General features: G+C 38.6%; 6 protein-coding genes across 6 annotated transcripts in view; all 6 read right to left on the bottom strand.

The window, feature by feature from the left end:
* The window catches only part of LOC125224921 (mucin-5AC-like), a 7,872-nt gene extending 7,458 nt beyond the window's left edge, over positions 1-414 (bottom strand). The window contains exon 1 of the mRNA XM_048128441.1: positions 288-414. Within this exon, the coding sequence (XP_047984398.1) occupies positions 288-338 (51 nt within the window). The 5' untranslated portion in view covers positions 339-414. The remainder of the gene's footprint in view (positions 1-287) is intronic.
* A 7,928-nt stretch (positions 415-8,342) lies between these two features.
* LOC125224922 lies at positions 8,343-10,867 on the bottom strand. Its single transcript, XM_048128442.1, has 5 exons — positions 10,768-10,867; positions 10,278-10,330; positions 9,994-10,032; positions 9,476-9,574; positions 8,343-8,595 (listed from the first exon to the last, which is right to left on the bottom strand). The coding sequence occupies exons 1-5, from the start codon at positions 10,807-10,809 to the stop codon at positions 8,481-8,483; spliced, it is 348 nt and encodes a 115-aa protein (XP_047984399.1). The 5' UTR covers positions 10,810-10,867; the 3' UTR covers positions 8,343-8,480.
* A 1,297-nt stretch (positions 10,868-12,164) lies between these two features.
* On the bottom strand, positions 12,165-16,454 carry LOC125224923. The gene is made up of 5 exons (XM_048128443.1): positions 16,303-16,454; positions 15,444-15,496; positions 14,641-14,679; positions 14,468-14,533; positions 12,165-12,450 (listed from the first exon to the last, which is right to left on the bottom strand). Exons 1-5 carry the CDS (start codon positions 16,342-16,344, stop codon positions 12,324-12,326), a joined length of 327 nt encoding a protein of 108 aa, XP_047984400.1. The 5' UTR covers positions 16,345-16,454; the 3' UTR covers positions 12,165-12,323.
* Positions 16,455-20,536: 4,082 nt separating this feature from the next.
* Positions 20,537-21,715, bottom strand: LOC125242779. Its single transcript, XM_048151718.1, has one exon. It carries the CDS (start codon positions 21,713-21,715, stop codon positions 20,537-20,539), a length of 1,179 nt encoding a protein of 392 aa, XP_048007675.1.
* Positions 21,716-22,178: 463 nt separating this feature from the next.
* Positions 22,179-26,333, bottom strand: LOC125242778. The gene is made up of 2 exons (XM_048151717.1): positions 24,327-26,333; positions 22,179-22,233 (listed from the first exon to the last, which is right to left on the bottom strand). Exons 1-2 carry the CDS (start codon positions 26,279-26,281, stop codon positions 22,179-22,181), a joined length of 2,010 nt encoding a protein of 669 aa, XP_048007674.1. The 5' UTR covers positions 26,282-26,333.
* A 1,320-nt stretch (positions 26,334-27,653) lies between these two features.
* Positions 27,654-41,651, bottom strand: LOC125224920 (tenascin-like). The gene is made up of 4 exons (XM_048128440.1): positions 41,366-41,651; positions 35,657-35,681; positions 32,090-33,603; positions 27,654-27,716 (listed from the first exon to the last, which is right to left on the bottom strand). Exons 1-4 carry the CDS (start codon positions 41,446-41,448, stop codon positions 27,671-27,673), a joined length of 1,668 nt encoding a protein of 555 aa, XP_047984397.1. The 5' UTR covers positions 41,449-41,651; the 3' UTR covers positions 27,654-27,670.
* Between the last annotated feature and the right edge of the window lie 30,438 nt (positions 41,652-72,089).

Genomic DNA, 72,089 nt, shown 5'->3' with positions numbered 1-72,089 from the left:
TGGCCTAGGATTCATATTGGTTGACCCTTATCAATTATTAAAAGATAGGTACCTACCACTACCTACGTCCAGGATATTAAAAGCGCAGTTCAAAAATGCCAGCAAAAATATGTCTCTCAAAAGCATTTCCTCGTTAAATAAAAAAATAAAAAAATGTGTGTATCAACTATGCTCTACTAAACATAACTTATATAAGATTGTGCATAAATATTGCAAAATGTTGTCCAAAACTTTGTTCACAAATGTTATCATGCACCGACAGATAATAATTTAAAAAAAAAACTTACATAAACCGCTCCAAAATAAAACACTGTAGACACAACCGCCCACGTCTTCATTTTTACTATAATTAAAAACCTAATTGTATAATTAAACTTATTATTCGCCCGTGAACTTGAAACTAAACCAATGCCAGGAACGGCTGAAATTCAAATGGTCAATTGACTGAAACTGAAAACATGCTCTGTGACCTACCGTGTAAAACGGTCAATTTGAACTTACATCTAACGTCGATATTGTACCATTTTGTTATCCCGCTCCTCCCGTCCCGCTTAGGCACTGGTCCCAGCGCAAACTAGTGAGCTATGAGCTGTCGTACTTATTTGAAGATCAAGTAAAGTACCTGTCTCCTTCAGTATTAAGGCATGCTTCATGAGAGTGTACAGGATGGTGGAAGACTGTTGCCACGTGTCTGGGGGTCGAGGGTCTTGGGCAGGTATCGGAGAGAAAACGATGCTGCTTGGTTCAGGTCTATATTAAAAGTGAATGTACTTATTCTAGTTATACAGTTTTAAGGGATTAGCATGACGTTATTACTATTGATAATACCGCCATCTATCGGCGGTATTGGGAACTTACATAACTCTTTAATGACCTATATCGACTGGGAACATGCGATCCTTGAGGTAAGCCATCTAGGATTCGGACTAGTATGTAAAAGTAATCATAGATGGCGCTGTCAACAGATGACAAGTTGACAAAGACGTTAGGTTCTTTAGATCCTGCTTAATACCCTCTTCGTATATTTTTCAATAATAACCAAATGATATCGTTTCGATATTTTATAATGTATGTTCGAATTGACACCGCGGCCACAGCACCAAAGGGAAAACCTACGCGGTTTCCGCTAAATTAGATAAAATTCGGTTTAAAATTAAATGTTACTGCTTTTATTACTCATACTTCATAAATGCGTGTTAGCACATTGTAAATATATTTACATATACATACATACATACATACATACATTAATGCATGTGTTCTCAAACGGGGTAACAGGGCACATGAAACTGCTGAAGCTTCAGTGCCACCCTTAACAAACTAAGGGGTTGAAAGAAAACAACGTTTTCTATTATAGCCCTCAACGCGTGACTTTGCCGACTTGATTAGCAAATATCGTCATATTTCAAACAAAATCTACATACTTACGTACGTAGGTCACACCTCGGGCACTGGCGATCAAATATATGAAAGAGGCGCGTTCCTAGCACACATTCTAAGCTCGTGTAGGTGAACGTGTACTATGCTTGTATGAGTGAGATATGACAGGTCGATTGTTCGCGTTTTTGACAGGCGGTAACTGCTCTCAGTTACCTGACAGTTACCAAAAAAGGCGGCAGGGGTTGGGCGGCACTTTCAGCGGGGAGCGGGAGTGGCCATACTGTACGATAGTACTCTTTATTATACTGTGCTTAGGTAATCAAATTTTAACAAATCATTTTCCTTAACCTTCCTCAAGGACCAGACCTTGTTTTTTTGTTAACTAGCATTGTGCTTAGTAATCATACTTTAATATTTTTCACCACACCCGCAAACTAATTGCACGCAGGTGGAGCGTGAGTTATAGAAAAATCGTTCTCCCAAGGGAATAATGAAATTTCTAGTACCTTAATAATTTTTTTTACATCTATTTACATATTTTTTATATTGCGAGTGTGATGAAAAACATTGTGCGTAACTCGGGGAGTATGAATATTACAAACTAGAGTCTTTAAATCGCTCCGGCAAGTCGTCGCGATTTAACTAACTCTCGTTAGTAATATTCAACTTCGTCCCCTTGTTGCACAATGTACTACCTTAGAGCGTGCGCAGACAGAGAGCGGTCTGGAGTTCTGCGTTCCGCGTTCAGAGTTCTGCGTTCTTTAGAATGTACCGAATCTGTAGCAACAACACACACATCGGGCAGTCTGCCCGCGGCGGTCAAAGTGGAACGCCGCGTTCTAGCGTTCTTTTCCCGCGGAGACAGAGAACGCCGGAACGCGGGGATGTCTGAGGTTGCAAACACAGAAAAAAAATGAATTGGTTAGGAAAAGGAAGGATTTCTGAGGTCGAATCTACGGATAGTACACGACGAAATGCTGTTATGTTTATTTTATCCTTAATAAATAATTACAATGCCCTAAAATTACAGCCAGCCTTTATTTTTTCTCAATTAATGAAACTATTCATCGACATGCGAATAGAAATATCGAATCGCTGTTCATCTGTAAGGAGAATTTAACAGGTGGAATTTTTGAGCAATAATTTTTCATAGGAAAACGAACTATTCAGTGACATGTTGCATGTACAAAGACACAAACGAAACTAGAACGCGAGAATTTGAACGCCGCCTGTGTGCGTTGGAACTCTTGAGCGGTCAACGGTCACCAGAACGCGGAACTCTGACAGAACGCAGACCGCTCTCTGTCTGCGCACGCTCTTATTATTGACCGCAGCGAAGCAAGGGCTACGTTTTAGCTCAAGCAATTTGCTTTAGTATGTCCAGATGTCTCACTCTACCAGGGGGGTTACCATGACGTGCTAAAGCCGTTTAGTTTAGGTTGAGAGAAAGGGACACAGCTATAGCAGTTACATAGCTCCGTCCCTCTCTCTCAACCTAAACTGAACGGCTTTAGCACGTCATGGTAACCCCCCAGGTCGCATTTCTCAACCGATTCGCGAGAAATTATGTGACCAGATTCTATGACTCAATTTTTTTTTGTAGTCCCAGATTTTGTAAATTGTCAAAAATGACAAAGTCTCGCGCCTTTACTTTAGCCGTATTGATATCTTAAAAGTCTTGTCTATTAGATACATGTATAATATAGAGTGCTCGGCAAAAAAAAATCGGACGTTTTAGAGCCATTCTCTACCAGTCAACCTTTGGGCAAAGCAGCGATGATTGTAGGCGGTGAATTAAATTTTGTTTTATAAGATGTAGTATAGTAATATACAAAATCTTTATACACATTATAATTATGCATGCATTTAATGCAATTGTAGCAGGAAATTAAATAAGCAACAAATAAGACATATATTATTGCATCTTGGAAAACCATCACGGAAAACATTTTGAATATTCTTTTATAATTAATGCAAATGATGTACTTTTAATATGAGAAAGGTGTCTCTAAAGAAAGTTAAGACTGTCATAAATGTCAATATTATAAATGGGAAAGTGTGTGTGGCTGTTTGTTTGTCCGTCTTTCAGGGCAAAACGGAGCGACAAATTGACGTGATTTTTTTAAGTGGAGATAGTTGAAGGGATGGAGAGTGGCATAGGCTAATTTCTGACTCTTTCTAACGCGAGCGAAGTCGCGGGCAAAAGCTAGTATTTTATATCGTAAACGAGACTGCGTGCGTGCGTGTCTTCAATACTAACGAGTGATTTTTGATCGGCTAGAGCCAATTCCGTGTCGATAAGTTTGGGGAAACCCTTAAAACGATACAGGAGGAGTCAATTCTCCATACAAACGCTCTCGACTATTTCCTCCCTGGTTTTTGAAGATAGAGCAATGATTTTTTCAACACAGATTATTTTTATCTGTGTCGGACCGTTTTGATTTTTTTGATATTTTTATTTTTAAAGACGCTAGAAGCCCATCAAAATTTTCCAAAACGGCCTTATTGATAATAGCGCAAAAAAGGTGTAGTATTCAAAATTGGTAACAATTAGCCAAAAAAACTAAACTGTCCGACACAAATTATTTCATTGTTATTCAGATTCTCAAATTTATTTACTATTGATTAAGTTTTAAAGGAGGAAACAATCGAGAGCGGAACCTAGATTTTAAAGATTTTTTCGCAATATCTTTTAATTGAGTTGTTCTGAACGGACAATTTTTTTCGATAAATCTATTTAATAACACTAATATATTTAACTAAACTTCCCAAATTGAAAATCTTTCCATTTTAGCATTGTCAATCCTGTAGCGTCTTAATCTTAGTTCGGTAGGGGCCGCAAGCAAGTAAAATAAAACGTCGAGCGAATCTGGTCCGAGACCACGGGGACAACGCCGTCCTTGAAATGTCGGAGGTTTGTTAAAAACTAACTTATACGCGATTATGTCCCGTTTACAATATGAATTTTCCTGTAACTCGTTTTAATTATTGCAGTATTTTAATTAGGTATTGGGTTTTTGGATAATATGACGGTTTTAATGGTTTCATTTTCCTTGTATAGATATGCTAGTCACTTAAATGTTATAAATATAACAGTTACCTATATCTCACTTAGTTACTACTTATAATATATAACTATTGTGAGACCTATATACCTAAAACTATTGTGAGGCTGCCTCGAGCAGATGGCTAGTGCTCGAGTAGCCCGACTGGCAGGGTCGCCATGAAGTGTACAGCGTTGGAGGCGTTACGGGAGAGTAGTGAAAGACGTGACTGTCCAGTGTAGAATCCTTTATTGAAGAACAACGGTTTCCCTTATATACTATGTAAGTTCTTTCTTCATGTGTAGTCATGTGTAAGATTGACCTTGACATAGAAAATGGAAAATAGAATTTTAATTAAATGAATATAATATCAAGTTACAGGTATAACGGATTACATATGCTTTTGTATTACAAGTTTATTGGAAATGCACAATTAATTATTATATTTTATTGTAGGCCAAGGTTAGCTGATGCAACCTACATACCTGTTCTTCGTAGGTGGTCCGTATGTGTGTGTGTACCTACACCTCATACCTACTTAATCTAAGTTGGTCAGTTAAAATATAATAACTATAATTACATAGGTACCTATGCAGGAAAATTTTTCGGTTATTTTTTATCAGTGACTAACGTCGTATATATTTTAATTTGCAAGATATTTAAACACTTTAAACAGCTCTTAATTAATGATAATACAAATAATTGGCGTAGGGATGTGACGACCCCATCGCTCATTGGTTTTACCAGTGCAATCAGTCAACGCAGGGCAGCTTGTGGCGAGCTGTTGGGGAACAGCGACCCCACGTACCCGAGTGCTCCTGGGGAGTTCTGTTACCCGTAAGGCCGTTTTCACATTATCCGATCCGATATCGGATGTCGGAAGGATTTCAATAGAAAAAATCCAAGATGGCGCCTGTAATGTATGGGATATCGGTCCGACATCCGATATCGGATCGGATAATGTGAAAACGCACTAAGGCGGGTGAGTGGGACAGTACTCTCTACCTTTGGCTTGCCTTGGCTGGCCGTCCAGAGTGGAGTCGTTAGGGCTACATGCCCCAAGGGTGGAAGTGAAAATTTGCATAAGACGCGAGTTGGTACAGTGGCTTAACAGCCACTGGGCAGAAAGCGGTGTACACCTCTCGACACCCTTGAGTTCTCACACCGGGTGTTGCCCTTGAGCCATCTTGGATGTCGCTTTTTGTGGGGGCCCATCTTGTGGGGACGAGTCACCGTCTGCCGGAAATAAAATTGGATACCGTTTTATTAGGCAGGCGTCCGGTTTTTTATCCATAGCCCAGTATTTAGTCCATCACTTTCATCAAAATAGACCAGTTCATTTTAGATTTCATTAACTCTCAAATAGTCCTTACACCCTGGCGGGTGGGTGTTGCTTCTGCGTGTGTCCCATGATACGGGCAAGGGCAACATCCGATCGGTGTACCCCTTACATTTCATTAAAGTGTCGAAAGGGCCTCTACGCGTTGGCTTCGGCCCCGCGCACGCCTCCCAAAGGTCCGGAATACCATTTGATTGTTCCGTGATGGGAAAGACATACAAATAAATTCTAGGCCTGGTTAATTTATCGCCCGTATTAGTTTTACAGACTGTATTGTACCAACCTAGCAACTCACTGCAATAGTTATATAATTTCGTTTTCGTTCAACCTCTAGTTGCCAAGAGTGACGTTGAATCATGGGCAGTTTTGTGTGCCCTGCCTACCTCTTTGGTCATACAGATGTGAGTTCGTGTATGTATGAAGGCTAATACAGTCCTGAGCGTAGATATACTTAGTAATAACACAGAATGTATAAAAGTACAAGTATAGAAGGCTCACTCTCAACAATCTGTCAACGGACTGCGTGCGACATTATGTTCTATTGCGCAGCGTGAAGGTTGTCAAACTTTATGGGCCGCGAACTCGCGACCGTTGAAATGTACGGAAGAAACGCGGAGTGAGCCGCCCCTGGTAATAATATAAGGCGTCGGCAAAAGACCGCGTAGTAAGAGTGTGGAACAGTTTGCCCGAAACGTAATAGGAGCACCAACAGTGAACATTTAAAAACAGATTTGAACAACACAGATTCTTAAGTGGACAAAACACAAGTGCAGGACATTGATGTGCAGATATCAGCTATAAGCTGCCTGTGCATTACTAAATAATAATAATAAATAAGCGCCTGGTTTGCCGCTCTAAATTTGGATAAAGTTAGTACCTAGCAAATATCGTCATATACTTTTGTTACAGGGCCTATACTTATTTAACTTCAGGTTCTAAAATAATCGTAAGTTGTTTATGATGACCAGCAACGCCATCTATCGAGAGGTTGGCATTACTATAGTTGGTATCATTAGAATGGTATTTTAACGGACTTGTGCTACGATTTTGCAATTTATGTAGTTTGGCAGAGCATAGAGTATGTCATAATATATGTCTGACGAAACTAGGTCAGATATTCCCAAAAAGTTTGGATCACGTCTTCGATTTTAATAAAAATTGGTAGGCTGACAGAGTCCATGATGCTGAGTAACATCCTTTTTTGTTACCAGAGTTCTATACATTTTCGGTAACAAAAAAGGAAAGTTTCATACTTAACTTCATGGGACATTTTGGGGAACCTGGTGGATCTTGTTCAGCATCATGGACTTTATCAGCCTACCAATTTTTACCAAAATCGAAGACGTGATCCAAATGTAGGTACAAACTTTTTGGGAATTACTCAGGTGGACTCTGTAATATCATAATAATATTATGAGTGAGTGTGCATTTGAAAACGTCCCACTTCGTCGATTGCTATAAAGCCGCTTTGTCAGTTTATTCATATAAAGATACAAGTAATTCTCGCCTTTATAATGGTAACCGACAAAGTGGGACGTTTTACTAAACACATTCACTTAGGTATGACGAATCCTGTGCTGTGGAAATGCGTTCAGGAGGGCAATTTTTGAATCTCGCATACGAGGTTTTGTCACTAAAATACCGGTTGAAAACGGTGACTTGCTTATTATTTTCAGTGACAATTTTCTGAATTCGAACGCGTGAGACTCAAAAATCGGCCCGCAGTACGCATGTTTTTTTTTTCAATTCATTCCTAAAATATATAAATATGTTTCGCTTTAGATTATATTTCCGAACTTAGTACTAGCAGTCAAATGCCACTTCAAATCGTTACTGTTTAGCACTGTTTAGTCTCAACTTTTGATCATTGACAGTTCTTCTTTGACATCCTATTTCTATGGAGAAGCCCGTAAAGTGGATTTAGATGACGGTTTATATTTATTGAATAAGAATAAATGACATTTATTGAAGAGAAAGCTTTTTATTAAATACATTTAATCGTTAAAATAAGCCTAAGTTCCACATAAAAAATAATAAGCCATTTAAAAATTATAAAATACAAAATAATTGTTTATAACGGGACAAAGTTGTTGTTTAACCGCACGTGCCAATATTGATACCCTAGTGAAAGATTCCAATATTGAATCGCGAACGTAGTAAGTGTTTCAAAAACTGGAATCTTGAGCGTTGCGAGGGTTTCAAGGCACAAAAGTTAAACAAACTTTGCCACTGAGTGAAACATACATTTTTTCATCACACCAACACGAACAAAATACTGACTATAAAACATCAAACTAAATCAAGTCCATCGATTTATTCAATATTTATTATTCAAAATCATCATTTATAGGTAAATTCTACCAGCCAGCATAAGACATGAAGTTAAAATTTGTATGAAATTACTTTGCACTCTTATGGATAAAATGAAATTTTGCTATCTGTTTTCGAATACCAGTTGGTGTGGTGAGAAATTTATACCTCCCGGGTGCAAAGGTGCCCATCACGGCCCAGCCACGACATTGGTCTAAGCGCGACAGCGGTGAGCGGCAGCCATACATTGGAGCGAGACACAACGATGGGACTTTTCATTCGCACGTATGGCTGCCGCTCACCGCTGTCGCGTTTAGACCAATGTCGTGGCTGGGCCGTCAGAATTGCCGCATTACCACGTTGTATAGCGATGGTCAACCTTTGCACCAGGTAGAATATTTACAATATTATTGAGTTTTCTGTTTCTTATAGAAGTATTGTCCTAAGAAGCCCAAAAGGATCACGCCAGCGATAACCCCGATTACTGTCAACACGATGTCAGCTGTGGACATCTTTTTGCCTCTGAAACACAGATATTAATTGACTTTTAAGAGGATACTAATAAATAAATGAATATTGGGGGACACCTTGTACACAGATCAACCTAGCCGCAAACTAAGCAAAGCTTGTACTATTAGCTGCAAAAGTGCATGGAGAAATGAAATGATGAATGAATTCATTTATAAATTTCTTTCTTTCTTTCTTAGGAAACATCCATGATTCGGGAACAAATATCTATGTTCACAGTTTCGTTTTCTTTCAACCCCTTATTTGCCAAGAGTGGCACTGAAGCTTTAGTAGTTTCATGTGTTCTGCCTACCCCTTTATGGGATACAGGCGTGATTGTATGTATGTATGTATGTATATCTATGTTCATCATACAAATAAGTGCCCTAACCGGGATTCGAACCCAGGACCATCGGCAGGACCAAACCGGGTCACTATCGACTAGGCCAGAGCGGTCGTATGATTGATAATTATGAAACAAGATTTTATGCTGCGGAATACAGTATCGAGACAAACCTCGATGGTTTAGCGATGCTTTTTAAAATATTATATGTAATTTGTGGTGTTTAAATAAATAAATAAAATAAAAAAGATGCCATATTATATTAGAAGAAAAATAGCCGGAAGGAATCCGTACTGTCTATCAGTGGCGGCTGGTGAAAATTTCTGCTAGATAACACTGAGCAAAAAGAAACCTACCTTAACATTAAGGTACTTTATAAACTGAAGTAGATACCATACACTAAAGAAAAAGTGATTAAGCCCACTGGTGGCGAAGCCGGGAATCGAACCCGGGTCTCCAGCTAAAGCGGCTGACGTCGTGAATAGGTAGACGTTTGACGGTTGGTGCAACTAGCCCTAAGCCCCATTTGTATGTGTAAAATGTTTAACTTACGTGGATGGTCCTGATATGGGAGCGACGGTAGGTTCAGTTGTCGGTTCGAGTTTGGAGTCATTGGCTGTAGTGGGTATAGGGGTCGGTACCTTAACAAACCTGCAAGAAAATATAAGATACTAAGCTTTTTTCCGCGACTTCGCTTCGCGTTATAGGCTACTTTTTGTCTCTTTCTAACGCGAGCGAATCCGCGGCCAAAAGCTATTTAATAATATATTTTGGTTCTAGTAAGTAACCGTTTGGATGCGTGGTTCACTTTCTCCATACAATGAATATAATTTTATTCTCCGTGGCGTTTTCTAGTTACGCGTCACCTTTCTGTGCTGAGCAGGTGACTGGCCTAATTGAGCGTTTCTTTTCTTTTATCCACTTTTTTTAAATGTGATAATTTTAATGTAAATTATCACATTCGTGATTCTGAGTAGAACTGACCTAAAATTCACTAAACTTAAAAGAAAGAAACGCTCACTTATCATTTTTTGTACTTTTACAAAATAAAAACATAATTTTATACATACCCGGCTTTTGTGCATAAATCATCAGTCGGCATTGACAATCTGGAAACAAATTCCTTTTTAATATCACAATTTTTTTATTGTCATGTTTCATTGCTGGGAAAAAGGTTTTCTGTTTTAAATGATTTTTTTTTGACACAAAAATTCATATTTTTCGATATGACCTGACTATATCAAAAGCTGACACATTCAAGTTATAATCAGGTTGCTTTTATATCATATACCCTTTCTTCGATGTGTAAGCGAGACAGTACTATACCTATACTAAATTATACTTAGTTACTTACGATTGTCCATTGATTTTGGTTGGAATGACATCTTCGGAGACAACTCTAGAGATCTGTGAGACAAATTTAAATTTTAAAACAGCGTCTTAAACGGCAAAACACAGCGTCTTGTAACCCAGCCTTTTTTTAAATATATGCATACATACATACAATCACGCCTGTATCCCATAAAGGGGTAGGCAGAGCACATGAAACTGCTCAAGTTTTAGTGCCACTTTTGGCAATTAAGGGGTTGAAAGAAATCGAAATTGTGACATTGCAGTGACAGGTGGCCAGCCTCTACGCCACAATTTAACCCATATCCTATAGTCAATACATATATAAACTCACGCCTGTATTGCCAAAAGGGATAAGCAGAAGACGTGAAACTGCTAGTCTCAACTATCAGTATCACTCTTATCAATTAAGGAGTTGAAAGGAACACAAAATTGTGACTAATGATGTGACTATAGTAAACAAATATTGTAGTATAAAATAAATAAAAACTTACCAAAACAGCTAAAGCAATGACGAAAATGTGCGCAGTGTACATTTTTATTAATTAAAACTAATTATTTTATGATAAGCAATACGTACTGAGCTCGCGATTGTTGAAATGGAAATAATTCGTTTTCCTGTAACGTTATGATAACGCCGACTAATGGCTATACACTGTGTAACATAAGGAAACCGAATAATTGTAACAGCGTATTCCTGATCAACTTTGCCCCCATGTGCGGTTAAACAAATTTGCCCCCTTGTAAAACAAATGATTACTCCATCATCATTGGCCACAGCATCTTTCTCGCACATAAGTTCCGAAAAACTCATTGGTACGAGCCAGGGTTCGAACCCGCGACCTGATTGAAAGTCGCACGCTCTTACCGCTAGGCCACCAGCGCTTCCTATAGGTTGCTATAGGTTATTTGTATAAACAATTTATAATGATGTAATGAGCCTAGGACAGGGATAATTAAGTGGCTTACACGAAAGGAGGCTTATGCCACAGTATAATAAAGTGTATTTATTTATTTATTTAAACTTTATTGCACAATTGAAAAAAAAAGTACATATGGCGGACTTAATGCCTTAAGGCATTCTCTACCAGTCAACCATAGGGCCAAACAGAAATTCGCGAATGTGGGTGCAGTGAGAAAAATAAATTTAGAAAGCATGACAAATATAGCAATATTATTTACAAGAGTACTGTTTAAGCAACAGATCATATCGTATAGTATGGCCACTCCCGCTCCCCGTTGAAAGTCCCGCCCACCCCCTCTCGGTTACCTCACAGTTACCGCCTTTAAAAAACGCGAACAGTCGACCTGTCATATCTCACTCATACAAGCATTGTACGCGTTCGCCTACACGGTGTGATAGGAACACGCCTCTTTGATATATTTGATCACCAGTGTCCTAGATGTGCCTATGCTCAGCAGTAGGTGATTAACGGCCAGAATCATGATGATGGTAAAAAAATTCTGAATACATATCGGTGCTATTCTGAATACATACGAAAAAGAACTGCCTCCCTGATGCGTCGCGTGCGAGACTGTTCCAATAGTTCGCGCCTAAATAGTGTTGGAATCTCCTGCCTGTGCTTTCTGGAGGCACTGGGATAGTGTCAATATGACATCCAGAGGCCAAATTTATAATTTATTATAGTTTAACCTATATGTGCCCAACACATATATTTTTTCCCCTATTTTTTGAGGTGACAACCTTATTCTTTTACTTATTTTAATGAGTAGTAGCGTGTTTTCAGCAGTGGGTCGTAATTGTCGTAAACGACCCTATGAACATATATGGGTTAAGTAGTTTAGATGTAACTAACAAACCTGTGTTAGTTTAGTTTGTCAGTTGTAACAAACCTTTGTTGGAATTTTCAGAAATAAATGATTGTTTTATTGATAGTTTTCAATTTCAATTTCATTTTTATTTCACAAGTAACAAGACTCATACAATTTGTTAGTATACAATAATTAATCTTATCTCTAGATGTGTTAGTAAATACAAGAAAAAACTAAACTAAACATGGTATATGCTGCATGGTATATGTTTTATCATTTAATTCACTTTCTGTTTATTGTGCAAATAAAGGGCGAATAAACCCGCGCCAAGTATGAAAACCATAACGCCGAGAACTGTCAGGATGATGGCTGTGATGGACATCGCAGGCGCATCTTTGTCGCCGCTGAAAAAAAGATTTAAAAATTATACAATAAGTCCCCTCTACAACAGGGCTGTCACGTTCAAATTATTAGTGTAAGCCCTGAGTGCATGCTCATATAGGCTACTAGACCCTAATCGAATTCGGCACAAGAAATGATTGTTTCCTGTAGTATTTGACATAAGAAACCAATTTTTATAGATTTTTTGTATTAAAATTGTATGGTGGCTACGTATTTTCGATTAAAAATGTGTGTAATATTCTTTTTAACTTTGTCCAGCGAAAACGCTGTCAGATTTGCAGTGACGTCATAGAACCTAACTTAACCCTTAAATGCATGAATTATTCTTTTAACGAGATATTAATATATGTGATAGACAATGGTTTTCTGACTCTGGGAAAAATAATAAAAAAATATTTAAGATCGATTAAAAAGGTACACTATTTGTGGAACTAAAATAATTACTAACTCTGAAAAAATCAGCCCAAATAATTTACTAAAAATCGCCATCATCCAGTTTTTTCACACTTTTCCGCCATTTTATCTTAATCCTTAATTAAATGCATGATTTTTTTTTATTTTTGGTTGGAAATAATGTTTTTATTTAGTTATTTAGATGCAGGATCTAGGAAAAATATATATAAACGTCCAGCTTATATTTTGGCTACTTTATTTAAAAATATATGCGTTGTAGCCAAATGGCAACAATATGCATTAAAGGGTTAACTTCATGTCGAGTCAATCACTGACATGATGAACTTTATGCCTCATAACTTAAATGTCAGAAAATTTTGTGTTCAATTCGATTTACGTCATGAGCTGACAATCCATAGATTAACATGGCTAATGATGTTTTTGCCTAATTAAGTAGTAGTAGTAGTAGTAGTAAAATACTTTATTGTACAGTTAAAGTAAACTTTATAAATGTTTTTTTTTTGTGGTTTTCAAGTCGTGATAAAATATGGTAGTATTTTTTTCGGTTAATTGGACAGTAATCCATACTAATATTATAAATGGGAAAGTGTGTGTGTCTGTTTGTTTGTCCGTCTTTCACGGCAAAACGGAGCGACGGATTGACGTGATTTTTTAGATAAGATAGTTGAAGGGATGGAGAGTGACATAGGCTACTTTTTGTCTCTTTCTAACGCGAGCGAAGCTGCGGGCAAAAGCTAGTAAATAATATAAAAAAGACTTTAGAAAAGGGTCAAGTAGCCTATTGCCCAATAGCGGGGCGGGGCGTGCGGCGTGCATGCCATTCTATTGAATCTCATACAAGTGTCCTGAGTCGACGATGAATAGCGTGCACGCGGGCGAGCCCGCCCCGCTGTTCGCCCCATCGAGCGTCCACTTAGGACTTACGGCTCAGCCACGACATTGGTCTAAGCGCGACAGCGGTGAGCAATGTCGTGGCTGGGCCGTAAGCGCGACAGCGGTGAGCGGCGGCCATACATTGGAGCGAGACACAGCGATGGGACTTTTCATTCGCACGTATGGCTGCCGCTCACCGCTATCCCGCTTAGACCAATGTCGTGGCTGGGCTGTTACGCCGTGGCTTGCGTGGGCGACGGTCGCGCGATGATCGCGCGACGGCGATGCGACGCATACGAAATCAAACCTTATCGATATGGAAGTAGACGATGCGATGAGACGCGACGGCGACGGTCGCGCGACCGTCGCCCACGCAAGACACGTCATTACACAGTGTGTTTTCACATTATCCGATCCGATATCGGATGTAGGACCAATATCCCTATACATTTAAGCCGCCATCTTTGATTTTTACTATTGAAATCCTTCCGACACCCGATATCGGATCGGATAATGTGAAAACGCACTTATTGTGTGTGATGTTTGGTAACCCATAGGATGTTAGAGTTCATAGAATAAAATACATAACTGTTTTACTATAATTTCGTCTCGTGTTAAGCTTCGAATTTGTTCGTCCATAGTTGCTTAGATTATAGATAAATACTGGTTAATCTAGGCAAGTTTTTAGTGCTAGCCCTGCTGATATAGGGAGAGGTATATTATTTTACTTACGTTGAGGCCTGCTTTGTGCCTCCTGTAGCGGTTTGCTTTGTCGGCACATTAGGGTTTTTGACAAATCTGTAAAAATAGTTAATATTAGCTACTTCATCGACATATTTAGAGCGTTCGGATAATATATTAGTTACTTTAGAATTTATATTAGTTGCTATATACAATATACATACCCCGCCGTTGTACATAAATCATCCACTGGCATGCTCATTCTGAAATACGAATGTTTTTTTTAATGTAAAACAGGAAGTAAGTAGTTATTTTCTTTCCAGTACAAATGCACATTACCTACGTAATCATTAGAGAAGAAAAAAACTTCATTGTCCATTTTTAGGGTTCCGTAGTCAACTAGAAACTCTTATAGTTTCGCCATGTCTGTCTGTCCGTCCGTCCGCGGATAATCTCAGTAACCGTTAGCACTAGAAAGCTTAAATTTGGTACCAATATGTATATCAATCACGCCGACAAAGTGGTAAAATAAAAAGTGAAAAAAAATATTTTGTTAGGGTACCCCCCCTACATGTAAAGTAGGGACTGATTTTTTTTTCATTCCAACCCCAACATGTGATATATTGTTGGATAGGTATTTAAAAATGAATTAAGGGTTTACTAAAACCGTTTTTTGATAATATTAATATTTTCGGAAATAATCGCTCCTCAAGGAAAAAAAAGTGTCCCCCCCCATCTAACTTTTGAACCATATGTTTAAAAAATATGAAAAAAATCACATAAGTAGAACTTTATAAAGACTTTCTAGGAAAATTATTTTGAACTTGTTAGGTTCAGTAGTTTTTGAGAAAAATACGGAAAACTACGGAACCATACACTGAGCGTGGCCCGACACGCTCTTGGCCGGTTTTTTAAATTTTAGATTTGAATTCACGAAAATGTTGCTACGTTTTAATCTTTTCTTTTGGCAGTTTGTATGTTAAATTGCACACAAAAAACTAGTCCTAAGAATTTGTGATCAACATACTTATTTCCTTCCAAACTTGTAGAAATAGAATCATCGCAGACTGCCGTCATTGCCTGAAATAAAAAAATAAAACATTTCCTATGGATACCGAGTTTAATATGATATCATACTGTTTTCATAGTGTTTTCGCCCCTAGGGGCGCAAGTGTAGCGCAAGGTCTTTCAAAATTGCAAAAATCTAGCGCGAAAACGTTTTCCTTCGTATTGTTCCGGAAACGTTCGTATTTATCATGCTAGTTCTGTCAATGTCAGTACATCTCGTACTGAGACTGACTGAAATGGCATGACACGTTCGTATGTTTCCGGAACAATACGAAGGCAAATCTTTACGCACTACATCTGGGTGGCTAGCCGAATGGCACAATCGCTCACGAAACGCTCACGAAACGAAGCGCTAGTAGATATCTATCTCTATCGCGCTTGCGTATTGGCGCGACAGAGCCAGCGGCGTATCGCTTTCGTTTGGCGTCGGAGAAATGCCATTCGGCTACGGGGCCTGTACCTATCCTTATCTATTACAGTTGCTGACGGATTCCGAAAAAGTTTGTACATTTGGTTTAAGCAAAAGTACTCTTTATTGTATTGTAGGATAGTACTCTTTATTATACTGTGGTTTAAGTCTTCGAAAAAAATTAAAGGCTTGTAGGGCAATGATGGTGATCAATTATAAAAGAATACAGATAAATTAATAACCTCCTGCGTTGAGATTTGGAAGGCGGTTAAAAAGTAAATAGGAAAGTACCTACATTTCAATAGCGAAAAAATGTGAAGTCAAGTTTGTAGTATGTATTGTTACACGGAAAATAAGGTCGTAATAAGCGAACTTTACTATGTATTATTATGAAACACAAAAAACTTACCAAGATAGAAAAAGCCGTGATGAAAAGATACCCCGTATACATTTTAAATAATAATTTATAAATGAATCCGAAAGAGAACTGCAATTAACACGATGAACACAACCACCAGTATTTCATATAAGGGATAAATAACTTGTTTTCCTGTATGATGATGTCATTTAGAATATAAATATGCTGGTATTCATTATACGGGATGTGCTTTTTATGAAATGAAATGAAATGAAAATGAAATGAAAATCATTTATTGAGGCAAAAGCATTACAACAAGGGTTAAGACAGTGGTTCCTAAACTAGGCCGAGCCTGTATCTTAGGAGCCATAGAGAGGTCAGGAGTAGCTATTTCAATTTTAAGTTACACTGTAGTTTCTCCAAAGAAGTAATAGAGATAGGTAAAACTAAGAACGAACATAATTTTTGGTCTTTTAAAAGGCATGCAATAATTAGAAATACTAGTAACTACAAACTATATTTACAAGTCTGTTTCTGAAAAGTGTATGTGTTTATGTGTGTATGTATGTATGTATGTATGTATGTATGATCCTACTTACTCGTGGTGAAAAGGGACTCTGTTTTGCAGTAAGACAATGTCAACAACCATTTCCCCAGGACCTGTTTCAGCTTAGGAGACACGCATTCTTGTATAGTTATGTGCTTGCATATGACATTGTAGATAAAAAGGTGCATGTGGTAAGGAGCGCGCTTAGCAACAGTTGAGCTGGTCTTATAACACATGACAAAGAGGACCGAGTATATAAAAATGAAAATGAAATGAAAAACGCCGTGGCTTGCGTGGGCGACGGTCGCGCGATGGTCGCGCGACGGCGATGCGACGCATACGAAATCAAACCTTATCGATATGGAAGTATGAGACGCGACGGCGACGGTCGCGGGACGGTCGCGCGACCGTCGCCCACGCAAGACACGGCGTTAAAGACAATTATTGTCAAAGTAAAATGTGTAATCACAGTGCATAGACTGCCATCTCTCGACATAGGCTAAACTTTTGAACCTCAGTTTTGACAATTTGGACCATATTCTTAGCTTGATATTAAATTGAAGCTTGATGTTAAAATGTCAAATATTAATATTAGCGCCATCTAGCCGAGAGTCCCCCAAAGGCGTAACGCCATCTTGGTCACCGTACCTTTTTCTTTATAGTTCCAAGGTACGTGTTTTTAGACTATCTTTCTATATATTTTATGTCTTTGCATAATTATGAGAATACTCAACTTTTAGTGGCTAAACGTATTGTTAGTGTCGAAACTCTGACAGAGATGGCGTTAAACCGGTAAATAATTATTACTATGTGAGCTAAATCTGGCAAGAGGCATGATATGGCAGCAATTTGAAAAATGTGGGGTTCAGCGGCCATTGTCTTCATAAAACGTGTGCGCTTATAAACCTTGACGTTGGTGGAATCAATGTGTCATGTCACAACCTCAGAACACATAAAAATGTAGGGGCGAAGGTTTAATTCCCATAGAAAACTTCAATTTCTTGCCTTTTTTTAGTGCCAAGATTTGGTTGACCGTCAGATCGAATATTAACCGTATATCAAAAATCGCATTGGACTATATGACAGTAAACGAAGTAGGTAGTAAAATATAGGTGTGGTCAAATTCGACTTACTTTTCAAGGGGGGGGGGAGTGGTATGGATCTAGCCGGCCTAGGGCGTCTTCAAAATGGATATTTTTAATTCACACACAATGGAAAATACTATGAGAATCATAGAGGAACAAGTAAGGGAAGAGTTGTAACTCCATACATCAGTTAATGCAAGTTATTTGTAGTGACATCTAGCGTCACCACGCGTCAATCACGCGTCAAATAGCGTAAATTATCAGCATCAGTACTCGAAATTAGGTGCCAAGCGTGCTGCGTCTACCAAAAATGTAATATTAAAACAGTTTACATCTTATATTACAAGCAGAAGGAATTGAAAGCAGAGTACGGGGGCCGATTTTTGAGTCTCACTGTCACTAAAATACCGGTTGAAAACGGTGAATTGCCTATTATTTTCAGTGACAATTTTCTGAATTCGAACGCCGTGAGACTCAAAAATCGGCCCCCTGATATTGTAATATTAGCTAAAAATTGTTGAGCAATTAGACTATGTTTGTCGCGACATCTATTGACAAGTAGCAGTACTGATAGTTACAACTCTTCCCTTACTATGATGAAAATAATGTTTTATATTTATGGATAAGTAAAAAAATTTAAAGTCTTTATTAAATTTAAATTATACTTTTTAATGTTTTCTTAATTAAAATACATAATATCTAGGTATACTTATATTTAAGTAACAATACGATAAACTACTATCAACAACATTTGTTTCACATATAGTACCATGCTTTACCGATTTAGAAATAAATATTTGTACGATATACTCGTAATACTAAATATAATAATGAATATGGAAACAGACTTGGATGACCCATTTTTGCCTAGACCAAATAAAACCTGACCAGGGGGCCGATTTTTGAGTCTCGCGCGTTCGAATTCAGAATGTCACTGAAAATAATAGGTAAGCAACTCACCGTTTTAACCGGTATTTTAGTGACAAAATCCCGTATGCGAGATTCAAAAATCGCCCCCCAGAAATATATGATTATTGTCAGGAGGGCGCTGATATTCTGATGTTCAGTATAGTATGAAGAAAATAGTTGTAATGAAACTCCTCAACTTGGCGCGTAGTCATTTATTTCTGATCAGACTTTACATACCTTATAAATAGGCCAATCGAGTATAGTATGAATTTTCTGAGATGAACTTTTCGCTTTTGCCCTAATCTGTTAAACAAAGGCCTTTGTTTCTATTATCCACGGCGGCTAGCTCCCGTTTAAACGGCATGTGCTATAGTCTCAGTGTAGTTAAAAAGCAACTATCATGATAGTAATAAGGTTCAAATCCATAAAAAGCCCTTTCGGAGATAACACGTTTTGTCATCTTCAAAAAAGTTACCTGCATACTGCAAACTGTTTAATAAATTTGAACCTTATTGCTATCATGATAGTTGCTTTTTAACTACACTGAGACTTTAGCACGTGCTGCGGAAGCGGGAGCTAACCGCCGCGAATAATAGAAACAAAGGCCTTTGTTTAACAGATTAGGGCAAAAGCGAAAAGTTCATCTCAGAAAATTCATACTATAGTAACGTCGATATTCAATACTGTTTTTTTATTGATATTCTTTGGCTTGCTTTATAATTGATTACAATATGGAACTAATGATACGTTAGCGAAAAATCTCTATGAGTTCGAGTTGAATTCCACGGATACCAAAATCATAATGAATTTTCCGATTACCTATCTCACTTTTTTACATTGAACTACATAAACATCTATGTGCATCTTAAATTAAAAACTATCCCTTCTCGCTCCGGGTTGAGGCACCTGGTGCCGTAGCTGAATGGCATTTCTGAAAACGAAGCGCTGCGAAAGGTAGTCTGGCTCTGTCACGCCAATATGCAAGAGCGATAGAGATAGATATCTACGAGCGTTTCGTTTCGTGAGCGTTTGTGCCATTCGGCTACATACCCTGGCAAAAGAGGTTGTCGCGATTCAGCGTGATAATGCGGCGTGCTTGTTGGACACCTTAGCTCTTGGAATGACGCGGTGTGAGATTTTTCTTGTTTGTTCTCAATCTATGATTGTTTTATTGTTTTCATTGATAATATTGACGACGAATATTGACGGTTGACCGTCTTTAACTATGTGATTTCACAACTATTGCACATCTAAACAGCACTGGTCCCTTCTAACAAAGTTTCGTTCGTTTCTTCTTCTTCTTCGACGATGTCTTTTCGGAATAAAGTGTTTGGGACGGTGTACGCTACGCTGCCGTAGGGACCTGCAAATTAAAAAAAAACAATCTTTAAGAGTTCTGGATGATTCATGGTTATTTTCATTAGACTTATATTGACCGGGATATAAACCGTGATTACCTTTTTGATATTTCGACACAGTTGCATGCATCACGATCACGGAAAACTGACGAAGGCGGGTGGATGTCAAAGTTGCGTAGACAGCGCGCGATCTTTACACTCGATGGTTGATTAAAGGAAATTAAATAAATAGGCACTGGTATCGTTGAGAAAACAAAATGTAATGAAGTCAATCACTAAAAATAGATCTAAAAGGAATATGGAAAAAAATCATAGACAATAAACTATAAAAAGGTAAAATAATATAAAAAGTTTGTGCAGTCTTGCACATTGCACATTCCCCTTTTTTAAAGAGCGACGTGTATTTTCGCGAGCTTCTTGAGGGGTCTGCGAAACACCCCAGCAGCAGTGGCGACATCTGCTACTCTGATTATCCCGTCTCTGCCGGGGTATACGGCGGTGACACGACCCTTAGGCCAAGAGCCTCGAGGCAGGTTTGAATCACAAATTATTACGATGTCCCCAATCGCGATATTAGGCGGAGATCCTCCTCCTGTCCGTGGTGATAAGGAGGGGAGGTATTCCCTGACCCAGCGCTGCCAGAAGTGGTCGGCTAGCCTTACCGCCCTGCGCCACTTATTTCTGCTCAAGAGGTCGGCTTCGGTCAAAGTAGCGGGAATAGGGGGCCCAGACGGAGATGTGAGTAAAAAATGCGACGGGGTCAACGCTTCGTCAGCATCAGAATCAAGTGAAACGTGCGTGAGTGGTCGTGTATTAATAATGGCTTCAGCCTCCGCCAATAGTGTGCTCAGAACTTCATCTGAGGGAGCCTGTTCTCTTAGGGTTGTCTTCAGGGCTTCTTTAACGCTGCGAATTAAACGCTCCCATGCTCCGCCCATAAAAGGTGCTGCCGGAGGAATGAAACGCCAATTGATTGATTCATTAGCTGCATAAATTTCAACTGAGTTGCCGTAAAGAGCTTGTAACTCCCTGCTTGCCCCAACAAAGGCTGTTCCGTGGTCTGACCAGATCTCTTGCGGTGTGCCTCGACGAGCAATAAAACGGCGTAGACACATTATGGCCGCGTCTGTCGATAAACTATGTACCACTTCAAGATGTACGGCGCGGATAACGAGGCACGTAAATAGAGCAACGTAGCGTTTCTCTCTTCTTCGACCAACTGAAACGAGCACAGGCCCAAAGTAGTCAAGACCGACGAAGGAAAATGGTCTTTGATGATGAGCCAATCGGGACTCCGGTAGATCTCCCATTGGTGGCGTGAATGCTCTGGCGCGGTGAAGTTTGCAAAACTGACATGCGTGGGTTACTGATCGGACAGCATTTCTGAGGCCCAATATCCAAAATCTTTGGTGGAGTTCGTTCAGGACCTTTTCTTTGTTTGCGTGGCCAGCCTTTTGGTGGTATCTTGCTATAAGGAGGCGTACTGCTGGGTGCTTTCCGTCCAAGATCAGGGGTCGTTTAACTTCATCAGTGACGCCTGTTGCAGCTGCTATACGACTGAACATTCTGAGTTGGTCATTGTTATCTATGAATGGGGATAGTTTAAAAAGGCGGCTGCTTCGAGGCAACGGGTCTCCGTTCTTTACTCTCAAAATGTCCTCTTTGAAGGAATCAAGTTGACTCTGACGTAAAATATGGGTTTCAGCTAGACGGATATCGTTCGCAGTTATTCTTGGTTGGTTATTAGGGGGGTTCGCGGTACCAGGAGAGGATGTGCAAGGTGGATGGAAGGTACATAAGTGTCCTTCAAGACGAGGGAGGTTGAAGTTAGCGTCTCGTCTTCTCATACTACGCAATCGCAATAATGATATAAATTGATGCGCCTTTGCCGTTGCTCGCACCATTCTCAGCCATGAGCTGAAACGATACGGATCTGCAGATATTGGTGCGGGCAGCTCAATCTCGGTGATCAGATGAATGATATTTTTAAACTCTTCACGTCCTAATCCGCTAACATCAATTTGAGGTTCAGCGGGCCAGGACGAGGACAGGAGAAAGGTAGGCCCTGAGATCCAGCGAGATTCTGGAGAGAACACAAAACGTTTGACGCGTGTAGCGTCATCGGCTACGTTTAGGTCACTCGGTACCCAACGCCACTCACTGATATTTGTAAGCTCCAGTATCTCACCAACTCTGTGGGACACAAAGGGTTTAAGGGTACGCGCATCACTACGAAGCCAACCTAGCGCAGTCATTGAGTCGCACCAGAAAACACGTCTCATTGGCTTCAACCGATGGGCTTCGCATATTGTCGTAGCAAGGCGCGCAGCTATTAGAGCGCCTTGAAGTTCTAAACGAGGAATGGAGACAGGTTTAATTGGGGACACGCGCATTTTACTACAGATGAGGGAGAGTCTCACGTCACCATTTACATATAGAAAGCGCCAATAGGCCACAGCAGCATAGGCAGACTCACTCGCATCCGAAAACACATGTAACTCGCATCCCTCTACCTCGAGCTCGCTCAAGTTGTAGCGGCGTGGTATTCGCAAACTGGAAGTGGAGATCAGGTCTTGAAACCATAACTTCCACGCGGCGCTGTCACATTGAGAGAGCTCTTGATCCCAGTCTAAGCCCTTGCGCCAAGCGTCTTGAAACATAATACGGCCACGAACGACGATTGGAGCAAGGATCCCAAGCGGATCGTAAATTTTCATCACGTGTACTAGAACCTCTCGTTTCGTTAACTTTTCAGGTAACACCGTATCTTTTTTTACACCTGTATTAAAACCAATCAGGTCATTGAAGGGCTGCCATATAAGGCCCAGCGTGCGAACGGGCGTAGACAGGCGGCCCAATTCAACGTCTCCATTATTGGCGCGAGGTAATACCTCTAGCAAAGACTCTTTAGGCAACAACGAAAGCGCACTAGGATTATTCGACGTCCAGCCGCGCATCTCGAAGCCGGCATGCGCATGTACGGAGTAAATATCAGCTGCCAGCCTAGCAGCTTTGTTGACGTCGTCTAAGCTAGTAATGCAATCGTCCATATAATGGTCGTCGATGATTACTCGAGCCGCGTCGGGGTAAGTTTCCTGCCATTCTAAAGCGTTTTTATTTTTTATGTGTATGGCAGTGAATGGGCTCGACGCGGCGCCAAAAATCATGGATGACATGCGGTATGTTCTAATCGGTTCACCGGGGGTATCTCGCCACAAAAATCTTTGCGCGTCTCTATCAGTTTCAATAATTTTGACTTGCGGAAACATTTCACGGATATCAGCGTTTAAAGCGACGGCGCCCTCACGAAAACGCATTAGAATGCCTAGCAAAGGTTGCAAAAGATCAGGGCCAGTCAATAACAAAGAGTTTAATGACACGCCGTGAGATATTGCAGCTGCATCGTGCACCGTTCGCAACTTATTAGGTTTATTGGGATTAATCACACCAAAATGAGGTAGATACCAAAGAGGACGTCCAGGGCCAGCACGTGATGAACATGGTTCAGCGTATTCTTTAGATAACATGTCATGAATATTGCGACGATAACGTTCCGCGTAGCAGGGGTCTTTAATCATTTTCTTTTCTAAGCTTACGAATCTGGACATTGCTAACTTATAGCTATCGGGAATATCCAGATTATCAGCCTTCCACAACAAGCCAACCTCATACCGGCCGCTCGGCAGACGGTGAGCAGTGTTCTCTAAAACTTGTATGGCACGCTCATCGTCAGCATTGCGGGCCTCCTTTTTAGATATACCGATTGCGTCGATCTTAAATTGTTCCCTGATAAGTTGTTCTAACATAAAACGATCACTTTCGACGTCAGGTTCACTTAATGAGATATGGTTGACAACGTCAACCCGCTTAGTCTTACTGCAACCGAAACCAAACAAAACCCAGCCAAGGGCAGTCAAAATAGCTGCAGGTTGTGTTTTGGTTCCTTTGCGCACGTCTGTGGGAATAGAGAGATGCCAATTGTCAAGACCTATTATCAGCATTGGTTTTACGTCTCCGTAGCAAAACTCGTCGGCTATATCTACTAGATGAGGGTATTTGCGTACACTATCTTGATACGCAAACTCACGCGCGGCGCCTAAACCATTAACTGACCTAGCCTTCTTAATGGAGTGAACTTCAGTTGAATGACGACCCTGTATATTAAAATTGACATACTGCACTTTAACGTCCTTGCCTAAACCGAGTACGCAATCTACGTGGATAAGCCTTTCAGACGTTTTGGCTCCAATTTGAGAAGATATTTCTGAGTCTATGTATGTTCCTGACGATCCGTCGTCTAATAAAGCAAATGTGTCAACGCTACCGGACGGTCCGGACACGGTGACAGAGACAATTTTCAACAACGGCCGCGCGGAAGGCTTCTTGGGCGATGAAGAGGTGGCATGCGTTAGAATGTCATGTTCCGAGTCGTCAGGCAGCGGAGTAGTCGCGGCTGCTCCGGTAGCGGCGCAGGCGGCGGGCGCGCTCACGCCGGACGTCGATGGCACTTGCTCGTCGTCGTCGTCCTCGGAGTCGTCGTCGGTGGCGTCGTCGTTGTCCTCGGCGTCGACGTGCGTGGTGACGACACGTTCAAATTTAGACCCGTGTAACAAATTATGATGACGCATTTCACAACCTACTACGCTACATACTTTTTTCATACATGAAGTTTTATTCTTATGGAAACCTTTTTTCAAACACCTATGGCATATTTTATTTTTCTTAATGAATTGCCACCTATCATTTATTGACATTTTGACAAACTTGTCACAATCCGATAAATCATGTTTTTGTTGACATAATGAACAATTATTATCAGAAATATTATTCGAGTTTATAGAAGTTTCAATGCTATTAGAGGAATGATTATTTTCAGCAATATTGTTGACTTTATCCCTATTGCCTATCGGCCGGGGGATTAAGGCAGAGGCCTGGTCAATATTGCCTCCAAATCTGCACTGCAAGTCAACCTCGCGCGAGAGGAAATCCGCAAACATTTCTATTTTAGAAGCGCTGCCATTGCACGAATGAGCATAATCCAACCACCGTGGACGCAGCAGCACTGGCAGTTTGCTCCATAGTGCTTGAAACAGCTCAGGCGAGCGTAAATGGTCGGGCTTATTTAACATGCGGATAACTTCTACGCAATTACGCACACGGCTTGCAAAAATCACTAAATCCTTACCGTCGTAGCTTACCTTAGGCAGGTTACGCACCGCTGCCACTTCATGCATGACGACGAGCTCGGGGCGGCCGAAGCGCGCGTCGAGCGCGGCCACCACGGCGCCGGGGTCGCGCGCCGCCGCCAGCAGGCCCGCCACGGCCTCGCGCGCCGTCCCTTTCAGGGCGCGAGACAATCGAGCTAAATTTTCACTAGGAGAAAAACTATCGGCTTTATTTTCGTAGATACGTTTTAAAGCTAACCAATCCAGGTACGACTTGCCGTCAAAGTTAGGTAAATCCGTCTTCGTTTGGTTTACTTTATTTATTAGCTTATCGAGCGAATTTACTAAGCGAGTCACTCCTCCGTCTTCAGGGCAATATTGCTCGTGAGAGTTTTTATTTGCCGCGGCACTCATGCCGTGCGGCTCTCTCGGTCCCAGTGGCTGGCGCTGGGCCGCAACATCGACAGACCTGAAAGGTGGGTTGGCACTTAATAAATGTTGTTCAAAGGTATTAGGCATCGTATTATTTACCCATTCCTGTACACTTGCACGACTACGCGTGCCATGACTTCCACGTCGGCTAGCGCCCGCCTCTATGGCGGCGAGACTGGCTTTCAGCTCGAGCTCGGCAACCTGGCGCTCGCGCTCCGCGGCACGCTCTGCACGTTCGGCCGCTTGGCGCTCGCGCTCCGCGGCACGTTCGGCCGCTTGGCGCTCGCGCTCCTTTTCCATCTCAGCCAGACGGCGCGCATGTTGCGCCCTCGCCTCCAGCTGGCGCGCCACGATTGTAGAAGAGGAGCGTGACGAGACGGCGCTCGCCACGCGGGAAGGTGTCGGCGTCGCTCCGGGAGGGGCAGCGGCGGCGCCCTCGCCTCCTTGCAAGGGCGGAGCAGTATCCCTCAAGGCGGCCTCACCGTCTCCCTTATGAGTTACACTCATTTTCGCACTTTTAGAGCGTGTTATCATTTACTTAACTTGTTTTGTCTTAACTTGCTTCACTTTACGGTAGAAAGACCAAATTTTAAGGAAATTAAATAAATAGGCACTGGTATCGTTGAGAAAACAAAATGTAATGAAGTCAATCACTAAAAATAGACAAAAGGAATATAAAAAAATCATAGACAATAAACTATAAAAAGGTAAAATAATATAAAAAGTTTGTGCAGTCTTGCACACCACCCCAGCTGAATACTCGCTATCCTAGAAAACACAATAGTACCATTAAATTAACTAATAATTAATTATTTCGGGGAGGTGGGAAGACACTTGAGGGGGAGGGGTCTGGATCCTCGCTCTGGGACCCTCCTGATGCAAAAGTTATCCATCGCGGTTCAACGCGGTAATGCGGCAAGCGTTATGGGTACTTTAGCATCGGGAGGCTCACGGGGGGGCTTGGTAGGTTAGGTTTATGTATCTGTGCATGTTTATGTGTGTGTTAGGTTAGATCTAGTTTTTAGGTTTATGCATGTTAATGTAAGATTTATTGTTATTAAATAAATTAGAACTAAGTCATCTAGTAAGTAAATAAAGATAGGGTTAAAATAAATACACTCCAATACTCCAATTTATGATTGAAATCTAAGTTACGTATCGTGCAGAGACATTTACGTCCAGTATTTTGCACATGTTTTCTAAGAAAAGAAAAAAACCTCGTCTAGTAATAAACAGGAGTAAGACGGAATGATCGAATCCGCAACTCCACGCTGCCCTCAAAAACAGGCATAATTGTTGGTTTTTTTTTTGTAATTAACTGTCGTGTTAAAGATGAAAGGCCCTCGCTAGGAATACGGGCGACCATTCACCTTGATGCTGTGGTACATTACTCTTTAGGTGTTATTGAACTTTTTTAGACTATTGATAATTTTGCTGACATGTTTTGTGAGCGATTCTGTTGATGATTCTTTTGTAATGACGCTTGATATTTCATATGGGTTGACTTTCAAAAAAATCACAGGTGCTTTCATGGTGGATACGACTATTGGTGAATTTTGGGCATTCTTTTAAGGTGGTCAATAGTCTGACAACTAACGTTGTTACATGAGCATTAATTGTCGTCTGTTATTTTAAATCTGTTGTATTGTTGGGGTTAATACCGCCAAGCTGAAATATGACTGGGCAGGCCATGTCTGCCGTAGGTATGCACCCAGAGAACCACAGTATGGGTACCGCAAGACGGGCGGGGATCTGGCAGGTCCAGGCGGAGATTGCGGGTACCCTGGACGTGTATTTCAGCGACTGGCCGGAGATCGCTCATAACAGGGACGAGTGCAAATTGAAGGGGAAAGCCTTCGCCCAGCAATGGTACACAGTATAGACTTGTAATAACTAAGAAACATAGAAATAAAGCAAGGAGTTTTACCCCGTAGTAGTCGTATTTCTAGATGACATTTCCGGGCTTGATCTGAAAAAGATAAACATATTAAATGAGTATTTATACAGATAAAATACCAAGGCCAAATATATATTTATATTTTGAGCGCTCTAACTCCTTGGGTTTCCGGTTCCGGTTGTCAAACGATTAGTACGCGGTTGTAACGGCTCTGACCAAATAAACGATTTTAAAGTGTTTTAACGCGAGTTCAAGTGTGAAATAGCATTAATTCGATAAACAACACCGTGAATCACATATACGCTAAATAGTTTAGTGGAAATAGTGGATAAAAAAGTGAAATCAACTCTTAAAATACAAAGCGGAGAGGTTATCTTGCACAATTATAACCCTGCCAAATTACGAAGTCCGTGTTCAGTGTTGCTAGCGAAACAAAACGTTCCATTCTACGATTAAATATGAATCCCTCCTTACAAGTACTGTTTGACAGTTTGAAAGTGGAGATGCAGAAACAAACTAACGTAATACACGACTCTGTAACTAAAACACTGAGCGACCGCATCGAGGAAAAGTTAGCGGTGATTACCGACGAGAATAAAGTTCTGAAATCGAAAATTGAGTCATTAGAAGGAAAAATCGTAGTATTAGAGAAAGAGAAAAAGAAAAATAATTTATTGTTATTTGGCTTAGAGGAAAAAGAAAGGGACCAAAGCGAACTAGTCGACATCGTCAAAGAAAAGATCAGAAACGATCTGAAAATTTCCCTGGAAAAATCCGAAATAAACAAATTATATCGCATCGGCAGAAAAGACGCAACTGACACAAAAGTTAGACCAGTGATAATATCATTTGTCAACGAATGGAAAAAGATAGAAATTTTAAGAAATAAAAAACGATTCCAAGACGTATATGTTACTGAGGACTACCCCAAGGCAATATTAGAAAAGCGGAAGGCACTCCAAGGGCAGTTAGATGAGGAAAGAAAGAAAGGAAACCTTGCATACATCAAATATGACCAGCTAATAATAAAGGAAGATAGAAACTCAAGGGAGAGCAGGAAGAGAGAACTCTCTTTCTCCCCATCCAATAATAACTCCCAGCCTAAGAAGCTACAAACCAATGCTACCGTATCTAACCAACCAAGTGATAGCCAAAGCTCAGCCTCCCCAGGGTGCAGTGGCAACCAACTGGACCGGAACAACAAACAATAGCAATTAAAAATAGTAACAAACACTTCAGGTCCCAATCCGGCTGGTCCCCGTGGGACGACAGACTACCTCCCTCCAGCAAAGATCAAAACAGTTACCCCACACATAATATCAATCCCAACAACCCGGGAACCCAACCACCACCAATCTCCAGTAGCGACTCGTAGACAAAAACAAACATTACACATCTGCACTCTAAACACCCGAACCTTAAGAACTGAAGAAAGCTTGCAAGAACTTGAATATGCCCTTTCCGACCTAAGATGGGACATACTAGGTATTAGCGAGATGAGAAGAGATGGTGAAGGCATCGAAGAACGCTGCAACTACATAATGTACCATAAAGGCACTGTTGGCTACCATGGTGTCGGATTTCTAGTTAAAACAGAACATAAACACAAGATCCTCGACTTCGTAGGAATATCAAACCGCCTAGCCATACTATGCATGGAAATACCTGGCAACAAAAAAGTGCTGACCATAATTCAGGTGTACGCACCCACTCAGCAAGCAAAGGAGGATGTAATCGATGAATTCTACAATACCCTATCTGATGAAGTAAAAAAATATTCACATAACAATCTAATCGAACTCTTCACTCTTCTTCTCTTCGGGAGACTTCAATGCCCAGGTTGGCTGCAGGCAAGTCGGCGAAGAAAGAATTATGGGAAACTTTGGACATGGCAAGAGAAGTATCAATGGCCACAAATTAATAAACTTTATGCAGGCAAACAATTTAACATTAATGAATTCAATGTTTAAGAAAAAACCTAAAAATAAGTGGACTTGGATCTCTCCAGACGGCAACACTAAAAATGAAATAGATTTTATCTTGTCAAACAATCCTAAACAGTTCAGTGACACGGAAATAATCCAAAACCTAAATTTCAATACTAACCATCGTATGGTGCGAAGCTGTATGAACCAAAGATCATTGAAAAACTCAAGATCACACTATGGCAACCAATTAACATGCTCCAACAATAATGCACAAGAAATCAAGCCAATTAACCTCATACCTCTAATCAAAATTGCCCAATCGAATGTAACACTAACTGAGAAATACAAGGAATTGGAAAAGAACCTAACACAACCAACAAGAACGGACGGCAATAGGTCAAAAATACCCAAGCTAAGCGAAACAACACTTCAACTCATAGAAGAAAGAAAAACTCTCATCTCTGAGAGGAAGACTGAAAACAGAAAGAACATAGCAAACCTCAGCAAAAGGATAAGAGAAAACATGAGAAAAGACAGAAAAGCAAAAAGACTAAAAACACTAGAAGAGCATATAATTAGAACAGGAGGTTCAAAGAAAGCCTTAAAAGAATTAAAGGAAAAAGGAAAAGAATGGATCCCCAACTTAAAGCGAGCCCAATCAAACTTCACCAATCGCACACAAATTATGAAACTAGCAACTGAGTACTACCAAACCTTATACTCAAACGAAAGCCCACCAACAGATATTCAACCATTGCCCTCGATATCACACGAAAAGGATACGCCTCCACCCATACTCCCTGAAGAGGTCAGGAAGGCAATAAATTCCCAAAAGCTGGACAAATCACCAGGTCCAGACAAAATACCCAACACAATAATTAGAGGAACAGCCGAGGAACTTAGCCAAATCCTAGCTGCGATATTTAACGAGATTTTAAGTACAGGGATGATTCCAGAGCAATGGGGAGAGTCTGACATTATCTTACTACATAAAAAGGGGGCCAAGGACGATATCAATAACTACCGGCCAATAAGCCTTATGTCCAACATCTACAAAGTGTTTGCCAAGGTGCTTTTAGAACGAATAGCAGGTACATTAGATCAATGCCAACCAGTGGAGCAGGCGGGATTCAGAAAAGACTTTAGCACAATCGACCATATCCACACAGTAAAACAGGTTATCCAAAAGTACAAAGAGTTCCGGAAACCTCTGTTTCTGGCGTTCATCGATTACTCCAAAGCATTTGACAGCTTAAGCCACACTTGCATATGGGAAAGTTTGAAGCAACAGGGAGTTCACGACACATACATAGACATTATCAAGAAAATATATGCTATTAGTAAAAGTAAAATCAGACTGGAATCAACCGGCGAAAAATTCCCGATCCAACGAGGCGTCAGGCAAGGCGATCCACTATCTCCGAAGCTTTTCTCCGCAGTCCTAGAACGTCTATTCTCCAAACTTGACTGGGATCTCCGAGGTCTGAACATAAATGGCACACTCCTGAACCACCTAAGGTTCGCCGACGACATAGTTCTGTTCGAAGAAGATCCAACAAAACTTGAATGCATGCTTAGAGACCTAGCAAATAGGAGTAAGGAAGTGGGCTTAGAACTCAACTCTGCCAAGACCAAGTTAATGACTAACTCGAACAAAACTGAAATTTCAGTCAATGGGCGCTTACTGGACTTTGTCGAAAACTATGTGTATCTAGGCCAAATAATTTCCTTCAATGACCAAATGGATAAAGAAATCGACAAAAGAATATCATCAGGATGGAACAAATACTGGTCTCTCAAAGAGATCATGAAGAGCAACCTGGGAATACGGATAAAAAGTAAAACCTTCAACACATGTGTCCTGCCATATCTAACCTACGGCTGCGAAACCTGGTCCCTCACTGTAAAACAAAGAGACAAACTTGCGAAGTGCCAGAGAGCTATGGAGAGGAGTATGTTGGGTGTAAAACTGAAGGACAAATGCCGTAACATCGACATAAGGGAAAGAACCAAAGTTAGAGACATCCTCACACACATAGACATGCAAAAATGGAGGTGGGCCGGCCACACTGTAAGATGTAAGACCGAAAAATGGAGTCAAAAAGTCCTCATGTGGCACCCCAGAGATGGTTCAAGAGCTCAACGCCCACCACTCAAACGATGGGAGGACGAAATTATAACCACTGTAGGGCCTTTCTGGACTAGACTGGCCAGGCAGAGGAAATACTGGAAAGAGCTGGAGGAGGTCTATGCCAACAGGCACACTGAACTACGCGACTTCATCTAAACAAACAATCACAAACACCACGTTCAGAAGAAAAGGCTAAATAGATAGATAGAACTCCTTGAAGCAAATCCTTTAATTAATAATGAGCTGCTCCGCTACGTTTTCGGAATCGATTTCGAATTTATTTGATTATTATTTCGTCTAAGTATAATATTTTGGAATATAACTTATACGACTAGTAGACATGCAATGATATCCAGCATACAAAATGAGCGTTGATCAATACTTACGGAAGAGACGAAACACAGGTTCCGTTGATTAAATCCATGTCAGGACCGCAATTATTGTTACAGACGAAAGAATCTAATGCATCTTGAGTGAATCCTGAATTGCAGCGGCATTCATTCGGACCGGAGCAATACCCGTTAACGCAAGATTTCTCGCATGTCGGGACGCAACCTTTATCTGTGTGCGTGTAACCTTTGCTGCATTCACATTTGTTTGGAGCTATGCAGACTCCGTTGGCACACAAATCGCATTTAGGCAAGCATGTATCTTTGGATTTCTCAAAGCCTTTCAAACATTTGCATGTATTTGGTGCTACACAATTACCATTATGACACGGTTCTTTACAAACTGGCTCACATTTGTTGCCATTCAATTTGTATCCTTCCTTACAAGTGCATTTATTAGGTTCTGAGCAATACCCGTTTGTACAGTCGTTACTGCATTTGGGTATGCAAGTTTCTTTATGTCCATTTTTAGGTTCATATCCCTTATTACATTCACAGGTGTTTGGTCCGACACAGAAGCCATTTTTACAAGGTTTTTTACAAACAGGCTGACAGTTACCATCTTTTAATGCATATCCATCATTACAACTGCATTTACCAGGTTCAGAACAATATCCATGTTTACAATCGCTACTGCATTTAGGTATGCATGTTTCTGTATTCCCATTTTTAGGTTCATATCCTTCTTTACATGTACACTTGTTAGGTTCTGTGCAGTATCCATTACTGCAACCACTGTTACATTTAGGTATACATATTTCATTATGTCCATTCTTAGGTTCAAATCCTTCTTTACATTCACATTTATTCGGTGCTATGCAGTTGCCATTTTGGCAAGATTTCTTACATACAGGCTGACATACATTATCTTTTAATTCATATCCATGATTACAGGCGCATTTTTCGGGTTCTAAGCAGTATCCATTGGAACAACCACTACTGCATTTAGGTATGCATATTTCTTTATGCCCATTATTTGATTCGTATCCAAGTTTACATTCACAAGTGTTCGGTGCTATACATTCGCCATTTTGGCAAGATTTTTCACAGACAGGCTCGCATTTATCACCTTTTGGTTCATATCCATGATAACAAGTGCATTTATCAGGTTCTGAGCAATAACCATTTCGGCAATCACTTTTGCACTGAGGCTTACATTGACCATCAATTTTAGTGTACCCTTTATGACATTTGCAGACATTTGGACTGACGCAATCACCGTTGGAGCAGTTGGTACAGTGAGGGACACAGGTATGTAAATCTATTGGTTTGTGTCCTTTATAACAGGTACATTGGTTGTCGGCTGTGCAGTTTCCGTTGGTACAAGACTGGTCACAGACGGGGAGTTTGCAAGTGTTGGGGGTGGAGCTGTTGTGGAGGATCATAGGCGGTGCGCACACACATTGGTTTGGTTTTATACATATCCCGTTTACGCATCCGTGTTCGCAGTCTGGTACGCATACGTCTGCCTCATCGTCCCAAATGTACTGAGGGCAGCACATTAGATGGTCCTGTAATGAAATAAATAATAATATTAGTAGCTTAGTAGCTACACTTTCTTTTTAAGCGGCCTAAAGGCCCCCATGAGCCGTGGCAATGCCGTTGTTAACACAAGAAGGATGATGAGTAGCTTTATTTTCTTATTGATTTGGGACATCTCCATCTACGATTTATTTTTTTGGAAATTGTCATTTTATTTTCAACTAGTTACTTGTTTCAAAAGTAGAACTCTTATTCGCCGAAAACTACCGCTACTTGGCTTTTAATTAATTTTGACCGAACATTTTGTTAACATTTTTTTTCATAATCAATATATTTATTCGTAATAAACTTAAAAACTACACATTATGCATAAAGTATGACTAAAAACTACAAATGTACAAGGGATGCGTAAGTTTATCACGAAATGGTCCCGTCTCAGCATAATGCTGACCCGGAGGTCAGCGCTGATCTTCCGACGAGACCATTTGCGAGACACGAACGCAGCCGCGCAGTACGGTTTTTGGTTTTTAATAGCGGTTTCTAGTATAGCTTCTAGTATAGCACAATGACCCTATGTAAACAATATATTTTAAAAGTAACTGTTTACAGCTATTTTTAATTAAATGAACAGTGATACGATATCAATGCAGTGATTATGGCTAATTAACTAACTGACTCATTATTTGCTAGTAGCACCGCCAAAGCTTTGCCGCTAGTGTTGTTTTGATAAGTCAATAATAATGATACACTATGTTGCCTAAACTAGGGCTTTCTGTTGTTATCATGAGTTATATAATAGTAGGTACATTGTGTATTATGGGCGGAAAGTGAAGGATTACGAACGAGAGGCTGTTCGAAGCCCGACGCCAAAGGCGCAGCCGCTCGTGATATATACAACGTGTTTCCGGTATCACTCAAAACCTCAGACACCCCAACTGACTTTTATTTTTTTAAACTCATCTAGAGTATTCATCTTTTAATCTGATGGTTACTTTTTTTTTAATTTAATTTTTAATTTTCTGTACAGCTCTAGTTGACTTTTAAGCTCTACACTTAATAAAATAATTCCTAACTACCGTCATAAACCATTAACCAGCCAGTATTAATACCCCCAAATACTGAAAAAGGTAAACAACCTCTAGCAATGCGATATACACAATGTTGTATTACGAATACAAAAGAATAGGCACATAAAAAATAACTAATAATACTAACTAATAATAATACTAATTTAAATGAAAATATTACCCCCATCAAGATATAGCTCAATCGATTCTACTCTCGATTCTGAACAAACGGTTTTCAGGTTTTTAGTGTTAAGTGAAACACGGTGTATACAATGTTTTTCATCGCACTCGCGAAGTAATAACCAAACTTTAAACTAAATGTAAGGTACAGCGGGGCAAATCTCGACTGGGGGGCAAATGTAACCGGTCCATTTTTTTCATGTTTTACACTGTTTGCATTATTAAACAGAGTGTCTACCGGTTGTATATGGTAGGCGTGTTCAGTGGATATATGTAGAACTCAACATCATAGTGTAATAATCGAAAAAATGGATTAGTTACAATTGACCCCCAGTCGAGATTTGCCCCTATGTACCTTATTGAAATACCTACGCTGACATTTCGAACATTCGTCCGCCACCATCTTAATTTTTGACAGATCCTGGAAGGCCCCATCCAGGTATTCACTTTACCGCCCGAGGGCGGCAAAATAGTTCATTACTTGTCAGTATGTAGGCATGTAATAACACCGTTTACGAGGGAGTGAGATGAAAAATATTATGAATGATATTTTTAGTCTACCCCTTTTATGATCACAAGCGTGATTTTATTTATGTCATTTTATTATAACATAACATAAAGTGACGACTTAGGGAGTATTTTTTATTTATAAGTTAATTTTAAGTTAGTACATAGTTTAGTTTAGTTAATGTATTTTCTTTATTGTATATATTTCTATTACTTATCTTATAGTATTTTATAATTTTATGTTATTATGTAAACATATTCATGTAAATAAAGGTGTTTTTTATTATTTACTAGTAAATAATATTAAATAACTGAAGAATTTTCTCACCTCATCTCCTGGCCTCGTCCCCGGACTGAAATAAAAAAAAAAAAACATTTTAGAACTTGGGCTTACATTTAACTGACTAGCTTTTTTCCGCGGCTTCGCTCGCGTTAGAAAGAGACAAAAAGTAGCCTATATCAATTTCCACCCCTTCAACTGTCTCCACCTTCAAAATCACGTCAATTCGTCGCTCTGTTTTGCCGTGACGGACAAAGGACAAACGGACAAAGAAACAGACACACACACTTTCCCATTTATAATATTAGTACGATTACATTAGTATGGATGAAGAATTCTAACCTGATTTCTTCTAATCTTAAACAAGAGAAACATTTTTGGACAGAGCTTTGTTTCTTGCTTAAATATCAAACAAACGCCGTCGAATGCCGCGTGGTTTAGTGGTAAGGACTTTTGCTAAAGGTCTGGGGTAGATTACCGTCTCGGCCACCAGACTTGGTTACTTTTTTCTTGGTGTATGATATCTATTTCAGTTTGTATATGTCACCGTAAAATTGTAAAAACCGTTAGTTTATAATTTCACTAGCGAGATTATGAACCAACGAAATATTATGAACCGTAACGTACAGTTCACAATTTGACGGATTATTTTTACGTTAGATTATAATATAACGAAGCGAAACCGTCATATTGTAAACTGTCATGGCGTCGGAACGAAGCTAGCGCTCTGATTGGTCGGTTTTATATTAGATCGTTCTGTGGCCATAGAGTGACTGACACAAATAGACATTGCAATCACATATGTCATCCAAAAACCTCGTTAAACTTTTATCATCAAAATTCAATATATGGTCGAACTCGCCAAATAAACAAAATTGTCAGTTACTTTGCTTGTTATGTGGCGGCTTAATTGGTATATTTCTTGTGATTTAATATTTAGTTTTCGAAATAAAAACCCGTTAGTTTATAATCTTACTAGTGAGATTAGAAACTGACGAGTTATGGTGAACAGTAACGTTCACAATTTAACGGATTATTTTTCGTTAGATTATAATCTAACGCAGAGAAACCGTCAAATTGTAAACTGTCATAATATGCGTCAGGAGCTAGTGCCCTGAATGGTCTGTTTTTTGTTAGATCGTTCTGGGCCCATAGAGTACCTAACATTCAGGATTAATGGGCATTTTCAGAACTTGGGACCCCCTCCCCCCCAAATTAGTGAAAGCTGATAACAAAAAATAACTCACTGTCAGTTTTGTGACGATAATTAAGCATGAAAATCCAATAAAAATATTGCTTTTTTGTTAATTAGGTACATAAACTTTAAGCGATAATCTACATTCAGAATGTAAAAACAGTAAATTTTTAGCCAGAATTTAGCGTAGAAGGCGACTATGGGATATGGGTAAAATTGTGGCGTAGGCGAGAGGCTGGCAACCTGTCACTGCAATGTCACAGTTTCGTTTTCTTTCAACCCCTTATTTGCAAAAAGTGGCACTGAAGCTTTAGTAGTTTCATGTGATCTGCCTACCCCTTTATGGGATAAAGGCGTGACTGTATGTATGTATGTAATTGACATCTGTGATTGTAGTGTCTATTTATGTTAGGTACTCTATGGGCACAGAACGATCTAACAAAAAACTGAGCATTCAGAGCGCTAGCTCCTGACGCATATGACAGTTTACAATTTGACGGTTTCTCTCCGTTAGATTATAATCTAACGAAAAATAATCCGTTAAATTGTGAACTTTACGTTTCACCATAACTCGTCAGTTTATAATCTCACTAGTAAGATTATAAAATAACGGTTTTATTTTTTCGAAAATTGAATATTAAATCACAAGAAATACACCAATAAAGCCGCCACATAACAAGCAAAGTAACTGACAATTTTGTTTATTTGGCGAGTTCGACCATTTCCTTAAACAATATATTGAATTTTGATGATAAAAGTTTAACGAGGTTTTTGATTGACATATGTGATTGCAGTGTCTATTTGTGTCAGTCACTCTATGGCCACAGAATGATCTACTATAAAACCGACCAATCAGAGCGCTAGCTTCGTTCCGACGCCATGACAGTTTACAATATGACGGTTTCGCTTCGTTAGATTATAATCTAACGTAAAAATAATCCGTCAAATTGTGAACTGTACGTTACGGTTCACAATATTTCGTTAGTTCATAATCTCGCTAGTAAAATTATAAACTAACGGTTTTTACAATTTTACGGTGACATATACAAGGCAATCATCAAGGTCGTGTCAAAACCAGTTCAAAACAACAGATTGTAAATGGTATTGACCTGTTTTTGTTCTACATCTTATGTAGCTTACTGTTTTTTGCAATGATCGTATCAAGAGGTCAATGTACTGTCCGAATAAGAAACCTTTTGGCACGCCGCACAATAATAACCGAGTAGAAATATAATTCTACATCTTATGTCTAGTAAACATACATTTATAGACTACTATATAGCTTTAGAAAGAGACAGAAAGTAGCCTATGTCACTCTTCACCCCTTCAACTATGTATCTCAACCTAAAAAAATCACGTCGATTTGTCGTTCCGTTTTGCCGTGAAAGACGGACAAACAAACAGACACACACACTTTCCCATTTATAATATTAGTATGGACTAGCTTTTGCCAGCGGCTTCGCTCGCGTTAGAAAGAGACAGAAAGTAGCCTATATCACTCTCCACCCCTTCAACTATCTCAACTATATCATCTTGATTCGTCGCTCCGTTTTTCCGTGAAAGACGGACAAACAAACAGACACACACTTTCCCATTTATAATATTAGTATGGATATTAGTATGGATTTAATCGCCTTATTTATAAACGTACTCTAAAGTTATCAAGCCGATAAAGTTCGTTTGTCCTTTTCTATCACACCAATTCGTCGGAAAGGGACAAACGAACTTTATCGGCTTGGTAACTTTATAGTACGTTTATGAACTTGCACCAACCACTTAATTCAGGGTTAGTGGGCTGTCATCTGTCAAATTCCATATAAAATGGTTGGTTATACCTCGGGTTAACCCTCCATTTTCATTGATGCAAGTGGCCCTAAGGGGGTTAGAGTGCTCTAAATGTAAGAAAACTTTAGGTTAATTTTGTATAGAACTATAAGTAACTATAATAAAACTGATATCAATGACCTTCATAAGATAAAAACTTATTTTATTACTAAAATATGTCTTCCAGATAACCTCAAGTTATTTAATTAACCGATATAGGTCGCTAAAAGAATAAAACTCGGTTATGATTTTGATACCGATGAGAACAGGCTAAAAATAAATAAATATGTAGGTATCTAAAGCTGCTATAATGATATTCGAGGTATTTAACTCAAAGTTTTATTATAAACTGAAATAGATACCATACACTAAAGAAAAGCGATCAAGCCCACTCAAAGTTTTATTAAATATCAGTGAATATATTCATGTATCAATGAGGCATGCAGACTTACGCCGTGGCTTGCGTGGGCGACGGTCGCGCGATGGTCGCGCGACGGCGATGCGACGCATACGAAATCAAACCTTATCGATATGGAAGTATGAGACGCGACGGCGACGGTCGCGCGACCGTCGCCCACGCAAGACACGGCGTTAGCTTGGTTCGACACTCGAAACAAAGTTAGAAATTTCCACACCGATACGACTGATCTAATCTATCTGTCACTTTTGGTTGAAGAAATGACAGCACCATCAAACACCGACAGATATACAAGGTGAAGGACCGTTCAAACTTTTCAAGAAATGCATGGAGCTTGGAGCAGCCAATTTTTTGCGATTTCAGCATTAGTCCTAATAAAAGTTGTTCATTATGACCTCAAAAGTCCCTATATGCAAAGTTTGAACTGTTTTTTATTTCACCGTGTAGTATCTCTGTGAAATCTTATAAGCAAGGTTCAAATACGGCCGCTTGTTGGATAATATTTGTTTTCAGTATTATTATATTAATTTCGGGTTAACGCGAACACAGGAAGGTTTGTCTGTAACTGAAATACTCAATTATCCGAAACCAGAACAAGTAAAAAACAACTTTGTAAGCTTCCGGCAGAATTCAGAGTTGAATGGAAGCATTCATGAAACATATACCTATATCCTTTGTGGTGGTAGATAATTAACAATAATATGCGACATTCCACTGGCAAAGGTACCTTGTGTTCATTGGCGCTTAAGCTATTATTAATGACTATCCAATACTAATGCGGTGATATGTGAAGTAAGCGACGACCACAGTAAGGGAGCTTTTACTGTAGAACGACACATATGTGTTTGTGTAACGGTTTGTCGTATACGGAAATGGGACAATTTGTACCTAAGTCTATAGGAAAATATGTAAAACCACAGTTTGAAATTTCGGCAATTTCATAATTTGTGGTCAAGTTAAAAGATAGCAGCGATTTTGACAGGCTCGCAAGCAGGAGCAAAATGTTAGATTAGGTATTATTATGTTATAATGAAGTTCTTATTAAGTAGGTAGGTAGGTACTTTAATGTAGTGACTAATTAACAAATTCGGCAAACTTATAAAGTAACGATTTTGTATGCACACTAGTTTGGATCTAAGTGTTATGTCATTAAGGGTTAGTTTAGATAATCCTACAAGTGATTGGTATATGGTTTATAATTATATAAATACATACGTAAGGACGGTGAATCCTGACCCACCGTAATACAGTTCACACTAGTACGGGGATCAGATGACATTTATCTTTTGGTTTTGTACCATGATAGTAAAATGTTAAAATTGTAAGTAGAATTAAGCACCTCTATTGACTCAATAAAATATCTTTTATCTTTTTTTTTTATTATTAAACATGTAAAATCGGGTAACTCACGTAAAATTGTCGAATTTCGCTCGACATGTTTCGCTCCAGTCTAGTCTGCGTCGGGATACCATCGGCATCGTGCGTGCTCAATGAAAATGCTCCTCGTTACGGAGCGAAACATGTCGAGCGACCTTCGAAGTTTTGTTAGGTATTTTAAATGTCAATCTTCGATGAAATCATGACGTTGGCTTCACCTTTGCACAAACGCAGTTATCAAAATCGTTCGTCACATGAATCAGGCAGGCAAGCACGGTAGTGTGATAAAGCCTATCACGTCAGTCCATCCTTTTCGCACTTTTCGGGACTCACCGACGCAATAAGGTTTATCACACTAGTATGTTTTGTATATGCCATTGTGTACCTATTTGACCTTCTGTCTTTTGTGATAACCGCCTACAATTTATCTGTTTTGCCCGAAGGTTGACTGGTAGAGAATGCCTTATAGCATTAAGTCCGCCTTGTGTACAATTGTATTTTCTTTGTGCAATAAAGATTAAATAAATAAATAAAATAACTTAATGAAAAGCTTACATTACATAAAAGCTAACACATTAGTAACCTAAATATATTTTTTTGGAGTCCATGAGCTATTTACTTTCAACTATGGCAGCTACGAGTAAGTATACCTATTTGTGGTTAATATCTATTATTTTTATCTACCTATGATAAAGTTACCACAGAAGGTATAGTTACTAATATTGGACAGGACCTATTTATATATTTATAATTTTAATTATTTATGCTCCAAATTCGATAAAAACATTTTCGTCCTGCTATATTGATTGCCTTTAAGCACACTTAACTTATGTATAACTTCATATTTTTATTTTTTTATTAAGCAAGTTTTTAGAATCCTTCTTCGTATATTTTTTTAAATCATACATTAACTGTTAAAAAAATAATATAAAATAATAATTACTTCACACAAACTCCATCTCCATCAATTTCCAACGCATCAGTACACACCACAAACACCAGAATCCAGAAAATCCGAGAATACATCACGAAACATTCAACCGAACACAAAAACAACACACTTAATTGACTATTTTGAATTAAGAAAAATACTGGCTACTAAGAATTTAAAAAAAATAAGTAAGTCACTGGCCGTTTAAAATAAAATAAAAACGCGTAAGTTACTGGCCGGTAAAAATTAAAAAGTTATAAACCACTGCACTGCTCACTGGCCGGTCATAAAATGTGGCCTCTGGGTGACGATAAGTTGGTATCACTTCCTCTGCCCACAGATCCACCTAGGTTTTCCAATATTCCCACAGTTCCATTCGTTTTAGGGTAGCTATTAATAATTTATGGTAATTTAAGTTTTAGAAGTAATGGCGAGAAATTTCAAAGTAGGTTACTTGAACGCAGAATTTTAGATCACGCGCCTTTTTCTAAAGCTTGAAAGCTACATTTGCATAATATTTGCAATCATAGAGTGAAAATTTCATCATGTGTGTTTTTTTTGAAGTATTGTAATGAAATTCTCACTCTTGCTATTAATTGTGCTGAGGTGCCCAATTCGAAAAAAATACTTTTAACCCTTAAATGCATGATTTTTTCTTTTAACGCGATATGAATATATGTGATAGACAATGGATTTCTCACTCTGGGAAAGATAATAAAAAAAAAATAACATCGATTTTTATACTAAATCAGTGTTAGAAGTTAAATAGGCCAAATCTTATTTAAAATATAAATATATCGTAATTGGTAAGTTTTATTTAAAAAAAATACTACTATTAAAAAGGTACACTATTTGTGAAACCTTTATGATAAAATGTTTAAACATAAACTAATTACTAACTCCGAAAAAATCAGCCTAAATCACATACTAAAAATCGCCATCGTCCTGTTTTTTCACACTTTTCCGCCATTTCATCTTAATCCTTAAATAATAAATAGTAAATCATTATATTATTTAATTTATTTAATTGTATATTAAATATTAATAAATAATGAATAATAATTAAGCAATAAATGTGATTTAGGATAGCTACATATCGAGCCACGGGCCATCAAATATATGATGCATATACAAGGTGCTCGCGAGGAACCCGTATAACTTGAACCACGCGTTTCTGAGGCCAAAAGAAAGAAAAAATGTTATATAAATTTGAAAATTTTTCGCGAAAAATAATTTTTTTTGTGTCTTTTTTTTTAACTTTTTTAGACGTATTTTCACATAAAAAGTCATTTTTATCCATAAAGTTGGCAATTAAAATGAGTTTCTTAATTTATTTTTCTAAAAACCAAATTTTTTGGAAGTTTTTCTTGTCACATTTTGACATCTATCAATGACGACTGTGAGACTATGCTCCACAATTGCGCATCAGCGCCGTTAAGAGGACCTTTTCTACTGAGTAACAATACGGAAATGTTTTATTTTAATTGGCAATAACTCTGAAACTAGACGAAATCTAGAAAAGTTTATATGACATTTTCGTCTTAAAATGTGACCAAGAATATGCCGTTAAAGATAAATGGGTTCCTCGCGAGCACCTTGTATACATCAACATGCATTTAAGGGTTAAGAGATTACTGCGGTGCGGTATTTTTGATTGGCCTTTGGCTCACACAATTTTTTATCGTACCCCAGTTTTCTCAATTGTTCGAATCGGGCTCACACGAACTTTATTTAATAAACTTTATATGTATTATTATAATAAATAAGTATAATGTTTTTACGATCCGTGCGTCCGCGCACAGTTAGTACAATAACGAGCGTGTGGCGCGGGAGCATTAATAGGACGACTTGAGCTACAGGATGTTTGCATATATTCATTGAACAATAGTGCCGATTTCGATCTGTTTGGCTTGGGTTTACAGGATGTTCCCAAGTCTACTTTATATTCTTGTAACATTCTTTTAATATTGTTAACCTGTCACTGCAATGTCACAGTTTGCCTTAAACACCGCGTATACGTTTTACATAGATATTTTTACTGTGTTATTGTAGAAACAAGCCAAACTCTGACTGAGGTGATATGAACCTTTTAAAAAACAAAAATACTTGATTACTTTTCAGTAGCGCCTTGTCGTTCAAATACTGATAATGATTCAACGCAATTTAAGTGTGAACTAATTGATACATTTACTGATTGGGACAGTTGCATCAACTACAGTCATAACCTAACCACAAAATTAAAATTTTGAAAAAACCCCCGACCGCGACATAGTGGACCGATTTTCATAAAACATGGCTAAGAACACCGGGAGTGTTCTACTACTAACTCAGCTTTCAAACAAAAAAAAACTAAATCGAAATCGGTTCATCCGTTCGGGAGCTACGAAGCCGCAGACAGACACACACACAGACAGACAGACAAACAGACAGACAGACACACACATAGACAGACACGTCAAACTTATAACATCCCCGTCGTTTTTGCGTCGGGGGTTAAAAAGACACGTCAACGTCACTCAGCCAAGGACTTCGAAGGAAATTCCCATACAATTTTTTTTGCAAACAGATAAATTCGGTAACAGACGGTTTGGTGCGACCGACCGTTACTTTATGACTTGTAATATAACTTGAAATATACGGTCCTATACGGAATGACCCTGTCAACCTAATCTGCATTCAGAAGCTCGCAGTAGCAGTAAAATCGAAGTCAACTGCAGTTATGGGTTAAAATAGAGTTTATATTTATGTAGATGCGTCAACGTATGTTTCTAACGGACATTCGGCTTGTAATGTACGTCAATTGGATTCAGACGAAAGAATTTGGATATTATTTGTGTAGCCTGATAAATATATGAATACGCAACATGTTGACATATTTTCGTCATACTAAACTGAACTGTCTCCGCGTTCATCAGAATAACAGCGCCCTCTTGACAATGGTCATGTCATATATATCTGTTCAGTAAATAGGTAAATAGGTAAATCATCAGTGTCCAACTGTCAATGACCTTGCTGGGCTTACTCTGGGACTTATTTGGACAATGTCGTATCATGACTGTATGATAAACCAATTTTTAAACGTGGGTGGTGACGGGTTAGGAATTTTACCACCCCCTTTCTTCCCGTGGGTGTCTTAGAAGTCGACTGTGTGATATGGGTTAAATTGTCCTGTAACCTGTCACTGCAATGTCACAATTTCGATTTCTTTCAACCCCTTTTAGCCAAGAGTGGCACTTAAACTTGGTAGTTCTTGTGCTCTGCCTACCCTTTATGGGATACAGGCGTGATTATATGTATGTATCTATGTAAACATTTTAAGACTATGTCAACCGTCCAATGACACCCAAGCTTGCTGGAAAAACCTAAAGATTCAAAGATTGATTTGTTCAACAGTTACAAGATAGTTGTTTTACTATCACTATTTCGTGCCTATTGGCATGCTATATTAAAATATACACTAATTAAAATATCACAGTCAAATATTAAAACAATAACAGTCAAAAAGGGTTATTTCATGCAATCAAATGTAATATAAAACCTAAATAATGAGTCAGTCGGCAAGTAGCTTATCTACCATTTATTGTATATTCGCAATATGTACCGTCGCGCGTTTTATGATATCCGCTGAACTTATTCATAGACCGTGCAAACGATATTTTCTTTTAAAAATATTATTTTGCACCAAAAATAATCCTTTTGGTGCAAACTAATATTTTTAAAAGAGTTTTCCAGGTACTGCTGAACAATTGCATAATATGTTGAAGGTAAAAATTAAATGCGTACACGAACGTTACAGTAGTATCAAACAGATTCTCCAAAAAGGTGTGGGGTCTATATCACTTTCCATCCCAACAACTATATTATAATTTTGTTAGAAATTACTAATTCTAGACTTTTCTCCACATTTTCAAAGCTGTAGGTTATAAAACGTTAAAATAGGTATTTTGGACAGACGTGATAATCAGGCAGGCAAACATAATCATGGTCGCGCCATAAATGATAAAATATCACGCCGTCCCTATCGCACTATTTGTAAGTGCAATAGGGACGGCCCGATGTTTTATCGTTTATCGCGCTACCATGCTATCGGTGCAAGATGACTATTTTTCTATCACACGGGTCTTTATTTTTTTTTTTTTTTTTTAATATTTTTTATTGACATGAACATAAGATTTTAGGTTTACACGTATAATACTTAACTATTTAATACTAGTTTTAAAACATAATACTAATAAAAAAAACCTTAACAATAAAAAACCTTAACAAACTACCTAAATTAGTCAAACAACCCACCCCGCATCGTTCCCGACGCAAAAGTGCCCATCACACTTGCCGCGTTTCCACGCTGAACCGCGATGGACAACCTCTGCGCCAAGAACGACCCGGAGCGGGGGTTGAGACCCCTCTCCTGCAGACGACGCCCCAGCTCCCAGAGGAAGGTTTTGCCTCCGCACACCAGCACCCACTAGTCTCCACGGCCACCGGAACAAATAAATAATTTGATAAGGCCGAGTACTTGTCCCTTTTTAGGTCCGCCGCCTGCTCAGCAGCTCCTCCTGCCGTCCGCACGGTGCGAGCGAGGTGCGAGGCGGCAAACGTGCTAACGCAGGTGGCGTCCCATAAAAGGCACTTACCCCTCTCCCATGGCACCAGAGTCAACCCATCCGGCCTCTTACCGTCCGACCGGCTAAGTCCAGGTGGCTCCAGCACACACGGAACGTTGGCCGACACCAGTGCTCTACGAATGATATCGTTCAAGGCGTGGTGCCGTGGGAACCTCCCTGCGCACCTGCGACAACTTAAAGCATGGTGCCCGTTGCTCTCCACCATCGAGCCGCAAATGCATTGATGTGGTTGACAAACATCGCAGCCGAGACGAAGAGCAACGGCCACCCGCAACGAGTCATTATCGAGGAGGGTGCCAAAGTTCGGGGAGGGAAGGGCGTGTAACCAGGCCCCAGATTCCGGTGCCGAAGCCGCCACCAGTCTAGCCCTATCCGCACCAGAAGCGTTGTTCAAGAGACTGGCAAAAAGACGCTTAATGCCTACCTCGTCCCACAAACGCTGCAGAAACGGCTTTTCAGGCACCTGCGCACCCGGGTTGAGAGCCTCCCAGACCGACAAGGCATTGGAAGCGAAAGGTATTATGACCTGGTCACGATTCAAAGATAAAATCCTAGTGACAAGGTCCACCACTCCCGCCGCCGACGCCAGGAAGGCCGGAAGACACACATCACGTACGCGCCGTATTCCAATTCCACCGCTACGTACTGGTAACGAAGCCAAATCCCACTGTTCTGGACCAAAACACACATTCAAAATACCTTCCGTTAACTCTTTCACCACAAAGTCAAAAGAATCCATGTGGCCGGGGTGCATCCAGACTGGGGAAGTGCGCAAAAAGTACGTCACCTTCGGCACGGCGAAACAGGATCTCAGCAAAGTAAGTGCGACGTGACCCGAGAGCTTTTTTAACTTCTCACCAGCAGACCTCAGAAGCTGCTCTCTTACTTCGAAGGCTTCAGGTATGGCTGCGGGAAAAATCGGAGAGCCCAAAAGATAAAAATTCCCTGAAGTTAACTCTGTGAGACCAGGGAGCAAGGTTTCAAACTTGGCGAAGGAAAGCTGTGAGTTAGCGCCACACGGAAAAAACTCACATTTATTCGAGTTAACCTCCAGCCCTAACTCCCGAAAAAGTGGAAGGAGCACAAGCAGATCCCTCTCAACCTCCTCTGGGCTACCTCCCAGTGTGCCGTCGTCGAGGTACCAGACATTCAAAGGAGATCGAGAACCAGAGACTGCCTTTTGAATAGCCAGACTAAAGATCAGGGGACCAAGCGGGTCACCCTGTTGAGCCCCTACCTGGGAAGGAATGGGCGAACCGTTATAAAAAAGCTTGGAAGGGGACGAATAAACCTGATGCAAGAAGGGGTAGAGAGTTGGAACCTTCTCGCGAACTTCAGTTAAAAGGGTGTCGCGTTCTAAAGAATTGAAAGCGTTTTTAATGTCCAACTTAATTATGATGGAGTCCGCGTTATTTGGATCGAGAGCGAAGGCTCGAACGGCGTGGATGGCAGCCTCGCAACCGAGCCTGGTGCCAAAACCCAGCTGATATGGTTGCAAATATGTAGCCATCTCGTCTCGCACGGCATAGCAACCCAACTTGGCAGTCAACCGACGGAACACACTACCGACGGCGATAGGCCTTAAGCCGCCATCTTTTTTCGACAGTGCACACAAGGACGCACCGTATATATACGGACATACCAAAGGATTCAACTGACCACTAAGGAGGAAGTTACACAGTCTGGTCAAGCACTCCAGTAAGCGACGGCCGTTTTCACCAGAAGAACTTGAAATAAGTTCTTTCAGGTGTGATGGACGAATGCCATCCAAGCCTGCCGCCGATACACTATTAAAGGAGCTCAGAGCTTGCGCAACTTCCTCTGGCGTGGCAGTAAGCGCCGAGCATGATCTATCTGGTTCAGGTGGAAACAACAAAGGCCGGGATGGAGCAGGGTGCTTCGACAGCAAGTTATCCAAAGTTTCGGGGCCCGACGGCTCTTTATTAGTAAAAAGCGGGTCTTTATTAGTAAAAAGGTTTGCTCTGCCTACTCTTTTTGGAAATACAATGTGAGTTTATGCATTTCGATGTAGGAATATGTTCTTTCGAATTCCGATTGGGCTTCAAATCATGGTTTTCTGAACAATTTCATTGCGTGCAAAAACTTGATAGCGAATTTTTAGCACGTATTTCACTACTATAAGAGGAGCCACATAAATAAGCTAGTGTTTTATGGGTCTGCAATTAGTGCGTGGCATGCGAACTTAAAGTAATAAAATATCATACGCGAATAAAATATATTTTGGGATAAAATACCATTGCAACATGAGCTTTGAAGTTTATATCATACGGACTGTTTTGTAAAAATATACGACACTTCATTTGACACACAACATTATTTCTTTGTACGTAGGTACAAAATGTTATTTTTTAAAATATTGTAACTGAATGGGTTAAATTGTGGCGTAGGCGAGAGGCTGGCAACCTGTCACTGCAATGTCACAGTTTCGTTTTCTTTCAACCCCTTATTTGCCAAGAGAGGCACTGAAGTTTAGCAGTTTCATGTGTTCTGCCTACCCCTTTATGTGATACAGGCGTGATTGTATGTATGTATGTATGTATGTATGTATGTAACTGAATTTATTTATTTCCTAACACTGCATTGTATTAAATATTAAAAAAATCTAATTGCGGAGCAGATTTTGACTGATGGTCATGTTATGTTTTTTTTTTTTATTATAGTAAACTTCGTAATATAAAACTATTACCAATAATCACGTTTTCAATGCAAGACTGAAAGAGTTTCTTATAAAAAAGTGTTACTATTCTGTGATAGACTTCATTAACGATAAAGATGAGCAACTATATTTCCTAATATTCAATAAATCATTGTTTGTTATTTGTTTAAATGATCTCAATAATTGTATAAATATAATAATGTTATGACATAGTTAAAACCAAATATTGATGAATAGTAGCTTGTTTAATGTAATTTAGTAGTAGTTTCGTTTTCTTTCAACCCCTTATTTGCCAAGAGTGGCACTGAAGCTTTAGTAGTTTCATGTGTTCTGCCTACCCCTTTATGGGATACAGGCGTGATTGTATGTATGTATGTATGTATGTAAGTAATATAGTTATATTTATTGTAATATAGTGTATTGTTAATTAAGGATTATATTATAGACATTCGAATACAATGTAAGTCTTTCGTACTTTAATTCGAAATACAATCATATTATAAGTGTACTTATAACTTTATTTTTTTCTGACTTCCCAATGGAAGATTGAATATGCAGTTAAAATTTATTTTTAATTATGTATATGGCAATAATAAAAACACACACGTAATAAATTATTGCTTTTGGGACAGCCTGTATTAAATATACAATACGCAATATCGTTATTAATTACAATTAAACCATATAGAACTTATCCCAACGTTTCATACCTATTTATCACAATATTACATACCTACATCCATAGTTATTGAATATGTTTCAACCGTATTCCTTTACCATAAGAAACAACTATGATCAGTTGTAAATTACTGTTGTATGTACTGAGAAATGAACTTATGATGCCATCTATTTCGCTCTTGGGTAAACTATGCAGGTGTGAATGAGAAGAATGATCGTATTCTGCTCAGATTATTGCACTTATGACTTTTTGTAAGTAAATTTACGATGGGGAAACTTGGACTTTGTGATCTGGTATGTATTAATTATATAGATAACCATGAAATAGTGAGCTTAGTTAATTTTGCTACTTAATGTTATGCAATTAAAAAATAGCAATTTCCATTTACTCGTTTTAAATTTCATGGAATAATCCTAAATAACCACAAAATTAAAATCTTGAAAAAACCCCCGACCGCAACATAGTAGACCGATTTTCATGAAACATGGCTAAGAACGCTCCCGACTAACTCAGCTTTCGCGACAACATTTCCATCTCCATCATTTAGATGGCTGGCAATCCTCAACTGTGCGTTTCTCCACAAACTTCCTGCCCCGCACAGCTAAACTGTGAAATGAATTGTCGCCTGCGGTATTTCCGGACCGATACGACCTTCAAATCTTCAAGAAAAGAGCGTACACCCATCATAAAGGCCGGCAACGCACCTCCAACACCTGGTCCTCTGGTGTTTCGGGTGTCCATGGGCGGCAGTGATCCCATAAAAAAAGCTTTCAAACAAAAAAAATCTAAATCGGTTCATCCGTTCGGGAGCTACGATGCCACAGACAGACACACACACACACAGAGACAGACAGAAAAACAGAGAGACAGATAGATAGACAGACAGACAGATACGTCAAACAAAACCCCGTCGTTTTTGGGTCGGGGGTTATAAAAAAAGTTTTGGTTGAAATACTTAAAAACACCGGTCTACTTAAATAAAATGTACCTGAACATTTATTCATCAAATAATCCACTATATCTCTTCTGATATCAATAACATAGTAAATGCGAACGAATTATTTTAGATATAAATTCGATGAGGTGCATACAGGGTAATTATCAAAATTGTCCCAATTATTTATAGGTAAGTATTGCAAATTGCAGTTCATCACCAATGCATGTTAATGAAAGAAAAAAAAAACAATATAATAAAAACAATAATATATTTTATTGTTGTTATAATTTATTATTTATTATAATGTGCAACTAGTTTTCCTATCATAGAACAAACACGTGATTTTCAGTCACGTTACAACAAACAGGAACAAACAATTAATATGAAAAATAACTTACAGGAAGAAATTCATGTCAATTAAAACAAGACTTTATATAATTTCAATAAAATACAAAATCATATGAAAAAATTCTACGGGATGAAACTCATGCGACGATCGATAGAGAACTTTATGCCGAAGCAGTTCAAAATGGTATGGATTTATTATTAAAAAATCTTTTGACTTATGCAACATTTATATCTTTTAGTATTGTTATCCATACTAATATTATAAATGGGAAAGTGTGTGTGTCTGTTTGTTTATCCGTCTTTCACGGCAAAACGGAGCGACGAATTAACGTGATTTTAAGTGGAGATAGTTGAAGGGACGGGAGAGTGACACAGGTTACTTTTTGTTTCTTTCTAACCCCCCACTTCCCTAAAATGGGGGTTGGTGTATGGAGCATTCCGAAATTTTAGAATTTAACACGAGCGAAGCCGCGGGCGTAAGCTAGTAGTGTATATTATGGAAAATAATACTTAGTTCTAAACTAGTACCTAGTAACATACTTAAGGGGAGGAGTAATGCCAGGAAGCTCTATCAAGTATTCTTCACTTTTAAAATTTACATACATACATACAATCACGCCTGTGTCCCATGAAGGGGTAGGCAGAGCACATGAAACTACTCAGGTTTCAGTGCCACTCTTGGCAAATAAGGGGTTGAAAGAAAACGAAACTGTGACATTGCAGTGACAGGTTGCCAGCCTCTCGCCTACGCCACAATTTAACCCATATCCCATAGTCGCCTTCTACGACACCCACGGGAAGAAAGGGGGTGGTGAAATTATTAACCCGTCACCACACGGGACAAAAATTTAAATTTGTGTTTTGAAAAGACCACAAATATTTAAAAATACACAAGTATAGACTAAAGTATGGTTAAAAAAAAAGTATGGACTTACTTATATATATGAGTTATATGTCTGAAAATTGAACATATTAAAAATGTACCATCTTATGTAAACATACAATTTATGGGAAATTAATGAAATGAATTGATTGGAATTAATGTCTGACGTTTACGAAATAATTCGGACTTGCCAGTGTCAAACGTGAAAATGACAATGTACATTTCTGAGGTTGTGCAATAAAGTGGATTTGTATTGTATTGTATTGTATTGTATCTTCAACAAAAGACGTCACTTTTGACACTGTATCAGTCTCATGAATATCGAAAAAAGATCTTATAGTGATTATGAGTATAGTTTTGTGTGATTTTTTATTGATATTAGCCTTGACGCCCTTGAATACACCTTGTTCAAAGTGCAATAAGTAGCAGTCAACCAAATGGAACTATATCATAGTGACGTTATAAATTAGATTGTAAGAAATCTCTTACTGCTTACAAAATAGTAAATGTAGCGGCGTTTAATTGGTGAGGCTACTTACATTTGTCCAGAGGCGCTTGTGGGGCCACGTGGAAACACTTTGGGAAAATCCTCACACTAAAACGATTGTCACATATAAACGGAAGCTTAGGTCACTGGGTTTTGATATCACTTGAATGTCAATTTTCACGTTTATGTCGCGCCGGTGCACCGATAACTATTTTTTAATTCGTAATAACGGGAGCGCAGATCATGGCGCTCGCACGGTCGAAGAGAGAGTTTTTTCTATATATCCGCCAGGTGCCGTGGCAGGCGCACCGGAAAGTCGCTTTGGGACTTCTGTAATTGCCAGCTCCAAAAAACTGTGCTACATATACATGGAAAAAAGTATTCTTTCAAAATTGTGTTGCCTTGTATGTATGAAAATGAAATAACTATTTAACTATATCAAGAAAAGAAATTAAAACTAAAAATCTCTGTTCCTCGACGGAACATGCCGCTCACCTTAAAAGACACGGAGTGACTTTTAAAAGAAATAGCGAAAGTGTTAAAAAAAAAAAGAAACTATACGAAAGTATACCAAAATATTTTATGAAACTTATATTTAACTTAACATTAAGAGTCGTAACGATTGTATAAGTTTATTCTAAAGGTAAGGGACAGACCTTCACAACAGGTCGTTTGAACAACGTGTTCCCGCTTTTCAATGTTACGACGCGAATAACTTGATCGCTGCCCGGATGGACAGCATGAACGCGCGCGAGTTTCCACTGCAGCGGCGGCAGGTGGTCGTCGCATACCACAACAACAGTACCTTCACGAACGGCGGGACCGCGGTCTTGAAGCCACTTTGTACTTTGTTGCAGTTGATGGAGATATTCACGACTCCATCGACGCCAGAAATGCTGGACAGCTTGCTGTATCCAGCGCCAACGTGTAAGACGATTAGGGTTCTCGTCTATCAGAGAAACGTCCGGTAGGGCCGTTAAGGGCTCACCGATTAAGAAATGGGCCGGCGTAAGAGGTAAAGGATCCGCGGAGTCCGAACTTAGAACGCAGAGCGGACGACTGTTTAATACAGCTTCGATTTGACACGTCAAAGTGTGCATACAATCATATGTTTGCGTTTGTGTACCTATTACGCGATGTAAATGAGCTTTGAAACTCTTAACAGCCGCTTCAAATAATCCACCGAAATGACTAGCATAAGGTGGTTGAAAATGCCAAGTTAATCCTTGTTTTAAAGTTTGTTGATTAAGGGCACTCATGACCGAATCATTACGTAAAAAAGTATATAACTCTTGAAGGTAATTATTACAACCAACAAAGTTACGTCCGCAATCGGTATATATATCCGTACAATATCCTCGACGGGACGTGAAACGTCGCAACGCGGCTAAAAAACCTTCCGTGGAAAGTTCGGAAACTAACTCAAGATGTACAGCTTTAACGCTCATACATACGAAAACTGCAACGTAACATTTTATTATTTTTGCATTACGAACCTTATTAGCGCGTACGTAGAATGGCCCACAAAAGTCACAAGACGTTTTACTAAACACACGCGCGGGGCGCAGCCGAACCGAGGGTAACATTCCCATGCGCGGCTGGCAGCGAGTCGGTCGAGCGCGGAAGCATTTGATACAACGATGTACGCGGAGGCGAACAATATCACGACCAGAGATAATCCAGTATCGCTGTAAGAGCGAGTTTTGCACGCACTGCGAACCGGCATGTAGTTCCTTTATATGCGCATCGTCAATAATAAGATTTGTAAGAGGATGTCTTTTAGGTAAAATCAATTGATGTTTTGATTCAAAAGGTAAAAGTGATTTGTGAATACGTCCGCCGACGCGTAACAAACCATCCCCATCTAACATGGGCGTGAGACGCCGCAAACGAATTGACGGAAGTTTATTTGACGAAATCCTTTTAATGTCGTCTTCGAACACTTTTTGTTGTGTAATCAATATTAGTCGATTTAATGCAAAATTGTACTCTGGTACGGTGACGTACTTTGGGAATGTTTGTTTATGTTTCCTGCATTTATTGTAGAAACGAAATATGACTGCCGTGACGCGAACTAATTTACCTAGCGACGAAAATCGCGTTATAAGAGTGTCGTCGTCCGGGGAAGGAGGCAATGTGGACACACATGCATAACTAAGACTTGCCGAGTCATGTGTATTGCGTTTTTCCTCGTTCGTGTTTACCACCGGTTTTGGTATAGGCCAGGAGTCGTGACTTTGTTGGAGCCATGTAGGACCATGGAACCACAAGTCATTTTGTACGAGCGCGGCGGGGAGCAGACCGCGAGACGCCGGGTCAGCGCTGTTATCAGCTGACGGGACGTGACGCCAACAGCGCGCCGGGACACGGGACAAAATCTCACTAGTGCGGTTCGAGACAAACGTTTTCCATTCGTGCGGGGGTGACTGAAGCCACGCGAGCACGACGGAACTGTCAGACCATGCGTACACTTGATCGGGGTGAATGTGACCACCGTAAAGATGCATAACTCTTTCAATTAATTTTGATAGGATTACACAACCCATCAATTCCATTCTAGGTATAGTAAGGCATACCCGAAGAGGTGCAACGCGACTTTTAGCCATGACTAAATAGGTTTGAACTCGCCCGGTGTTGTCCGTCAGACGTATATAAACACATGCTGCGTATGCAATTTTGCTTGCGTCGGCAAATCCGTGAATTTCGATTGAATCGAAGTCGTCAGTATTGAAAATATGACGAGGAAAAGAAATTTGCGATAGGAGCGGTAGCTCGTTAATAAAACTCGTCCATGAGTTAATAATATCGATAGGGGTTCTGAGTCCCAGGAAATTTTGGCTAACCATAGCAATTGAATTAAATGTTTGGCAAACAATGTCACCGGAGATAATAACCCGAGGGGGTCGTAAATTTTTGCAATTTCGGAAAGAATCGCCCGCTTTGTACAGGCCTGCGAAGAACTTTGAACTTTGAAACTAAATGCGTCAGATCTTGGATTCCATTGAAGTCCAAGGACCTTGACCCCTTTGTCATTTTCCATTTCGGCAAAATGAACATTTTCGCGCCGCTCACCATGAAACTCTGTCGGTCGCGTGGCAGCGAGAATGGCTGGCGAGTTACTTTGCCACTTTCGCAATTCGAACCCGGCCGTGGCACAAATACCTATCAGCTCCTGCTGCAGATTGAGGGCTTCGGCTAAGGTATCTGCGCCGGTCACCACATCGTCGACGAACACGTCATTTAGGAGGACTGGCGAGGCGAGCGGGAAACGCTCGGCTTCGTCATGCGCGAGCTGTTTAATTGTGCGCAAGGCGAGATAAGGGGAACTACTGATACCAAAAGTAACGGTACGCAGCCTATAATCGCGCAGAGGTTCCTCTGGCGACTGGCGCCACAGGATGCGCTGAAAGTCCCTATCACTCTCACGTACAAGAATATTCCGATACATTTGTTTAATATCAGAACAAAATGCAACTTTATGTACTCGAAATTTTAGAAGTACATCTACTATGTCTAAGTGTAACTTAGGCCCTTTTAGCAACGCATCATTGAGCGCGTAGCCACTTGTTGTGCGACAACCAGCATCATAGACAACACGAGTTCGGGTAGTGTCGGAAATCTTCGACACCGAGTGGTGCGGGATGTAATAACTCGCGCCAGCGGGGGTTATCGTCCGCGAGCTCCATGTGGTTAAGATCCACATACTCCTGGAGGCACGCGTGATACTCCGCCTTCAGCTGGGGGTTTCGTTCTAGACGGTATTCCAGTTTGTGGAAACGTGCTAGAGCAATTTGCCGAGACTCGCCGAGGGGCGGTGCATCGGGCTTGAATGGCAGAGCAACTATGTATCGCCCTGTCTCATCGCGCGTATGCGTCTTTTGGAAAAAGGATTCGCATAGCTTTTCTTCGGGAGTGTAACTCCGCATCTCTGGAACTGACTCCAGCTCCCAAAACTTCTCGAGATTGTCGTTGTCGAACGACGTAAAACAAGTATGGCGTGGAGTCGAAATATTAGAAGTAAAGTTGACTTTACCCCCTAGTAAATAACCAAATACACTATTGATTGCTGTGGGTGTGCCAGGTTTACCCCTGACTATACCCTCGCGAATGACATCCATGAAAATGTCCTCGCCAAGTATCATGTCAACCGGCTGAGGTTTATGAAATTCAGGGTCGGCTAGAGCGAGCCCTTGCAAATGAGGCCATTCCCCGTACGGTGCTAGTGGTACACTAGGCATTTGACGGGTTAATTTTGACAAAATAGTAGCCTCCAAAGGAATACTTGGACTTTGTTTGCCCTTGGGCGAAATTGAGCACACGAAGGTACCCCTAGGGTTGAGCGGTAAATCACCGACACCTACCAACGGCTCGCTGACATTTCGTCGCGGTAAATTTAATCGTTGCATACACGATTCAGTAATAAGAGCTGCTTGTGAGCCCCCGTCTAACATACAACGAATTGTAGCAATTTTATTACCTTCGTAATAAAGGTCAACCAACGCAGTTGACAGTAACACCGTATGAGGCTCAATACCTAAACCTAGATTATTTTGATTCACGCCGTGAACAGCTGATGGGCTCGGGACAGCGCCCGCGCCGGGCTGCGACTGCTCCGTTAGAGCGAGCGAGACGGCAACTAGTTCCGCGGCTTCATTGTTCGCCGGGAAGGGTCGCGTACGCGTAAGGTCCGAATCTAAATGAATTAAGGTGTGGTGCTTCTTATTGCACTTACGACACTTAAAACTTGATTTACAATTACGTAAGTCATGTCCGGAACATAAACAATTATAACAAATGTTATTTGTTTGAACAAATGTGAATCTATCTTTAGTAGACAAATTTAAAAATTCTAAACATTTGTGAAGTGAATGGAAGCCTTTGCACTTCACGCAAGATCGAACCTTATTCGTATCGACATACGGTCGAGTTTGGTCTGACGTATTCGTAATTAAAACCCGTTTAGGTGTAATTTGATTTGAATTTAAATTATTTTTATTTGTTGTAATTAAGGAATTATTTTTTGTGGACTGTATGTGGGAAACTGTAATCATCTGTTCCGCCGTAAGTTCGCGCTCTAAGAATGTAATTAAGGTTTGGACTTTAGGTATTTCACTTGGGTTGGTTAAAGAACGTTCATATTCTTTTCGCGTATTAACGGGAATTTTACGTAATAATAAATTTAACAGAACGAAGTCCCATTCTTTAACCGGAAACTCCAAAACTTCAAGTGCTTTAATATTTTCGTGGTAAATATTAAGCAAATTTCGCATAGCAACAGCAGATGAGCGCGCGGAACAAGAATCGATATCGAATAATTTATCTAGATGTTGTGACGCAATAATGCGTTTGTTGTCATAACGGGATTTTAGAACATCGATCGCAATTGAATAATTACTTTCCGTTATGGGAATTGATTTAATTAAATTAAATGGTTCGTTTTTAACCGAAAGTAGTAAATACCTAAACTTTTCCGCGTCAGTGTAGGCATTGTTGTTGTGGACCAACGATTGAAATAAGTCGAAAAAGGCGGGCCAGCCAGTAGGTTCACCGTGAAATTCAGGAAGCGACAATTTAGGCAAGTTTCGACGGTCGTTCATAAACGTGTCGTGTTGGCTAGGCACAGGAATGCGGCTCGCTCGCCGCTTTTCTACATCTACCTCCTTTAGGTTATTTAAATGCGTAACTATCGCGTAATATAAATCGTTGAAATCATTTCGAATCTTAATGTTGGCTTCTTTGTTGAAGCTATTAGACTTAATTAATGCCTTTTCGATCTTAGTTTGAATTTTGGTAAACTTTCGCTGGTGCGCTGTTAAATCGGAAGTTCTTGAACGAAATTGTTCTATATTCGTTGCTGCGAACTGTAATGTTCGTTTTAATTCGTCGAGAATTAGATCTCGCTCGAATAAATCTTGTGTCATACACGATGTGTCGGTTTCGACACCGTCTGTAGGATTCGGTACCATTTTGCCGTGAGCAAAGATGGCGGAAATTACAATGAAAAATTGAACTACAAACGTATGTAATTGGAATGATGGGTACGTAATACCGCAAAATACACGGGCAACACAACGTGAGAAAGAAAAATCCGGATCGAACGGATCAAAAAACTATATGTAGCGGCGTTTAATTGGTGAGGCTACTTACATTTGTCCAGAGGCGCTTGTGGGGCCACGTGGAAACACTTTGGGAAAATCCTCACACTAAAACGATTGTCACATATAAACGGAAGCTTAGGTCACTGGGTTTTGATATCACTTGAATGTCAATTTTCACGTTTATGTCGCGCCGGTGCACCGATAACTATTTTTTAATTCGTAATAACGGGAGCGCAGATCATGGCGCTCGCACGGTCGAAGAGAGAGTTTTTTCTATATATCCGCCAGGTGCCGTGGCAGGCGCACCGGAAAGTCGCTTTGGGACTTCTGTAATTGCCAGCTCCAAAAAACTGTGCTACATATACATGGAAAAAAGTATTCTTTCAAAATTGTGTTGCCTTGTATGTATGAAAATGAAATAACTATTTAACTATATCAAGAAAAGAAATTAAAACTAAAAATCTCTGTTCCTCGACGGAACAGTAAATAAATTACTAATTGATAAAGTCAACATCCTGTTGCAATTTTCCATAAGCTATTGTTATTTATTTAAATTACTAATAAAGTTAAAAGGTAATATGTTGGTAATTTGTTTTTTTTTTCTAGCACGCATTTATATGAAGTGGTTAATTAGTCATTTCTAAATACATTTTCTGCAACAAGATAAACATAACCACAAAATTAAAATTTTGAAAAAACCCCCGACCGCGACATAGCCGACCGATATTCATGGAACATGACTAAGAACACTCCCGACTAACTCAGTTTTCAGACAAAAAAAACTAAATCTAAATCGGTTCATCCATTCGGGAGCTACGATGCCACAGAGACAGACAGACAGACAAACAGACAGACAGACAGACAGACAGGCAGGCAGACAGACAGACAGACAGACATACAGACAGACTCGTCAAACTTATAACACCCCGTCGTTTTTGCGTCGGGGGTTTAAAAATCACATCGGCAGGCAATTGTTTTTTTTTAACGTTCCTAAATAGTAATTTAATAAAATGACAGAGCTGAAAGGGTGCAGAATCAGAAGCTTTGTTTTATGTCCGTCTGTAGCCCCGGAGGTCATAAACTAGTGCCAATACCCTACAACAAGGTTCTTTAGAGTATTAAGTTAGAAGAGTAAGCGTTTTCGCTACACTTTTATTTGAGCCAATAGCAACGCTGAAAGGGTGCAGAATCTTTGTTTTACGTCCGTCTGTAGCCAAGGAGGTCATAAACTGGTGCCAATACCCTAGAACAAGGTTCTTTAAAGGTTTAAGTTAGAGGAGTGAGCGTTTCCACTATACTTTTATTTGAGCCAATAGCAGCGCTGAAAGGATGCCGAATCATAAGCTTAATGTCCGTCTGTAGCCAAGGAGGTCATAAACTGCCAATACCCTAGAACAAGGTTCTTTGCTAATTTAACTAAAAGTGATATACAGGGTGGTTCCTGATAACGAACCTAACGACGTGTCGAATTTAACGGAATAAAAAAACACGGTGTATATTACGTAAAATATATTCATTTAAATAAAGAAAAAAATGTATATAACAGATAGGTAGACAACGCCAGCTCTCTTATCTTGCACCACACAGAAACATAGTGTCAGTGAGCGAAAGACATCACGAGCGGAGCGGGAATGTTTACATTAATTAGGCAGTTAATAAATTAAGTATCGAACGTAAAGTTTAACAGTTACAAGCGTTGTTCTCGACAGCGACCTTATATTGTATGTACCTAATTATTTATATTTGTATTGAACTGTGTTATATACTAACTGTACCGTATCATTTGTTAGTAACTAACGAATGATACGAAAATTATCGTTATAGATTTAGATTCGCATCCCATGTATGATACACTGGTTATTTATATTTCATAATTTGACATTTAAATACTTATATTTCATAATTCAAAATTTAAAAAAAATATAACACAACCACAATTCACTACCTTTTACATTACTATTGGCTTGGGATCCAGTAGTACATCTGATAATGGAACAATCACGACGAAGACTGTGAGGCATTTGTGGTGTATGGTGTTGGACATTTGCAGTTTGTTTTTGTCAATTTTGTGTACATTAATTGATAAATTGTTTATTTACACAGTAATGGTAAATTTTTTGAATATTGTATAACTAGCTTTATTTATAGTGTGTGAAACTGCCTTAGAATTCTATAGTATTTATGGTCATGGTTCGTTAATATTTCTTGTATGTGGGTAGCTTTTGCACATTGTAATTTTTCCTCAGTCACCCATTGACCACGAACGCTGTAAAGTGTTCGAAACGTCGGGATGAATTGTAAATTCATTATACGTGATTTAATCCGTTTCCATAGTTTTATTTCATGAGTAACTATCGCGGTAACCGAAGACAATATCACATTACTATTGTTAATACCTATGCCGTGGTGGTTACGTCACATAAGGTGTTATTTAGGGCCCATTTACACGACGCACAAGCTCCCATGCGATTTTTACATTGCGGACTGTTGAAGTAACATCCAATTTAGCCGGCCGCTCAAATGTTGTAATGAAACTCGTATGCGAGATCTCATACCATTTAAATCAGTCCTCGGGGTACATAGCTAATTGCAGAAATGCATACCATAATATCCCGACATACCATACGACAGAGACAAATTGCATTTCGATCGATATCTAGCGCCTTCGCCAGCGATTGTCATTTTTGCGCCGTGGCTTGCGTGGGCGACGGCGATGCGACGCATATGAAATCAAACCTTATCGAAATGGAAGTATGAGACGCGACGGCGACGCACGCAAGACACGGCGTTAGTATTTACCCTATTGTAGTCAAACTCTAGACATTGTCCGCTGGACAAATCGCTATCGCTACCTCTCTTGCCCTACACCGGCATATTGTCGTGACGTCACGAACAATTGTTGACGGTAATGAGGCGAATTAATTAACGATCATCATTAACGTGCCGTGTGTCATTAATGAGTAGCTATATTTGTAAGTAATTGTGTAATTAAGAGGAAGCAGGCGCGTTGGACTTTTTTTATACAAGATAAGACATCATCCTCAGGTGTCTACCATACAATTTTGACGTTTTAGATGTTCCTTAATAGTGTAAACTAGCTTTTACCCGCGGCTTCACCCGCGTACTAATCTAATTTTGTTTTTTTTCATACAAACTTTGGACCCCCATTTCACCCCCTTAGGAGGTGATTTTTGAAAAATCCTTTCTTAGTGCTCCTCTACACATTATAAGGAACTTACGTGCCAAATTTGGAATCTCTAGGACTAGCGGTTTCGGCTAGTTGACATGTCAGTCAGTCAGTTTCTTCTGTCATACATTTAGATATCATGAAAAGTGATATCCATTGCCGCTAAATGGTCACTTAATACTTTTTTCACTCCCGTGTTGTTATTCGTCATTTACAGTGCCGTGCATAGATCGTTAAAACCCTATATAAAAGATGCCCGCCCCCGCCCGGCGCCCCGATATAGCTCTTAAAGCATTATTAGGAAGCCTTTAAGGGATATAGCGGGGTTCGCGGGGCGCCGGGGGCTGGCGGCGGCGCGGGGGAGTGCGAGCGTCAGGGTGAGTGCAGGAACAGAGGGGAGGCCGACGCGTCAAAATACAGGAAATAGTGCGAATTTCACGAAAGTTATTCTAGAAAACTATTAAAAAGTAAGTGAATGGTCATAGAAAAAGTGTTATATAAATACTCGTGGCTACTCACGCCACTCGTCTTTTTTGACCTCACTTAAACGCCAGTTGCATAAAATACTATTAATGCTTTCTAGACCCACCAGAAATGGCGCTATCAATTAACGCACTTACATAAAACATCAAATTTTGCCACAGCTTAGTTGGGGAGACTGTGGTCCATTCGGCAAACAAATTAAAAAAATGCAAAGCAGGTTATTAATATCGTATCGTAACTAACAAAGTGCTAACATTTTAAATATCGATCTCTATGGAATCAAACCTTCGATCTCTATATATTTAATCCGAGGGGTTCTCATCACAAATTAAAAAAAAAATAAGTCACACTAAAAATGTACCTGAATTTAAAATGTAAAACTATTAATTATCTTTTAAAAATTGTCGCATGTACATTAAATAATTTTAATAATGCATGTAAAAAGTGAGAAAAATAAAAGGCTTATTTATTTATGTATGTATGTATGTATGTATAAACTCTTTATTGTACAAAACACAAAACACAAATATGACACAGGATAGACAGTACAAAGGCGAACTTATCCCTTTAAGGGATTTCTTCCAGCTAACCTTATTTATTTTACTGTCAAAGTAAAATGTTTAATCACAGTGCATAGAGCTGTAAGAGTAATTATTTATTAATGCCTTATATTTTGATTTATCTTACTGTTATTTATGATGAAAGTATTAAAGAATATCAATTGACTCATACTAGTCACTGGTTTCCGCCATGTTGCATTGTTATAAAAATGGCGGACATACAGTGACGGTGCGCAGTTCGAGTACAGACGAGTTGTAGTAAAGAAGTCTTGAATTATTTATTGTAAATTGGTTGTTAATATGTTTGTTATAAGCGAATAAAGTAAAGTGATGGTACAAGTAATAGTTTTCATCATCAACCCGGTAATGTCCCCAACAGGTCAGAAGTGGGATGAAACAAGAATCGGTAAAGATTTTTGCCACGCCACACGAACGTAAGGTTTTCTTTCCTTTGTTTTTTTTTTGTGGAAGTACCATTATCTTACTTTACGAAACGTGCACTGAAATTGTTATGGTAAGTGAGACATTTATTTTTCTGTCTTTGGCGTTGAAGAACTGGTTTGATAATCTACCGTCAAGACTATATTGCAAAATCTGATGGAATAAAATAATTGTGGTAAATTATATCAATAGATCAATAATACGCATAAAACAAAAGTATAATTATTGATAAAACGTGCAGTAGTCAATCACTTCTCATTATTTCTTAACATTATTGTTTTAAAAAAAAAGAAGGTGTCATCATTACATTTACTTACCCTCAGTACTGTGTATGATTAAAAGTTATAACGATTTCTTATTTTTATGAATCCAAAATGGAACACAACTTGTTCAGAAAATTGCATATTATTTTACACATTAAGCGCTACGATATGCTGCACCGGTCAATTTGTGACAGTATGTCTTTAAGAAATCGTGGAGTTATGAGTAAACTGGCACTTTGTCAATAGGAATAAACTCTTGATTAAACGATTTTTCCTTTGTATTAGCAATGCCTCGAGTTGTTAAAAACGGCTAACAAAATTTTGCTTCAAATTCACATCTCGGTTTTTGAAAAGTGGTGACATTTATTATACCAGTAAGAAAATAATCATGGGTCAAATACTTGTTACTTAATTATGATACATATTCGAACTTATCAGATTATACAGATCTGGAATACAATTTAAAATAAATATTTAATTATATAAGCTGTGTTAAAATATGTAATCATAAAATATTCTAATATTGCAATTTCTTGAGTCACGGGACACAATATTGGTAAAAAAAATATGTATACATATGACATGTTGATTTTAGTTCAAATTGAAAATTATAATACAGGGTTACTTGATATTTGATGCGTTAAGTACGATATTGATCATAGTATTTTTAATGTATACAAAAGTCATTTCCTTCTGACACGTGGCATAATGCCGGACCGTGCCCAAATCCTGGACTAAGTTTTTAAATACTTTGTGTGAATCGAATCCATTCCATTAATCGTTAAATCGAAGTTGTGTCACTGTCATTCAATTCTGTCACTGAATTTAAAATTTAATGAAATTAACTTTATTGTATTAAAATGCCGGATTGTATATCCATCTGTTTTAATAATGTGACTTCTTATTGTAAAAAGGAAGTCTTAAGCTTAACCGTAACTAGAAAATTAAAGTTTTGCTATGTTTAATCTGATTGGCAAGAACATGATTGAATGTTACCATATAACGTTTATTTCCAATCAAACTAAGTTCTAAATCTTCATCTGTGAAGCATATGTTGTACGTCAAGTCGTTTTAAAAAACATGTTTATCGTTATAGCAGTGGTATCGTTACAGCAGTTGTCAATCTATAACAACAATCTAATAATATGATCGTTATCATTTTTTTTTTAAAGTTTGGTCACCTCTGGTTGTTCGTGAAATAATTTTCGGATATACGAGTAGTAACTTGTTATAAAACAAAAATGTTTTTCCTTATATGATCAATCATCATTAGTATAAATCTCAAATATTTTAACTGTGTTATAGATTTTACAAAGTTTAATTCCATGAAAATTGAAGTGCTTGGTCTCCTCTTGCTTGTTGACGGCAGGCAAAAGGTTACATTTATTATTACTATTCTACAATGGCCAGTGATGGCGCAAGTATCTGATCAATGTATATCAAATCATTCTTCGTATATTACCATGATGATCATGGGTATGTATTCGATGGGAAATCGACAACTAATGTATAATGCTGTGAATTTAATCAATGATATCATTGTTTGTTTCTGAAATAACACTAATTCAATATTAATTGCAATGATGATTTATATATTGCAATGGTGATAATTCAGGCAAATGAGATGACATCACTTCACAATTGTAGTCAGATGTCGAGTCAGATGTCGAGTCAGATGTAGAGTCAGATGTAGAGTCAGATGTAGAGTCAGATGTAGAGTCAGATGTAGAGTCAGATGTAGAGTCAGATGTAGAGTCAGATGTAGAGTCAGATGTAGAGTCAGATGTAGAGTCAGATGTAGAGTCAGATGTAGAGTCAGATGTAGAGTCAGATGTAGAGTCAGATGTAGAGTCAGATGTAGAGTCAGATGTAGAGTCAGATGTAGAGTCAGATGTAGAGTCAGATGTAGAGTCAGATGTAGAGTCAGATGTAGAGTCAGATGTAGAGTCAGATGTAGAGTCAGATGTAGAGTCAGATGTAGAGTCAGATGTAGAGTCAGGTGTAGAGTCAGGTGTAGAGTCAGATGTAGAGTCAGTCATTATCAAGAGTTATATTAATAGGTGTATTAATCATGTCGGTCAATATGTAGAGTTGGTCAAAATCATGTAAAAGAACGGTCAATATGTAGAGTTGGTAATACTCATGTAACAGAACGGTCAATATGTCGAGTTGGTCATAATCATGTAACAGAACGGTCAATATGTCGAGTTGGTCATAATCATGTAAAAGAACGGTTAATATGTAAGTTGGTCATAATCATGTAAAAGAACGGTTAATATGTAGAGTTGGTCATGATCATGTAATAAGTAATAACGCGTGAATAATAAAATTCGTCCGTAGTTACAGTACACTTTTTGTACGTTTGACTATTTTGATCACAGTACAAGGTATAATATGTAGATTTGGTCATAACTCATAATCATGTAATAAGTAGTAACGCGTGAATAATAAAATATTTTGATCGTAGTACAAGGTATACAATTAAGGCTACTATGGTACTTATTGGTAGATATCAACAAGGAGGATACCTATGGCACAATGTAACATGTATCTTATGGAATCAATGTTTGATGTACGTGGACGGACGTGTTAGTGTAAAGCACGTGGATGAACGTGCGAGTCTTTTAAGCGCGTGGATGGACGTGCGAGTATTTTAAGCGCGTGGATGAACGTGCGACTTTTGAAGCGTGTAGATGTACGTGCGAAGCTTTTAATTTTAATACACGTTGGTGAACGTGCTAACGTTTAATTTTAATCTTAATAAATAATACATTAAACAATAATATAAGTAGTAGAATTCATACTGATATAAGCAATCGATTCAAAATAATCAACCAAAAATAATATTCTAATATTTCATTACACGCCTTACGTTAACAATCGGGATATGTAGTTGGGAAAGCTTAAATAAAATGTTAGTCAATTACAGATAATTTGAGGCGCAATGCCATGTTCATGAGTGCTTTTATTATTTGAGTTAAAAAATTTACTATGTTCATAAATACCTACAAAAGCATCTTAAAAAAAATTGTTTTATCAATGACATTATGAGAGTATATGCGTTATGTGATTTTAGTAACACGGAAAACCAACCTATTGTTAGACGGACACGTAATCTCGCTTGCCCGTATTATATAAAAATGATTACCTTAATGATATGATAGATCATTTTGTCGACTTCCAATGAAAAAAAGATCTTCGTAAATTCGATATTATTCAAGGCGATATCATGTAATATTTAATTAAAAAAATAAAGGGTAACTATATATAATATTAATTGAACACAAGTACATCGCTATAATGCATGCATAAATTCTGGTCTCATGGCTTATAATATATATGCAGTTCTTGGTTTTTCTTCAGAAAGCTTAAATCGCTCAAACTACATTGCGATGATGTTTCATAAAGCGGTTATTAATTAGTTTTATTCACATTATACCGCGAATATCGCTGCATTAGATAAGTTTTGATTTATTTATTTCATTAATATAAAAGTACACTTCAATCTTTAATAATTTATATTATGATCGACAATGTCAAACATTACAATTATGGCGACTTTTTGATTGGTTAAGTAGTACAGTAATTACATTTTTCTCTTTTGGCTACCCGTATCTAGTTCTTTATGTGTAATATAACCTTGGGTGCTCATTCTCAAAAATAAAGTAACAAAGAACATTATGTTTTAAATTATTATGCTCGAATCAGAAGTAACAATAAATTTGAATAACACACGCAACTTATACTTATTACTTAGCATAATTTGTTGGTGATATATTTGGTACATACTAAAAGTCAAGTACATATACCTCGTATCGGTTATGAAGAGACCTATCCAAGTATCTGTTATGACTCTTTGCAAGACAAATATTCTGCGATATACTTACATTCGTTAAGAATAATATAAAAGGTTCAATGTATAAACCCATTTCATAGATATCAGGAATAAAACTAAAATGTAGAAACCCAACATAATATTCATTGTCTAAATTCGCAATAGCCTTTCATGGAAAATAAAGTTATATTCATATTCATATTTATTTATATTGCACATATACATTACACGTCAGAAACATAAACATTCATTATAACTAAGTAATTCTTATTACTCTAAGAATTAAATTATAAAATTTATAAATGTGTTCTATATAATTTAAATACATTATCGCGCTAAATATTACATTTCAAGGAATTCATTGATGTCATAGAAGGCATTATCAATAAGCCATTTTTTTAATATACTTGATGTATATGTGGATAGACCTCTTGATAATTATATGAAAACCCCACAGCTTGTAAGCAGTACGAATAATGATTATTCATATACCTTATCTATGTCATTGCAGCCACATTGCTTGTGTATATAATATCTAACGGCTGTCGCTATAATAAATAGCAATTCGAATAGCAATAGAAACATGTGACAATCATATTAACTTGTTGACAAAAATGAATCTCAAAAGTTCTTTGACAAAACCTTATTTTTACTATAATCAGAAATACAGATCAATTTAATTCCACTTATATGGGCCTATAACCTAAATAAAATAACTTGGAATTAACTTACATTAATTATATCCCCAATATATAAAGAAGTTTTCTATTTCGACATACTATTGCATCAATCTTAACTAGAACCTAAAAAAAGTAATAATGATAACAGAATTAAAAAAAATAAAGACTTACACCGTGCACCATAGTCGTGTATTTGCGATGGTGCTTAAATAGTTGTTTAATATAATATGTATAATACGTTACAAATGGTAAATAAATAATTAGGCACGATATTTCATTAATAACGGGTTATTTGAGTATTTAAAGATTCTGCAGATGTGCATACTGCATAAATCAGAAAAATCTTAAATATAATTACTCAGTATAGCGATATATTAATAAGTGACGACAATAATTTATTTAATCATAACGACTATCAATACATTGTGACTTATTAAATTGATTACCGAACCATAATAATTTTACCATAATTTCGAAGACAGTCGAAATTTTATGTTTCTAAAGAAAGTGTTGCAAGTTTCAGATCAAGGACCCAGGAGCGTCCAGGTGAAAGGGCCAGGGTCTGGTATTCATTTACCACCCAGGAGTGCCCAGGTGAGAGGGTCGGGGTGTAGATTCACTTCCGACCCAGGAGTGCCCAGGAGAGAGGGTCAGGGTATATTCATATTCATATTCTTTATTCAATATTGATTATACATTGTCAGGTTTTACATTCACATATTTATATACAATTTACAAAAATATTTATCTAGTTTAAGTATAATTTAATTTATTGTACATTTTCTCATTGGAATTAAAGATTATAATTATTATTTACAAAAAGTGACATATAATTCTATTTTATTCGTATTATATTATGATAATTTATGATATTGATTGCATAGTAGGTATATAAAGATACCTCTGTTTCGATCGTCGACTGAGTCCTTAAATGCTGGCATGGTATGCGAGCTTGCGTCTGGCGGCGCAATATCCGGCGTCCGTGATGAGCAGCTGCGGCAGCAGGCTGACAGAGATTGGGTGGCCCATGATGCTATTGCCCCGTAGCGGCACGGGAATTCCGTTCAATCATGTGATGAGGTGGTGATATCATAAAATCGTGTAAATATGTTCTTTTTGCTTATGTTTCGCGAGTGAAGTGTGCAGTGAAGTGTTGCATTGTTTACTGAAATATGTTTATAACTTGTGAATGCCTTCTAATTAATTTAATTAACATAATTTAATTGGATGTAATGAATTCAATTGGATGTAATGAATTTAATTAAATGTAATGAATTTAATTGGATCTCAATAATTTAATTGTATCGAAGTAAATCTTATTCATATATTTATTTTTCACAGGCCTATGTCTGATTAATGCTCTTTCTTTACACTTGATAAGGTTTATAGAAATATTTAAAAATCCATTTTTAGTATACATAAGTTATAGTTTTATTATAATTGAGAATTACTCTTCCATAAATAAATAATATTTTGCTAATATCAGTCTTACAGCATATCGTAATTATGTGGTAAAGGTATCGGTATGAAGTGTTATATGTTTTGTATTTCTATTGTTTAAGAATTATTTCAAATGTCTTGTATTGGCTGGTATTGTCTTTCTTTTGAATTATTTCACATTAAGCTTTGGCGAAGGGTCTCGCCTCGAACAGGATGGCCGAGCTGTAAGAGTAATTATTTATTAATGCCTTATATTTTGATTTATCTTACTGTTATTTATGATGAAAGTATTAAAGAATATCAATTGACTCATACTAGTCACTGGTTTCCGCCATGTTGCATTGTTATAAAAATGGCGGACATACAGTGACGGTGCGCAGTTCGAGTACAGACGAGTTGTAGTAAAGAAGTCTTGAATTATTTATTGTAAATTGGTTGTTAATATGTTTGTTATAAGCGAATAAAGTAAAGTGATGGTACAAGTAATAGTTTTCATCATCAACCCGGTAATGTCCCCAACAGACTGCCATCTCTCGACACAAGCTTAAAACTTCTGAACCTCAGTTTTGACAATTTGGTCCATATTGTTAGATTGATATGTGTTAAAATGTCAAATATTAATATTAGCGCCATCTAGCCGAGCGTTCCCCAAAGGTGTCGCCATCTAGGCCACTGTACCTTTTTCTCTAGGGCTTTGAGGTACGTTTTTTTCTTAGACTTTATCCGTCTATACGGAGTTACATATGTCTTTGGTAATAGTATAAAGATGCTTATCCAATAATCGAGGAATTTAAGGACACCAAGGCCGATCGAACGGGGACAGAGGACAATCGCGCATAAAAATGAGCTGAGCCCGTAGCCAAGAGCACCTACAATCGTTCCTGTTACGCTAATAGCCAAAAGGTACCAGTGTGCACTGTCAATAGGGGCGATTCCTAATTTTTCCATGGTCGACTTGAAAACGGCAATACGAGTAAAACATTTTCCTGTTGACTCAAGCGGGACGACAGGAATACATATTTAAATTGATATTACTGAATACAATGAGGATCCATTATGTAGGCGCCATAATAAATGGGTCTCAAGTACCTACCACCCAAATTGATATATTTTTCACTTGAAGAAACTTTATCATGGATTAAATATATAATAAGAAGATCATACCATCCCATACATTAAAATGCAACCGCCTAAAAACGCGCATACACTACACTACACCACACATAGATGGCGCCACAAAAAAATGCCTTTAGGTATTCATAGACATTTTTATTTAGATACAAACAAGTTATTAATAATAAATTAATATGATCCTAAAATCCTGATATTTTAGTCTGAGCAATGTAATATTTGCCACAAACTGCTGTTACGAAATTAAAAATACTGAAATTATAGCTAATGGATAACAAATTGAAAATATACATGAAGAAGTGATTTCATTCACGTTTAATTCCCCAATATTATTGACGGTTGACGGTTCTTGTAAAAGCTATTTGAGCAATATATGAAATGGATTGGACGCTTGCTACTCAAGATGTTGGAGCTCTTGCTTGTTGCTTACAAATCAGCAGTCAGTCCAAAATCATGGTTTCAATCAAGCTTTTCCTGCTTGCAACAAAGTTTGCTTCTAGGAGTAGGTAATGGAGTAATAGAGGAGGTATGGAGTTTTGCAAAGTAAGGGGGCAAACTAAACCTTATTGCAATTAATAGGGTTTTTCTAAAGAAAGTTTCCTTCACCGAAAATCGACTGACAAATACTAAATAATATTTCGTAACATAACTAACTAAACTAACTATTTTGGCTCATTGATCCAAAGTGAATCTTGGCCTCCGAAACGAGAGATCGCTACCTGCCCCGAAATCGCGTAGCCTCTCGCCAGTCACTGACTTGAAGCCGACGCAGATCCGCCACCACCTGTCCTCCCAGCGATACCATTTCGTACATAATTTGCTACACTATCGTATTAGGTAACTGTAATGGTAGTTCTATCGTTGTTGTAAATAAATAAAAAATAAGTTCCGAAAAACCCATTGGTTGTTGGTACGAGTAGGTACGAGCACCACTTGAACCCCCGACCTCCAAAAATCTCACGCCAATTTTAAGACGCTACAGGAGTGAAAATGCTAAAATGGACAGGAGCCTCCCTTTCAATTTGGGAATTTAAGTTAAATGTACTAGTGTTATCAACTAGATTTATCGAAAAAAAATATCCATTAAGAACAACTCAACTCTCGACTGTTTCCTCCTTCAAAACTTAATCAATCGTAACGAAATTTGAGAATCTGAACAATAATGAAATAATCTGTGTCGGACCGTTTAGTTTTTTGGCTAATTGTTACCAATGTTGAGTATCACACCTTTTATTGCGCCATAATGAAAAAGGCCGTTTTTGGAAATTTTTGATTGGCTCTAGCGTCTTTAAAAATAAGAATATCAAAAAATCGAAACAGTTCGATAGAAATAAAAATAATAATAATTTGTGTTCAAAAATTCATTCGAGATTCGAGAGCGTTTGTATGGAGAATTGACCCCTGGGCGATTCTCAGAGATGACGTTCGGTGCCTGATTTCGGTGCTGATTTTTATTTACTACTTTATTGATATATCAGTCTATTTACTAAAATCTAGCCTAAATATAAAAAATATTGGTGGTGGAGGCATCCATTAGAACCTTAGTTTGTAAGAAATCTGACATTTTAAAACCACCGAAATTATGTATGAGCACTGTAATCAATTTGCACCACCGAATTCAATATTTTACACATTATTCCACATTTTAACTTTATATATAATTTATTATTCAATTTATTGATATTTTTCATTTTAATTTGATGACAGGTCATATAAAAAGGCTCATAATGGCGCAATTTTACTAAATTTAACATGGTAATATACTAGTCATTATCGAGTAGTGTATTTTGTACCCATACTATGGCTTAATTTGCTAACAAACACAGTTTTATGTTTTTTACAAAGTATATCCTACTATTTAAGTATGAAATGATAGAAAATAATAAACAAAACCCAATTTACAACGCGGCAATCGAAGTCGGTGGTCACTTTTTCTGATATCGGTGGTCAAAAAATCCACCGAAACCACGGAAATCAACACC

The sequence above is a fragment of the Leguminivora glycinivorella genome, chromosome 3 (genome assembly GCF_023078275.1).
Source record: "Leguminivora glycinivorella isolate SPB_JAAS2020 chromosome 3, LegGlyc_1.1, whole genome shotgun sequence".
Classification (NCBI taxonomy): Eukaryota; Metazoa; Arthropoda; class Insecta; order Lepidoptera; family Tortricidae; genus Leguminivora; species Leguminivora glycinivorella.
This window is presented reverse-complemented; position numbering and strand designations above follow the sequence as displayed.

Coding starts and splice junctions, on each gene's coding strand:
- LOC125224922 (XM_048128442.1), bottom strand. CDS start 10,809: ATGTACACTGCGCACATTTTCGTCATTGCTTTAGCTGTTTTG. Junction 10,331..10,767: donor TCATTGCTTTAGCTGTTTTG/GTAAGTTTTTAT, acceptor TTTGTCTCACAG/ATCTCTAGAGTTGTCTCCGA. Junction 9,575..9,993: donor GATTTATGCACAAAAGCCGG/GTATGTATAAAA, acceptor ATTTTCTTGCAG/GTTTGTTAAGGTACCGACCC.
- LOC125242778 (XM_048151717.1), bottom strand. CDS start 26,281: ATGATAACACGCTCTAAAAGTGCGAAAATGAGTGTAACTCATAAGGGA. Junction 22,234..24,326: donor GGCAAGGACGTTAAAGTGCA/GTATGTCAATTT, acceptor TGTTCTCTCCAG/AATCTCGCTGGATCTCAGGG.
- LOC125224923 (XM_048128443.1), bottom strand. CDS start 16,344: ATGTATACGGGGTATCTTTTCATCACGGCTTTTTCTATCTTG. Junction 15,497..16,302: donor TCACGGCTTTTTCTATCTTG/GTAAGTTTTTTG, acceptor TTTTTATTTCAG/GCAATGACGGCAGTCTGCGA. Junction 12,451..14,467: donor GGCACAAAGCAGGCCTCAAC/GTAAGTAAAATA, acceptor TCTTTTTTTCAG/CGGCGACAAAGATGCGCCTG.
- LOC125224920 (XM_048128440.1), bottom strand. CDS start 41,448: ATGTATTCTCGGATTTTCTGGATTCTGGTGTTTGTGGTGTGTACTGAT. Junction 33,604..35,656: donor GGACGAGGCCAGGAGATGAG/GTGAGAAAATTC, acceptor ATTTCATTACAG/GACCATCTAATGTGCTGCCC. Junction 27,717..32,089: donor ACCTGTGTTTCGTCTCTTCC/GTAAGTATTGAT, acceptor TATCTTTTTCAG/ATCAAGCCCGGAAATGTCAT.
- LOC125242779 (XM_048151718.1), bottom strand. CDS start 21,715: ATGTTCAGTCGTATAGCAGCTGCAACAGGCGTCACTGATGAAGTTAAA.